The 72,089-nt window shown below is 44.4% G+C and overlaps 3 protein-coding genes across 3 annotated transcripts; 2 read left to right on the plus strand and 1 right to left on the minus strand.

Annotated features, from left to right (window-relative positions):
• Window positions 1–23,994: 23,994 nt before the first annotated feature.
• LOC311126408 (protein transport protein Sec61 subunit beta-like) lies at window positions 23,995–30,787 on the minus strand. Its single transcript, XM_084200414.1, has 4 exons — window positions 30,629–30,787; window positions 29,880–29,977; window positions 28,026–28,133; window positions 23,995–24,555 (listed from the first exon to the last, which is right to left on the minus strand). The coding sequence occupies exons 1-4, from the start codon at window positions 30,629–30,631 to the stop codon at window positions 24,468–24,470; spliced, it is 297 nt and encodes a 98-aa protein (XP_084056540.1). The 5' UTR covers window positions 30,632–30,787; the 3' UTR covers window positions 23,995–24,467.
• Window positions 30,788–31,080: 293 nt separating this feature from the next.
• On the plus strand, window positions 31,081–34,154 carry LOC311126406 (alpha-1,3/1,6-mannosyltransferase ALG2-like). The gene is made up of 5 exons (XM_084200412.1): window positions 31,081–31,212; window positions 31,608–31,779; window positions 31,864–32,001; window positions 32,167–32,334; window positions 32,501–34,154. Exons 2-5 carry the CDS (start codon window positions 31,609–31,611, stop codon window positions 33,245–33,247), a joined length of 1,224 nt encoding a protein of 407 aa, XP_084056538.1. The 5' UTR covers window positions 31,081–31,212; window position 31,608; the 3' UTR covers window positions 33,248–34,154.
• A 13,063-nt stretch (window positions 34,155–47,217) lies between these two features.
• On the plus strand, window positions 47,218–52,577 carry LOC311126407 (DOMON domain-containing protein FRRS1L-like; the record flags this gene model as incomplete). Its single annotated transcript, XM_084200413.1, has 5 exons — window positions 47,218–47,422; window positions 47,863–47,947; window positions 48,132–48,270; window positions 52,011–52,257; window positions 52,405–52,577. The coding sequence occupies 5 exons, from the start codon at window positions 47,218–47,220 to the stop codon at window positions 52,575–52,577; spliced, it is 849 nt and encodes a 282-aa protein (XP_084056539.1).
• Between the last annotated feature and the right edge of the window lie 19,512 nt (window positions 52,578–72,089).

Raw genomic sequence — 72,089 nt, forward strand, 5'->3', positions numbered from 1 at the left:
ACACACGGAGATGATGTCTCAATTGTAGTTCTCAGGGCTGAGGCATTGTGGGTAGCAATGGGAATCTCATGGAGTTTTTCCATAACAACTCGACACACACAGGCACACAGGAAGACTGGAGCTCTACTTACACACATTGAGATGGACAGACAGACAAATGGAGAGACAGACAGACAGACAGACAAACAGGGAGACAGACAGACAGACAGACAGACAGACAGACAAATGGAGAGACAGACAGACGTGGCAACAGCTATGAGTTTGAGACAGGGTGAGTCCTCTCCCTCAACTATTGTGTGTGTGTGTGTGCGGGCGTGTGTGTGGTGTGACTCTCGGGCTGTGTTCCTTACTCCAGTGTTCCAGTGCAGTGTTTATCCGTGTAGCAGATGCATATTTCATGTTCCTGGGAGAGAACAGCGCGAGGCCAGGATCCTGGTTCCGGGAGCATGCACGGATAATCCCAGCTCTGTCGCTACGATGCTCCGCACGCTGCAACGATTTTCCACAATGAGGAACACGGAGCATAGGAACACCAGGGGGGGAGGGGGTCGAGGAGGATGAGGAAGAGGTGGAAGAAGAAGACAGAGTTGTTGTTAGCTCCAGGGCTGACCTGTGTGTCTGAGAGATGAACAGGCAAGTAGAGGCTATGTCTGACAGCATGTTTCTGTCTGCCATCTGATCAGTCAAGTGTACAAGTAGTTTGCTAAAAGCTGGAGTGTGCAGATTGTTTGGCTGTGTGTGAGTGTGTGTAAAGCAGTGATCTGATAGCTGGTGTGTGTGTGTTGATGTGTAAGTGTGTGTAAAGCTGGCTGGTTTTCTCATCATGCTGAGATGGGATTCAGACAGATCTCCAGACGCAGCACCATGCCAGCTCAAACCCCCAGGAGGTCAGTACCCCTCTCCCCAAACCCCCTACCCCTTCTCCCCCTACCCCTCTCCCCGAGCACCCTACCCCCTCTCTCCCCAGCAGGGCTGCCCCGGAGAGGTGACAGAGAAACGGAATGTGTTTTCACCCGTTCCCTCCATCTCTTTCCATCTCGCTTTCTCTCCCTCTCTCCCAAGCCGTCTGCTATCCCCGGCATCCCAACGCTCCCATTTCAACATTCCCAACACAGTCGTCACCGCTCACACTACACCCCAGCTACTTGCCTCTATGAAAGTTCCCAGAACATTTTGTTAGGTCACTACAAAAGTTCTAATAACACAAAAACTGTTCAGTCATGCTATTGATTATAGAATGTTTGTATAAAACATTCACCTGATGTTACAAGAACGTTCCTAGAACACATTTGATCTGTTCTTTAAAGGTTTCCGGAATGTTTCAGGTTGTGTTTCTGGTGGGAACATTGTGGGGATATCACAAAAGACAGGTTCCCAAAACACAAAAACTGGTTCCCAGAGCAACTTACAGTATATCTGAGCCTCAATTTGACAGTTTATTTAAAATACATATGGTTAAAGAATATGTGGGATTGAACCTGAAATCTTCAGATCTGCAGCCAGATCTTGCAGGGTTTTTTCAGTCTAATATGGTCAATCAGGACACCGAACACTATTTCTGAGTTATTAAAATGTTCCAATCCTCTTCATATGCTGTGCACTTGTAACATTGTGTTTTATCATTTTCTCTTTGCCATTGCGCTTCTTTTTTGTGTGACCATTTTAACTGAAAACAAGCACAGTAAGGTACTTAATTGTTACCCAGAAATTATTTGATATTGAGCTAAAAACTGCTGATTTTGGACCTTTAAATCAATAAAAGATTATTGCATTGAACCAGAATTTGTTTTTGTATATTTATTATGTATCATAATTTTTCAGAATGGGTATTGCATGCAATTGTATGTGTTTTGATTGAAATTGAGAAAAGGTACAAATGTTTTCTTATTTAGTTTGAAGGTTCTGAGCCTGTATTTAAGAAGCATATGAATGCACAAGAATATAAGTTATTTAAAATAAGCTCTTTGAACATCATTTTACATTTACATTTTAGTCATTTAGCAGACGCTCTTATCCAGAGCGACTTACAGTTAGTGAATACATATTTTCAACATGTGATGAAGAAAGAAAATGATCAAACATAGTGTTACAAGTACACAGCATATGGAGAGGATTGACTTGTGTTCTGTGTCCTGATTGGTTATATTAGAAGAAGAAAAAACACAATACTCCAGCTGTCCCTTGGTGTCGCAGAGGGTTACTGATCTGGCTGCAGAGCTGAAAACTGCTGATTGAATCCCACATATTCTTTAACCATGTTTCTTTTGAAAAAACAGTGAAATTAGGGGACAGATATAATCTACTAAAAGAGAGGAAGTCTTTATTTCGTCCAGATTTATAAATCCAGTCAGAAATGCTTTAGACTAACTGTGAAAAATAAAAGGTGTAAAAATTGACTGTTCAACTTTAAAAAGCGCACCCGATATAATTCCTAATTTGAGTCGCTTGATATGGTCCCCCCGTGTTATATTATTTTTCATGATCTGAAAAGCAAAAGTGATCCTAGATCAGCACTCTTGGATACCTTGTAAATATGGGCCCAGAAGTACGCAGCATATAAAGAGGATGGTTGACGTCAGTGGAGGCTGGTGGGAGGAGCTATAGGAGGACGGGCTCATTGTAATGGCTGGAATGGAATTAATGGAACGGAGTCAAACATGCGGTTTCCATATCTTTGATGTGTATGATACCGTTCCATTTACTCCATTCCATCCATTACAATTAGCCTGTCCTCCTATAGCTCCTCCCACCAGCATCCACTGGTTGAGGTGATGGTGAATAACCCAGTTACCAGTATTTTTCTGGGTTACTTATGTCTCAGAAGGCTAAAAGGGAAGCATGGAATTCCTGATTGACCGTACTGCTATGGCTATATACCGAAAAAAATAAGCTGTAAGAGAGCTTCCCTGGTGACACAGAGAATAAAAGACCTTGTCTTGGGAACCAAAGATTACAGGTTCAAACCCCTCATGTGCAGACTGTGAACATATGAAGTACAAAAAAATCATGGTTGAGTTTGTATGATTAAATACTGTTCAAATATCCTATGAATGAAACAAGGTGCACATTACCAAGTGTAAAAAATATAGTTGTGTTTAACTAAAATGCCATGTGTCTCTATATCACCTGCTAATTGCCATTAAATCTGGAGAGGAACGTAATGGGGATGTACTCCAATCTGCTGTAGCCCTTTCCTGCAGTCAATGACCAAAAGGCTGGAATTTTATTAATAAAAACTATTTATGAAATCCCGACGAAAATCTGGTGTTACTATGTCAAATTTTTGTTGTTATATTTCAATCTCCTGTGATGTATATCAAGTGCAATATTGGGATGCAAACTCAATTTTTTTTGTTTCAAAGTATATTTGTTTAAGACTACCAATAATCACTCTGTGTGACCCTGATTTAGCCCACTGCAGTAATTAAGGAGCTACAAATGTTCATGCTGAGAATGTTGTGATAATATTAGGTCAAACTTAAATCTAAATGTTCTTCAAGTATTCTGAGGACTTCCAAGACAAGGTAAAATGTATATTGCATGAACATCAATGAAATATTATGTTGAACCTCCATTGTTTTTGCTATGAATGTCATAAAAACTGACTTATTTGGAAATTGTGCAACATTGTGGGAATGTTCTCTGCAACCTATGTGAAAATCATTGTTTAATCATCCGCACAACTTGACAGTTTTTTGTGTTTTGTGATGTCCCCACATTGGTCCCACCAGATTGTTCCCACAACCTAATGAAACATTCTGGGAACCTTAAAGAACAGACAAAATGTGTTCTGGGAACGTTCTTGCAACATCAGGTGAATGTTTTATACAAACCTTGTATAATCATCAGCACCACTGGACAGTTTTTGTGTTATGAGAACATTTGCTGCAACCTAACGAATGTTCTAGAAGCTTTCACAGAACCAATTTTGGTTTGCTGGGAAAACATTACTGGTACATTGTATTATTACACTACCTGGAAACCTAATGAGAACTTTTGGGGAATGTTCTGTAGTGGTTGTTACAGATGTTGAGCACCACATTCCAATGATATTTCAGTAAAAATAAAAAAATTTATGAAATTCTTTGACTGTTTTTGGAATATTATCATCCTAATGTTAGATAAAACTAAAACGTAATGGGAATCTTAGCTAATGTTCTGGGAATGTTCCCGGTTTGCTGGGTATGTTCCACACTGAATTAATGTTACTGGTACATTATAAAACAATGCCATCAATAAAACTCATGTCAGTGATGTTGAACTGCCACAAGACACAGTGGCTGTCCTCCTAACCGCGTCCCCAGGCCAACCTGATGGATCTCATCCAACTATTATCAACTACAAAGACCTTACACTGAGAAACAAAGAGTACATTCTGTGGAAAACAGATACTGAGTCCCATTAGAATTTCAAACAAAATTGAAAACAAAAGAGTGAGTTACGTGCTCTCTGTCTCAGTGTAAGGTTTTTGTAGTTGATAATAAAAATAATATCCAGCAGGTTGGTCTCATAAAATGTCAACACGTTCATCAGTCTTCCAAAAATGACAGTAATAATATGCTGTAGAACATGACAATGAACATCCAACCAGCCTGGAGCAACCCTGTCTAACCCTGTCTAACAGTAGTGGAAAAGCACTTCACTGCTAGAGATGGAGGAAAGGAAAGACAAGGGGAGAGAAAATCAAGAGAGAAAGAGGGAGAGAGGAGGAGAGGTGGATGGATGGAGGGATAGAAGGACAGTGCCAGAGGAGGACAGGTTATATCAGTGCTGGTTGAATCTCAGCATTGATCTCATGAATAATAGAGTCTCAGTCGTGTTGTGATGTTATGAGAAGTGACATCTACCCCAAACTACCAATCCCCTACACACACACACACACAAATGCATGAGTGCGTGTGTGTGTGTGTGTGTGTGTTCTTAACCACAGGCAACTTAACTCAAACCTACACACACACAAACTTCCTGGTTCATCAAAGTAAACACGCTGTTTAAAAATCAAACATTTAAAAGACGATCCTATGCTCTGTGTTCCTGTTTAGTCAAAACAAAGTTATTTCTGTTGGACAGCAAATCACAGAGAAGCACAGCAACTAACATATGAATATGCAACAGGGTCATTCATTTATAATGAGCTGCCTGCTAAACAGAAGAGTTCCTCTGTTTCCCTCTGTTTCATAGCCTCTCAATAATACATACACAGAGACAAGTGTGTGTACTGTATGTGTGTCCACTACTCACAGAATCACAGCAAACTGTTCAGTCTCTCTCTCTCTCTCTCTCTCTCTCTCTCTCTCTCTCTCTCTCTCTCTCTCTCTCTCTCCATTCATCAATCATTCACTGTGACAAATCTCAGAGAGAGAAATCTGCAAGTCAGCACTTTTCTCCCCCTGCAGTCACTCTCTCACTTGTTTGTTTTACTCCTTTATTTATTCATTCATTTATTCATGTCTGAGTTTGTAGGGAGCAGCGAGAGAAAACAGATGACGAGAAAACAGGCGAGGCTTCTCCTCCACCCTGCTCACCTTTCCTCACCCCACTTCACTCCCAAACTAATGATCAGACTTGACTGTCAGTTAGTTCCTTGTCAGTGTTGGTGTTTGGGGTACGGCAGGATGCCTTACATGGGTGAGAACGTGTATGGGTCCTAAGAGCTACAGTGAGGGAAAAAAGTATTTGATCCCCTGCTGATTTTGTACGTTTGCCCACTGACAAAGACATGATCAGTCTATAATTTTAATGGTAGGTTTATTTGAACAGTGAGAGACAGAATAACAACAACAAAATCCAGAAAAAATCATGTCAAAAATGTTATGAATTGATTTGTATTTTAATGAGGGAAATAAGTATTTGACCCCTCTGCAAAACATGACTTAGCACTTGGTGCCAAAACCCTTGTTGGCAAACACAGAGGTCAGACGTTTCTTGTAGTTGGCCACCAGGTTTGCACACATCTCAGGAGGGATTCTGTCCCATTCCTCTTTGCAGATCTTCTCCAAGTCATTAAGGTTTTCAAGGCTGACGTTTGGCAACTCGAACCTTCATCTCCCTCCACAGATTTTCTATGGGATTAAGGTCTGGAGACTGGCTAGGCCACTCCAGGACCTTAATGTGCTTCTTCTTGAGCAACTCCTTTGTGGCCTTGGCCGTGTGTTTTGGGTAATTGTCATGCTGGAATATATATATATATATTTTTTTTTTTGTCATTTAGCAGACGCTCTTATCCAGAGCAACTTACAGGAGCAATTAGGGTTAAGTGCCTTGCTCAAGGGCACATCGACAGATTTTTCACCTAGTCGGCTCGGGGATTAGAACCAGCGACCTTTTGGTTACTGGCACAACGCTCTTAACCACTAAGCTACCAAGCGAGTTGAGTTGATGCCAAAGAGCTCGATTTTGGTCTCATCTGACCACAACACTTTCACCCAGTTCTCCTCTGAATCATTCAGATGTTCATTGGCAAACTTCAGACGGGCCTGTATATGTGCTTTCTTGAGCAGGGGGACCTTGCGGGCGCTGCAGGATTTCAGTCCTTCACAGCGTAGTGTGTTACCAATTGTTTTCTTGGTGACTATGGTCCCAGCTGCCTTGAGATCATTGACAAGATCCTCCCGTGTAGTTCTGGGCTGATTCCTCACCGTTCTCATGATCATTGCAACTCCACGAGGTGAGATCTTGCATGGAGCCCCAGGCCGAGGGAGATTGACAGTTATTTTGTGTTTCTTCCATTTGCGAATAATCGCACCAACTGTTGTCACCTTCTCACCAAGCTGCTTGGCGATGTACAAGACGTACATCCCCATGTCTTGTAGCCCATTCCAGCCTTGTGTAGGTCTACAATCTTGTCCCTGACATCCTTGGAGAGCTCTTTGGTCTTGGCCATGGTGGAGAGTTTGGAATCTGATTGATTGATTGCTTCTGTGGACAGGTGTCTTTTATACAGGTAACAAACTGAGATTAGGAGCACTCCCTTTAAGAGTGTGCTCCTAATCTCAGCTCGTTACCTGTATAAAAGACACCTGGGAGCCAGAAATCTTTCTGATTGAGAGGGGGTCAAATACTTATTTCCCTCATTAAAATGCAAATCAATTTATAACATTTTTGACATGCGTTTTTCAGGATTTTTTTGTTGTTCTTCTGTCTCTCACTGTTCAAATAAACCTACCATTAAAATTATAGACTGATCATTTCTTTGTCAGTGGGAAAACATACAAAATCAGCAGGGGATCAAATACTTTTTTCCCTCACTCTATTTGAGCAGAGAGCACAAGGCTTAAGGCCATTGGACAAAGATTCTTGGAGGACCAAGATGTCATTACCAGACCACACCCACACACACGCACACACCTGCACACAGGCACGTGGGCACGTGTGCGAACCAGACCTGAGTACATGTGTATAAGTATTGGCATGTATTTGATTTGTTATTTAAATACTAATTGCTGTGTATTTTAGTATTTTCAAATAATGTGTCTCAAATCAACTACTTACAGTTGTATTTAGTATTTTCAAATAATTTCCTATAAATAGCCTACCATTTCTAATACCTATTTCGAATACTTTTTTTCAAATACCAGGGTTAAATGCATGGGATTGTATTTCAGTCAGTGTGTTTGAGTATTTTCAAATACATGCCAATACTTTCCAAGTATATTTCCAAATACATTCCAATATTCAACTGCTTGTCTTTTCAAATAAAAAATAACGGAATACTTACTTCGAAATGTACAGTTGAAGTCGGAAGTTTACATACACCTTAGCCAAATACATTTAAACTCTGTTTTTCACAATTCCTGACATTTAATCCTAGTAAAAATTCCCTGTTTTAGGTCAGTTAGGATCATCACTTTATTTTAAGAATGTGAAATGTCAGAATAATAGTAGAGAAAATGATTTATTTAAGCTTTTATTTATTTCATCACATTCCCAGTGGGTCAGAAGTTTACATACACTCAATTAGTATTTGGTAGCGTTGCCTTTAAATTGTTTAACTTGGGTCAAACGTTTCGGGTAGCCTTCCACAAGCTTCCCACAATAAGTTGGGTGAATTTTGGCCCATTCCTCCTGACAGAGCTGGTGTAACTGAGTCAGGTTTGTAGGCCTCCTTGCTCGCACACGCTTTTTCAGTTCTGCCCACACATTTTCTATAGGATTGAGGTCAGGGCTTTGTGATGGCCACTCCAATACCTTGACTTTGTTGTCCTTAAGCCATTTTGCCACAACTTTGGAAGTATGCTTGGGGTCGTTGTCCATTTGGAAGACCCATTTGCGACCAAGCTTTAACTTCCTGACTGATGTCTTGAGATGTTGCTTCAATATATCCACATAATTTTCCTTCCTCATGATGCCATCTATTTAGTGAAGTGCACCAGTCCCTCCTGCAGCAAAGCACCCCCACAGCATGATGCTGCCACCCCCGTGCTTCACGGTTGGAATGGTGTTCTTTGGCTTGCAAGCCGTCCCTTTTTCCTCCAAACATAACGATGGTCATTATGGCCAAACAGTTCTATTTTTGTTTCATCAGACCAGAGGACATTTCTTCAAAAAGTACGATCTTTGTCCCCATGTGCAGTTGCAAACCGTAGTCTGGCTTTTTTGGGCGGTTTTGGAGCAGTGGCTTATTCCTTGCTGAGCGGCCTTTCAGGTTATGTCGATATAGGACTCGTTTTACTGTGGATATAGATACTTTTGTACCGGTTTCCTCCAGCATCTTCACAAGGTCCTTTGCTGCTGTTCTGGGATTTATTTGCACTTTTCGCACCAAAGTACGTTCATCTCTAGGAGACAGAACGCGTCTCCTTCCTGAGCGGTATGACGGCTGCGTGGTCCCATGGTGTTTATACTTGAGTACTATTGTTTGTACAGATGAACGTGATACCTTCAGGCATTTGGAAATTGCTCCCAAGGATGAACCAGACTTGTGGAGGTATACAACCTTTTTTTTTGAAGTCTTGGCTGATTTCTTTTGATTTTCCCATAATGTCAAGCAAAGAGGCACTGAGTTTGAAGGTAGGCCTTGAAATACATCCACAGGTACACCTCCAATTGACTCAAATGATGTCAATTAGCCTATCAGAAGCTTCTAACACCATTACATAATTTTCTGGAATTTTCCAAGCTGTTTAAAGGCACAGTCAACTTAATGTATGTAAACTTCTGACCCATTGGAATTTTGATACAGTGAATTATAAGGGAAATAATCTGCCTGCAAACAATTGTTGGAAAAATTACTTTTGTCATGCACAAAGTAGATGTCCTAACCGACTTGCCAAAACTATAGTTTGTTAACAAGACATTTGGGGAGTGGTTGAAAAACAAGCTTTAATGACTCCAACCTAAGTGTATGTAAACTTCCGACTTCAACTGTATATCAAAGCAGACACACACACACACACACACAAATCAGCTCAATATAGGCAAATCTACTGCTAGCTATTTGTCTGGGAGAGGAGGTTGTGAAAAACCACTGGAGGATGTGTGTGGTATGGTAATGTCTGCATCACTGTTATCTGTGGGTCACACACAGCTAAACTCTGCTGCTGCAGGCTGAAACACAGGTTGGATCACTACCCTCTTAGAAAAAAGGGTTCCAAAAGGGTTCTTCGGCTGTCCCCATAGGAGAACCCTTTTTGGTTCCAGGTAGAATCCTTTTGGTTGGCTATAGAGTGCACGTCAGAAGCCATATGTATGAAACGTCTCAGAGTAGGAGTGTTGATTTAGGATCAGTTTTGCCTTTTAGATCACAATAAATAAGATATCATGGACAGGGGGGACCTGGTCCTAGATCAGCGCTCCTATTTTGAGACGCTTCATACATACGGACCCTGGTATTCAAGTGCACTGAGGAACTCAGAGAACTGCAGTGTTCAGACTAGGAGGCAGCAACAACTGACTGACTGGGGGGGGGGGGGGGGGGGAGAGAGAGAGAGAGAGAGAGAGAGAGAGAGCGAGAGAGCGAGAGAGCGAGAGAGCGAGAGAGAGAGAGAGAGAGAGAGAGAGAGAGAGAGAGAGAGAGAGAGAGAGAGAGAGAGAGAGAGAGAGAGAGAGAGAAGAAAAAAAAAACCAAACCCTGTCTAACCCTGGATAAACCCTTAGTAAACCCAGTCTAACCCTGGATAAACCCTGTCTAACCCAGTCTAACCCTGGATAATCCCTGTCTAACCCAGTCTAACCCCGGATAAACCCTGTTTAACCCAGTCTAATCCTGGATAATCCCTGTCTAACCCTGTCTAACCCAGTCTAACCTTGGATAAACCCTGTCTAACCCTGGATAAACCCTGTCTAACCCAGTCTAAACCTAGATAATCCCTGTCTAACCCAGTCTAACCCTGGATAAACCCTGTATAAACCCAGTCTAACCCTGGATAAACCCTGTCTAACCCAGTCTAACCCTTGATAAACCCTGTTTAACTCAGTCTAATCCTGGATAATCCCTGTCTAACCCTGGATAAACCCTGTCTAACCCAGTCTAAGCCTGGATAATCCCTGTCTAACTCAGTTTTACCCTGGATAAACCCTGTCTAACCCTGGATAAACCCTGTCTAACACAGTCTAACAGCAGTGGCATAGCACTGGGTGTGAGAATCACAATAACTGTAAGACACACCTGGATTTAGAACAAGTGTAGTTGTCCTTGATCTAAGGTCACATTTGCACCTCCTGTGTGTGTGTGAGTGTGTGTGTGTGTGTTTATGGACACTGAGTGTACAAAACATTAAGAACACCTTCCTATTATTGAGTTGCACCCCTTTTGCCCTCAGAACAGCCTCAATTTGTCAGGACATGGACTCTACAAGGTGTCGAAAGTGTTCCACAGTGATGCTGGCCCATGTTGACTCCAATATTTCCCACAGTTGTGTCAAGTTGGCTGGATGTCCTTTGGGTGGTGGACCCAGCAGCGTTGCAGTTTTTGACACAAACCGGTAGGCCTGGCACCTACTACCATACCCTGGTCAAAGGCAATTAATAAATAATAATAATAATTAAATTAAATATTTTGTCTTGCCCATTCACCCTCTGAATGACACATATACACAATCCATGTCTTAATTGTCTCAAGGCTTAATAATCCTTCTTTAACCTGTCTACTCCCCTTCATCTACACTGATTGAGGTGGATTTAACAAATTACATCAATAAGGGATCATAGCTTTCACCTGGATTCACCTGGTCAGTCTATGTCATGGACAGAGCAGGGGTCCTTAATGTTTTGTCCACTCAGTGTATGTGCGCTACGTGCCTGCCCACTGCCTCTGACATCATAGCAGCACGAGAGGGACCCCCTTAACCTCCCCCTCCCCCTCCTCGGTGTTCTCTGTGTAAAGCGTAACTGTTGTCTCTCACTCTGAGGGACTCCACTTGACTTCCTCTCCTTGCCTCATCATCACTCCACTCACAAGGAGTGGAAAATACAGTCCCTAAATATATCCCTCTCTCATACACACACACACACACAGGCCCGGCCAACTGCTTTAATATTAGAAAGCACAAGACTGACACCTGAGCCACTCAGCAGAGAACGATGTCACCCTCCTCCCCCTCCTCCCCCCTCCTCCCACCGCCCTGCCAGGGGGATCTAATTTGGGACCCAGGGCCGGGTGTCCCTGAGGGTACGGTCTGATCCGCCTGCCGGCTGGGAGAAGGGGGAGAGAGAGGGAGGGGGAGAGAGGGACACACGCCTGTGACATCACAGTCCAGTTGGTGTGCATGCCAGCCCCAGTCACACGGGGCATCACCGGGAGGGACATTTTACCATACTACTGCTGGGAGGGACATGTTACCATACTACTGCTGGGAGGGACATGTTACCATACTACTGCTGGGAGGGACATGTTACCATACTACTGCTGGGAGGGACATGTTACCATACTACTGCTGGGAGGGACATGTTACCATACTACTGCTGGGAGGGACATGTTACCATATTACTGCTGGGAGAGACATGTTACCATATTACTGCTGGGAGGGACATGTTACCATACTACTGCTGGGAGGGACATGTTACCATATTACTGCTGCGGGGGACATGTTACCATATTACTGCTGGGAGGGACATGTTACCATATTACTGCTGCGGGGGACATGTTACCATATTACTGCTGGGAGGGACATGTTACCATACTACTGCTGGGAGGGACATGTTACCATACTACTGCTGGGAGGGACATGTTACCATATTACTGCTGCGGGAGACATGTTACCATATTACTGCTGGGAGGGACATGTTACCATACTACTGCTGGGAGGGACATGTTACCATATTACTGCTGGGAGGGACATGTTACCATACTGCTGCTGGGAGGGACATGTTACCATATTACTGCTGGGAGGGACATGTTACCATATTACTGCTGGGAGGGACATGTTACCATACTATTGCTGGGAGGGACATGTTACCATACTATTGCTGGGAGGGACATGTTACCATACCACTGCTGGGAGGGACATGTTACCATACTACTGCTGGGAGGGACATGTTACCATATTACTGCTGGGAGGGACATGTTACCATATTACTGCTGGGAGGGACATGTTACCATACTACTGCTGGGAGGGACATGTTACCATACTACTGCTGCTGGATACATGTTACCATATTACTGCTGGGAGGGACATGTTACCATATTACTGCTGCGGGAGACATGTTACCATATTACTGCTGGGAGGGACATGTTACCATATTACTGCTGGGAGGGACATGTTACCATATTACTGCTGCTGGATACATGTTACCATATTACTGCTGGGAGGGACATGTTACCATATTACTGCTGCTGGATACATGTTACCATATTACTACTGCTGGGAGGGACATGTTACCATATTACTGCTGCGGGAGACATGTTACCATATTACTGCTGGGAGGGACATGTTACCATATTATTGCTGGGGGGGACATGTTACCATACTACTGCTGGGAGGGACATGTTACCATATTACTGCTGGGAGGGACATGTTACCATATTACTGCTGCGGGAGACATGTTACCATATTACTGCTGGGAGGGACATGTTACCATACTACTGCTGGGAGGGACATGTTACCATATTACTGCTGGGAGGGACATGTTACCATACTACTGCTGGGAGGGACATGTTACCATATTACTGCTGGGAGGGACATGTTACCATATTACTGCTGGGAGGGACATGTTACCATATTACTGCTGGGAGGGACATGTTACCATACTGCTGCTGGGAGGGACATGTTACCATATTACTGCTGGGAGGGACCTGTTACCATACTGCTGCTGGGAGGGACATGTTACCATATTACTGCTGGGAGGGACCTGTTACCATATTACTGCTGGGAGGGACATGTTACCATATTACTGCTGGGAGGGACATGTTACCATATTACTGCTGGGAGGGACATGTTACCATACTGCTGCTGGGAGGGACATGTTACCATATTACTGCTGGGAGGGACATGTTACCATATTACTGCTGGGGGGGACCTGTTACCATATTTCTGCTGGGAGGGACATGTTACCATATTACTGCTGGGGGGGACCTGTTACCATATTACTGCTGGGAGGGACATGTTACCATACTACTGCTGGGAGGGACATGTTACCATACTACTGCTGGGAGGGACATGTTACCATATTACTGCTGGGAGGGACATGTTACCATACTACTGCTGGGAGGGACATGTTACCATATTACTGCTGCGGGAGACATGCTACCATACTACTGCTGGGAGGGACATGTTACCATATTACTGCTGGGAGGGACATGTTACCATACTGCTGCTGGGAGGGACATGTTACCATATTACTGCTGGGAGGGACATGTTACCATATTACTGCTGGGGGGGACCTGTTACCATATTACTGCTAGGAGGGACATGTTACCATATTACTGCTGGGGGGGACCTGTTACCATATTACTGCTGGGAGGGACATGTTACCATACTACTGCTGGGAGGGACATGTTACCATACTACTGCTGGGAGGGACATGTTACCATATTACTGCTGGGAGGGACATGTTACCATACTACTGCTGGTAGGGACATGTTACCATACTACTGCTGGGAGGGACATGTTACCATACTACTGCTGGGAGGGACATGTTACCATACTACTGCTGGGAGGGACATGTTACCATACTACTGCTGTGAGGGACATGTTACCATATTACTGCTGCGGGAGACATGTTACCATACTACTGCTGGGAGGGACATGTTACCATACTACTGCTGGGAGGGACATGTTACCATATTACTGCTGGGAGGGACATGTTACCATATTACTGCTGGGAGGGACATGTTACCATATTACTGCTGGGAGGGACAAAACAATCACTTAGGACACAACAATAACTGACTATAAATAGATTTAAAATTAATATAGAGAATTAAATATAGAAAATCCATTGGCAATACAAAGTGTGAACTTATTGGAGGACTCTTACCAAAGTACTGACACACAGACAAATTCAAATACTGTACATGTTTAGCATGAGCAGCTAAAACCTGACTGAGGCTTGGATTCAATCTGTAGCGCCCAATGATGTAGTGGTAAAAAATAGGTGTGTAAACTCTGAACGGCAGTCGCGGTGAAAAAAGTAATGCTCCCTATACTTTCAATGCCTTTTTCTGCAAAAGGTGGGTAGACTGCCGTGCAAAAAAAAAGTAGGTAAGCTGCATTGATTTGCGTTTACCCTCCACTACACCACTGGTAGCACTGAAAATCAGCGTTGTATTTGTTGTATTGAAATTTAAAGGCAACGGCTCCGCGTTCACAGAGACTGCATTCACGGAAAAAGCTGCATATGTCGGCTCAATCAAAAATTCCCTTTAAATTAAAACCGTGCTACAACGCTGATCTTCGGCGCTACAGATTAAATCCAGCCTTGAGTCTGCCATGAGACAACAAATCAACCCATGAGAAGACAGGAAGGAATAACAAGACCAATAGTCATTGGCAATCACCGGTGTGGTTCAGGTGGCAGTCTTGTGTTGTCTAATATTAAAGCAGTTACAGTTGAAGTCGGAAGTTTACATACACTTAGGTTGTAGTCATTAAAACTCATTTTTCAACCACTCCACAAATTTCTTGTTAACAAACTATCGTTTTGGCAAGTCGGTTAGGACATGTACTTTGTGCATGACACAAGTAATTTTTCCAACTATTGTTTGCAGACAGATTATTTCACTTATAATTCAGTCAATTGGAGGTGTACCTGTGGATGTATTTCAAGGCCTACCTTCAAACTCAGTGCCTCTTTGTTTGACATCATGGGAAAATCAAAAGAAATCAGCCAAGACCTCAGAAAAAAATTGTAGACCTCCACAAGTCTGGTTCATCCTTGGGAGCAATTTCCAAACGCCTGAAGGTACCACCTTCATCTGTACAAACAATAGCATGCAAGTATAAACACCATGGGACCACGCAGCCGTCATACCGCTCAGGAAGGAGACGCGTTCTGTCTCCTAGAGATACGTACTTTGGTGCGAAAAGTGCAAATCAATACCAGAACAACAGCAAAGGACCTTGTGAAGATGCTGGAGGAAACCGGTACAAAAGTATCTATATCCACAGTAAAACGAGTCCTATATCGACATAACCTGAAAGGCCGCTCAGCAAGGAAGAAGCCACTGCTCCAAAACCGCCATAAAAAAGCCAGACTATGGTTTGCAACTACACATGGGGACAAAGATTGTACTTTGAAACAAAAATAGAACTGTTTGGCCATAATGACCATCGTTATGTTTGGAGGAAAAAGGGGGTTGCTTGCAAGCTGAAGAAAACCATACCAAACCGTGAAGCACGGGGGTGGCAGCATCATGCTGTGGGGGTGCTTTGCTGCAGGAGGGACTGGTGCACTTCACTAAATAGATGGCATCATGAGGAAGGAAAATTATGTGGATATATTGAAGCAACATCTCAAGACATCAGTCAGGAAGTTAAAGCTTGGTCGCAAATGGTCTTCCAAATGGACAATGACCCCAAGCATCCTTCCAAAGTTGTGGCAAAATGGCTTAAGGACAACAAAGTCAAGGTATTGGAGTGGCAATCACAAAGCCCTGACCTCAATCCTATAGAAAATGTGTGGGCAGGACTGAAAAAGCGTGTGTGAGCAAGGAGGCCTACAAACCTGACTCAGTTACACCAGCTCTGTCTGGAGGAATGGGCCAAAATTCACCCAACTTATTGTGGGAAACTTGTGGAAGGTTACCCGAAACGTTTGACCCAAGTTAAACAATTTAAAGGCAATGCTACCAAATACTATTTGAGTGTATGTAAACTTCTGACCCACTAGGAATGTGAGGAATGAAATAAAAGCTGAAATAAATCATTCTCTCTACTATTATTCTGACATTTCACATTCTTAAAATAAAGTGGTGATCCTAACTGACCTAAGACAGAGAATTTTTAAATGTCAGAATTGTGAAAAACCTAGTTTAAATGTATTTGGCTAAGGTGTTTGTAAACTTCTGACTTCTACTGTATATAAAGCAGAAATAAAAGCCATAAACAGTGTGCTGATCTGGTCTGGTATCATTCTCAGAAAGCTAAGTGTGTGTGCTCTCAGAAAGCTGAGTGTGTGTATGTGTGTGTTTTTTGCCAGCTGGATGCTCCTCATACTGCTGGTGTTTTCTGGACCCTCCTGCAGACAGGAATAACACAAACACACTCTGAGAGCAGAGCGGGCCAAAGCTGAGTCTGCATCTCACACTGCTCCCTGAGAACAGGAGGGGACCGGATCAGGACGTGGGGTTCTCACACACACACACACTCTGCACCCACACTGACCATATCTACATGACTGTGACCCCAGGGCCAGGGCCAGGGCCAGGGCCAGGGCCAGGGCCAGGGCCAGCCATATTATTTTACAGTAAACAACTCAAACAGGCCACATACCAGACACATATCCTCTCTGGATACAATACCTTACCTTACACTACACACACTAGGAGAGGAGACCTGACACCTGTTTGAGAGAGACTACTAAGAGACTACTGACTGACTGATTTACTGACTACAGACTGACTGATTGACTGACTACTGACTGACTGATTGACTGACTGACTGATTGACTGATTGACTGACTACAGACTGACTGACTACAGACTGACTGACTGACTACTGACTGACTGACTGACTGATTGACTGACTACTGAATGACTGACTGATTGACTAACTACTGAATGACTGACTGACTGACTGATTGACTGACTGACTGATTGACTGACTGATTGACTGACTGACTACTTACTGACTGACTGACTGACTGACTGACTGACTGACTGACTGATTGACCAACCGCCTGAATGAACAACCCACTCTTCTACAATGCTTTAACTATCTATCTGTCTCTCTATATCTCTCTCTCTCATGTCCTTGAGGAGTCTGTTGATCAGAGTGCTGAATCAATAGCAGCCAGCCAGCCGCCTCTCCATTCCACGCTTTACCAACCATATGATCCCTTAATACACGCACGCACGCACACACACACACACACTCACACACACACACACACACAGAGGGTTAGTGGCACACACAAGTGGTGAAATACTGTCTCAGGGTTTCCTGCTTCTGTCTGATGGAATGAGTGGTACAGTTCCCCCTCCACTGTGTCTGTTATTCTATTGGTGCGTTGGACAGTGACATGGAATCCCCAGGGCTGGGTCTGCTTGTATGCCCTGTGGAACAGCTCTGGGCAGGGATGCGTCTTCGACAGCATTTATTCCCCATGTGGAGACCACAGAGGGAGTGTGTGTCACACAGGATAGACAACCCATCTGACCTATTTACAACTTTCCTCCATCTTGTGTGTTGTGTGTCCCCTATCACAGACTTTGGTTTCTGCACAGGAAGATTACTAGAGAAAAAGAACAAGAGAGGAAGAGGAAACCTGCCCTCTCTCTCTCTCCTCTCTGTCTCTCTCTTTCTCTCTCTTTCCTCTCTCTCTCTCTCTCTCTCTCTCCCCTCTGTCTCTCTCTTTCCTCTCTCTCTCTCTCTCTCTCTCTCCTCTCTGTCTCTCTCTTTCCTCTCTCTCTCTTTCCTCTCTCTCTCTTTCCTCTCTCTCTCTTTCTCTCAAAATGTTTTTAACTCAATCATCTTCAGACCATTTAATAATCTAAGCTAAAGAGTAAAACAATTATACAGAAATGTACATTGGAGTCTAACTGAATGCTTGACTACAAATACCTTTAGGTATAGAGTCTTCCTGAATACTTGACTACAAATACCTTTAGGTATAGAGTCTTCCTGAATACTTGACTACAAATACATTTTGGTATAGAGTCTACCTGAATACTTGACTAAAAATACCTTTAGTTATAGTCTTCCTGAATACTTGACTAAAAATACCTTTAGTTATAGAGTCTTCCTGAATACTTGACTACAAATACCTTTAAGTATAGAGTCTTCCTGAATACTTGACTAAAAATACCTTTAGGTATAGAGTCTTCCTGAATACTTGACTACAAATACCTTTAGGTATAAAGTCTTCCTATATACTTGACTACAACTACCTTTAGGTATAGAGTTGGGTTCAACCAACCAAAAGTAAACACTGGCTCTCAGTCCTACTATGCACACAAACACGTGCACACACACACACACTTTATTTGGATACACAATGAAAGAGGTCTATACAGACACACAGAGAGTTCTGAGTTCCACATGTTGACGGTCGTGTTTGGGTGTTGTAACGCTGTGGGAGCGTCGGTGTGTGTTCCATATTTAATCGCTCTGTTGAATAGTTCTGGCATGGTGCCGTGTTGGGCCACAGTGTGTTGGGCCAGTGTGGTGTGTGTGTGTGTGTGTGTAAGGCCGGTGCCGGGATTTGCCATGAACACTGGGAGCTCATGGGAAACTGGAGTCGGTCGACAGGATTAATTAATGAACAGCATCCAAATGCTACACTAAACACAAGGAACCAGCATTCAGGCAGGCAGACACACACGCACACACATCAGTGTCATCTTCAGCTCAGAGGCAGCTACAAGAGGACCTGCAGGTTGGACAACTAGTGTGTACATGCCAACTATTTTCATATTTGGAATTATTGGCACGTGTGACAATTCTGCCCCTGACGATTGATTGATCAATTGATCGTCAAGTGCAGAATTCTCACACGTGCCAATAATTCCAAATATGAAAACACTCAAGAGAAGGAAGTGAAACATGTGCACAGTTAAACCACACTCACAACAAAAGTAATTAATGATAAACAGGTTTGTAGCACCACTCTACACTATTACAGCCATGTTTGTCCTTTCTAGCATGGCCATCTAGGGAATGCTGTCCTCAGAACTGTTACTAAACAGAGGTCAACACAGAGAAACATCCATACAGTGTAATTTCATCTAGTTTTTTATGTATCAAAAGCTCTAGTCAAATGCAGTCAGCTACTAGTGGCATTTACAGGGAGGGTGCAATGACAGACAGAATAAACTGGCAAAAGTCCTTCAGACTACTGAGAAGCTGGTTTATGAGAAGTTAATAGCAGGAATGCAATAAGGGATGATTAACTCTAAATAGACTCAATTCAACGTCTATTACATGTTGGTTCTATGTAATTTCTTTGAAATGACCCAGTGGCAAGACTTCTACAGTAGTAGAGCTCCTCGCGGAGAGACGGCTCGCTCTGTCTCCTTCCACAGTGACTGAGTGAGTGAGGTTCACACAGCAGTCTGGAGTGCCCCCTTCAGGCTGATAATGTCACTGCAGCAGGCAGAGACGGACCTAGCCTGGCTGATAATGGGAATAACTAAGGAGTTGGCTAAAGACTCAGAGACCAACTGGCCACCTGGCTATCAAGAGAAGACAAACACCAGACTCACAGGCACAGACATGACAGATATCACTCTAACTAGGTAGGACTCTGAGGATGGTGGGATGAGCTATAGGAGGATGGGCTTATTGTAATGGCTGGAATCAAACACATCAAACATCCGGAAATAATTAATTCCCATTCCAACCATTACAATGAGCCCGTCCTCCTATAGCTCTTCCCACCAGCTTCCTCTGGTAGGACTACATTCATCAATACTCACTCACACAAGTCCAATGTGCCATCTGTCTTACACACAACAAATACAGTGGAGGATGCTGAGGGGAGGACGGCTCATAATAATGTCTGGAACGGAGCAAATGGAATGGCATTAAACACCTGGAAACCATGTGTTTGATACCATTCCACATATTCCGCTCCAGCCATTACCACGAGCCCGTCCTCCCCAATTAAGGTGCCACCAACCTCCTGTGAACCAATACTATACGATCCTCTACTGGTAAGTTGTCTTTGTGTGAGTGAGTGAGCTGCCTTTTTTGTGTGGGTGCATGGTCTTGGTGCGCCTGGAGAGTTGCGTGGTCTTTGTTCTAGGAGTGAGTGGTCCTCATGGTCTTTGTGCTCAGTTAGTATTAGTGTGTCGAGTGGCAGAGCAAAGAGCAACAGATCTCACAGCTTTGAGTTGATAGACAACATCCTATTCAGTGTGAATATATACAGTGTGTATGAAGTCACCACAGGTTGTTGGTGTCACCTTAATTGGGGAGGACGGGCTCGTGGTAATGGCTGATGCAGAATAGGTGGAATGGTATCAAATACATCAAACACATGGTTTGCAGGTGTTTGATGCCATTCCATTTGATCCGTTCCAGCCATTATTATGAACCATTGTCCCCTCAGCAGCCTCCACTGGAAGCCACCATTTTCACCCTCTCTAAATGACTGTAGTGGATTTAGAGGAGAGGATGAGAAGAACCAAATATAAGAGAGAGGAGGGGAGAGGATGAGAGGAACCAAATAGAAGAGAGAGGAGGGGAGAGGATGAGAGGAACCAAAGAGAAGAGAGGGGAGAGGATGAGAGGAACCAAAGAGAAGAGAGGGGAGGGGAGAGGATGAGAGGAACCAAATAGAAGAGAGAGGAGGGGAGAGGATGAGAGGAACCAAAGAGAAGAGAGGGGAGAGGATGAGAGGAACCAAAGAGAAGAGAGGGGAGGGGAGAGGATGAGAGGAACCAAAGAGAAGAGAGAGGAGGGGAGAGGATGAGAGGAACCAAAGAGAAGAGAGGGGAGAGGATGAGAGGAACCAAATAGAAGAGAGAGGAGGGGAGAGGATGAGAGGAACCAAAGAGAAGAGAGAGGAGGGGAGAGGATGAGAGGAACCAAAGAGAAGAGAGGGGAGAGGATGAGAGGAACCAAAGAGAAGAGAGAGGAGGGGAGAGGATGAGAGGAACCAAAGAGAAGAGAGAGGAGGGGAGAGGATGAGAGGAACCAAAGAGAAGAGAGGATGAGAGGAACCAAAGAGAAGAGAGAGGAGGGGAGAGGATGAGAGGAACCAAAGAGAAGAGAGAGGAGAAGATGAGAGGAACCAAAGAGAAGAGAGGGGAGAGGATGAGAGGAACCAAAGAGAAGAGAGAGGAGGGGAGAGGATGAGAGGAACCAAAGAGAAGAGAGAGGAGAAGATGAGAGGAACCAAAGAGAAGAGAGGGGAGAGGATGAGAGGAACCAAAGAGAAGAGAGAGGAGGGGAGAAGATCACAGTCACCTTAGTTGTGGAGGACAGGCTCATAGTAATGGCTGGAATGGAATTAATGTAATGGTATTGACACGTCAAACACATTTGTATTTGATACCATTCTGTTAATTTAATTCCAGTCATTATTATGAGCCATCCTCCCCTCACCAGCCTCCTGTGGAGAGTAATCATGCTGATTGAGTTAGAATAACAGACTGCTTTAAAAGCAGGGTGGTGCTTGAAATCATTGTTCTTCCTCTGTTAACCATGGTTACCTGCAAGGAAACACGTGCCGTCATCATTGCTTTGAACAAAAAGGCCTTCACAGGCAAAGATATTGCTGCTAGTAAGATTGCACCTAAATCAACCATTTATCGGGTCATCAAGAACTTCAAGGAGAGAGGTTCAATTGTTGTGAAGAAGGCGTCAGGGCGACCAAGAAAGTCCAGCAAGTGCCAGGACCGTCTCCTAAAGTTGATTCAGCTGCGAGATCGGGGCACCACCAGTGCAGAGCTTGCTCAGGAATGGCAGCAGGCAGGTGTGAGTGCATCTGCACGCACAGTGAGGCGAATACTTTTGGAGGATGGTGTCAAGAAGGGCAGCAAAGAAGCCACTTCTCTCCAGGAAAAACATCAGGGACAGACTGATATTCTGCAAAAGGTACAGGGATTGGACTGCTGAGGACTGGGGTAAAGTCATTTTCTCTGATGAATCCCTTTGCGATTGTTTGGGGCATCCGGAAAACACAAGGTGAGCGCTACCATCAGTCCTGTGTCATGCCAACAGTAAAGCATCCTGAGACCATTCATGTGTGGGGTTGCTTCTCAGCCAAGGGAGTGGGCTCACACACAATTTTCCCTAAGAACACAGCCATGAATATAGAATGGTACCAACACATCCTCCGAGAGCAACTTCTCCCAACCATCCAAGAACAGTTTGGTGACGACCATTGCCTTTTCCAGCATGATGGAGCACCTTGCCATAAGGCAAAAGTGATAACTAAGTGGCTCGGGGAACAAAACATCGACATTTTGGGTCCATGGCCAGGAAACTCCCCAGACCTTAATCCCATTGAGATCTTGTGGTCGATCCTCAAGAGGCGGGTGGACAAACAAAAACCCACAAATTCTGACAAACTCCAAGCATTGATTATGCAAGAATGGGCTGCCATCAGTCAGGATGTGGCCCAGAAGTTAATTGACAGCATGCCAGGGCGGATTGCAGAGGTCTTGAAAAAGAAGGGTCAACACTGCAAATATTGACTCTTTGCATAAACTTAATGTAATTGTCAATAAAAGCCTTTGACACTTATGGAATGCTTGTAATTATACTTCAGTATACCATAGTAACATCTGACAAAAATATATAACACTGAAGCAGCGAACTTTGTGAAGACCAATACTTGTGTCATTCTCAAAACTTTGACCACGACTGTACACAGAACAGAGAAGAGCCAAGGTAGGGGAAGGGGAGAAAACTAGAGGTACAGAGGAGCGAAGAAGGGTTCTTCACCACTGTAATAATGTAAGTGGTAAGGGACCGTACTGTATTTATCAAATTATTTATCGTCAACAGCCATAAGAGAAGTCATAGCTTATGGCTATTATATTGTCACTATATTGTGACCTACAGTTTATCCTCTTTTCATGTGTGTGTGATTCCTTTGCTCTCTCCTTAGGTTGATGCTATTCCAATGCAGTCGTGGAAGCGTTTCCCAAACTTGGTCCTGGTGCCCCCTAGGGTGCACGTTTTGTTTTTTGCCCTAGCACTACACAGCTGATTCAAATCAAAGCTTGATGAGTTGGTCATTTGAATCAGCTGTGTAGTGCTAGGGAAGAAAAAAAAAACATGCACCCAGGGGGGACCCCAGGACCGAGTTTGGGAGACCCTGGTGTAAGGCAAGCTTTTTCAAACTTCTCCTCAGGGACCCCCAGCCCTTTCCATACCTTGATCTATTCCAGAGCTAGCACACCTGATTCAACTTGTCAACTAATCATCAAGCCCTTGACTAACTGAATGAGATGTGCTAGTTCAGGGCTACAACATAATTGTGAAATGTCTGTGGGTCCCCAAGGAGCGGTTTGAAAAAGGCTGGTGCTGCCCTGACCATACCAGATACAGCCTGTACCTGGCAGGAAACCTACACTCACACACATATTGTGCCATGGGAAATGTTTGAATTAATAGCTCATTTGAATAGAAGCCTAATACGAAAGTTGGCTATCAAACCTTTCCCTTGGTACATACAGTATCTGGACAAAAGGTATACGGTGCTCTGTAATTGTCTAGTATGGACATTTGTTGATCCACCCTAAATGAGCTATACTTTGCCAAAGGCAGTCTACATGAGCTCTGGGACATGTTCCATTATAGGGCAATGGGAAACCCACACAAACACTAAAGACCCCGATTGGCAGCAGACAGGGTATCCTGAGAGGCACTCAAGGATCATGAATTTGCATGAAGCAGTTTTACAGTGTAAATGCTCATTTGGACACCATCCAACACACACAACTAATTCTGTTTGAGTCCTTTTATTGTACAGTATCACAATACAATGTTGTACAAATGATGTTAACAAAACTAAATCTACAGGTTCTAATTCAGGCTGAAAAAAAGAGATTCTTACTGAAGTCCTGGTGAGGGGACTAGGTGCCCAATCCTAACTGGAGATAAATCACCAATTGTCATCAATAGGACCTACACCAGCCAGTTTGAGATAAGTACGAGTCTCTCATGTTAGGATTCAGCCCTAGATGATCTGTGCTCAGGGTCAACACACTGGTGGTCTGGAGTTCAGGTGGAGTTGGACACTGGACAGTTGCCCGGCTCTATGCGCACACCAGACAGATTGGGTCTCTACCGCCCGCCGGGCCAGGCGAGTAGTGTTGTTGGGGTTTCAGGTTGGTTGGTTGTTTGGTCCAGGTCCGATGTGTTAAGAAGCCTCGGCGCAGGGTCAGGGGTTGATGGTGAAGGGTCAGGGGGCGGGGTTTAGGAGCGGGTGTACTTCCCCCAGATGTGCAGCATGAAGACCGACGCGATGAACAGCAAACTCATCACCAGCACTGGTACTGGACCACTAAGGAGAGACGACACACACAGGTTACTATACACACGGAAAACAGTGGCACAATGCCAAACTGGCCAAATCCCCTACAGCAGGGGTACTCAACTCTTCCCCTATGAGGTCCGGAGCCTGCTGGTTTTCTGTTCTACCTGATAATTGCACCCACCTGGTGTCCCAGGTCTAAATCAGTCCCTGATTAGAGGGGAACAATGTAAAAATGCAGTGGAACTGGCTTCGAGGTCCATAGTTGAGTTTGAGGGCCCTACAGTATGCACTTCTGGAGCAATACACTACATGACCAAAAGCTATGTGGACACCTGTTCGTCGAACATCTCATTCCAATATCATGAAAATTAAGAGTTGGTCCCCCCTTTGCTGCTATAACAGCCTCCACTCTTCTGGGAAGGCTTTCCACTAGATGTTGGAACATTGCTGCGGGGACTTGCTTCCATTCAGCCACAAAGACATTAGGGAGGTTGGGCACTGATGTTGGGCGATTAGGACTGGCTCGCAGTTGGCGTTCCAATTCATCCCAAAGGTGTTCGATTGGGTTGAGGTCAGGGCTCTGTGCAGGCCAGTCAAGTTCTTCCACACCGATCGACAAACCAATTCTGTATGGACCTCCCTTTGTGCACGGGGGCATTGTCATGCTGAAACAGGTATAGGTGCCTTCCCCAAACTGTTGCCACAAAGTTGGAAGCACAGAATCTTCTAGAACGTCATTGTATGCTGTAGCATTAACATTTCCCTTCACTGCAACTAAGGGGCCTAGCCCGAACCATGAAGAAACAGCCCCAGACCATTATTCCACCTCATTTTGACGCGCTACGCGCTTCAGCACTCGGTGGTCCCGTTCTGTGAGCTTGTGTGGCCTCCAACTTCACGGCTGAGCCGTCGTTGCTCCTAGACATTTTCACTTCACAATAACAGCACTTACAGAAATTAGACGAACTGACTTGTTGGAAAGGTGGCATCCTATGACAGTGCTACGTTGAAAGTCACTGAGCTCTTCGGTAAGGCCATTCTACTGCCAATGTTGTCCTATGGAGATTGCATGGCTGTGTGCTCGATTTTATACACCTGTCAGCAACGGGTGTGGCTGAAATAGAAAAATTCACTAATTTGAAGGGGTGTCCACATACTTTTGTATATATAGTGAGAGCACGAGAGAGAATTAGCTTGGGGCTGATTGTTGTACAGGGTTTCCATTAGGAATATGTGGTTCCGGACATTTGACCTGAAGCATTTTAAATTTACAGGACCTATATGCATTGGGTGAGTAACCCGATTAGGGCATCCACTCACGGTGCTCAGGATGACAGAAGTCACATTTAGAATATGGTAATTCATATTAACAGAACATGCAAGTCCAGGATGCAACGATGTGCGGTCCTTCTTACCGAATTTTGATGCACACTTTGAAGATGTTAGAATAACTGTCAACATTTACTTTTCCTCAGCCAACAAGATGAGTAACGAACAGCAAAATCACCAGCCTGTGTCAATCTATTAGTTTACCCATTCTATTGGTCAGCTTGTTGAAAAAGAAATAGCCTATTCCAAACAGACTCTAGGACAGTTATGGGACGATAGATCCCAAATTCATCCAACCAGTAGGCCTAGGCTACAGCGCAGCAATGCACACAAGGCAGTAGGCTACAAGCGAATGTTCGTTCCATAATGCAATTAGCATGAAAACACTTGTCAAAAGCACACCGCACATGCGAGAGGTTTCATGTGACAGAGATTAAAATATCCGTTAGAAATGTTGAAAGAGGAGAGAGCTAAAATGCAACAACTAGCATGGGTTGCTAATATGACTAGCATTGTGCCTTTGGCTACTGGACAATGAAAGAAAGTTGATATAAAATAATTGCCTCCACGGATATGGTCTGATTTTGGCTAGGCTACTTTGAAGCAAGGTAAAACATGCCTTATAACATATTGTAAAACGTTCAGGTTTCAAACAATTAAGTACATTTTTTCAAAATGCATACTGCCTCCAGCTCATTGTAAAGCGGTGTGTGACATGCTGATGAAGCCTGTCTTCCGTTGCGGATGCATTTACTACGACAGATTTTCTGCTCAAAGGCTGTCTGTATACTGTAAGCCTATGCATGTGATAAAGATACATAATTAATATAAATGTACACACACGCCAATTTATTTCCACTAAATTATGCAAATTAACCTATAGACCGATAAGTATGACGAGTCAAATGTATTTCCATCAATTAATATGCTAAAAAGCATTATTTGCAATGGGACTTTCTCTTCTCCTGGACAATTGGCCAGTGCCAATTTTATTTATCAGCTTAACAAAAAAAAGAAGCCAAAAGTCGTCTATTACCGGCTAACAGAAACCCTGGTGTTGTAGTAGTTTGACTGTGGTCGGTCTGTCAGACAGGTGGTTTATATGGAGCTCCTTTGAGCTCTAACCAGCCTTATTACCATTGAACTGGGACCAGTGTTTCTCCTAGCATTACTGAGGTGGGGCAGGCCTCCCCTAACTGTCTAGCACTGATACCCCATGCCCTCAACGGTTGCCTTCATTGAAAATCTCCATTCTGGCAGATGTGGGTGCCTCTGCACCCCGCCTAAGATCAATTCTAGGGGAAACACTGCCTGGGAGCCAGTAGATCTGTGGTCCTATGAGTGGTGTTTCTGCATTCATTGATGAGGATTTGATGAGAAGAGAGGCTCCGTCCCTGAAGTGGAAGGGTGGGGGGGGGGGAAGAGAGCGTTACCATACCAACCCCACTCCTCCTCTCTGAAGGCTGTAATTGACTTGACCTTTCTGAGCGGATCTTAATGAAGCTCTGAGACCAGTGTTCAACACAGGAACACACATACTCGATATACACACGCTCGATACACACCACCGTACCATACAACCGTCTGTCCTTGACTACAGGAGCAACACCCTCAGTAACTACAGCTGGCCAACGAACAGTGTGGAGTAGAGAAGACCTCTAACCTTGGTCAGTAGTGGTCAGTCTATAACCGTGACCAGGAGTCATAGAACAGTGGTCAGAAAGCGGTCAGATTGTCAGAAAGCTGGAGTGTTCACCAGTGTTTAGGAACAGTATGGAGCTGAACTGACTGGGTGTCTGGTAGGAGGGGGACAGGGGGGAGTGGGCAGGTTCCAGGAACATACACACCCTGGGGTCTGATCAGCATTTAGCCTCAGTCCCCCAAGTCTCATTTACTGCCATTAAACATTCATGCTCTTCCTCATAAACATTGACAATACCTACTCTGTGTGTGTGTGTGTGTGTGTGTGTGTGTATATATATATAACGTTATATGGATGTATGTGTGTGCATTTGAAGGAATGCTAGTGAGTGGGTATGGTCGTTTGGGTATGGTCGTGTGGGTATGGTCGTGTGGGTATGGTCGTGTGGGTATGGTCGTGTGGGTATGGTCGTGTGGGTATGGTCGTGTGGGTATGGTCGTGTGGGTATGCGTGCGTATACACTCACACTTTGAGTCCTGGTGAGTCCTCAGTGTAGAAGCGCCACATGCCCCCTGTGCCGCCCGCTGACGCTGTGCTCCTGCCTGCACTGCGCGTTCCGCTGCTCGTTGCTTTCCTGTGACATCACACATACGAGACAACACGTGAGCTATAACATCATATACAAGAGACAACAAGCTAGTTACAAGATACATTAATATGACCTGTAGGCCCCCTATAGAAATTGTCACACCTTTACAGAGTTGCCTGCACACTGAAAAAATTAACCTGCTTTTACTCCTGTTTTTTGCCTGAGTCTCAGATGGTTAGATTTCATAACACTGAGGCTCTGGGAAATTCTGCCTCTGCAGTGACTGTGCGGTTCTATGCCATATCTGAACCCATAACTTCAAAGATAACGTCACTGTGTGAAATGACATAAATCACGCAGACACTGTCCAGTGTTTTTTCATGCAGAAAATAACACAGGAAAAAAAATATCTTGCTGCATTTTGTAAACGCAGATCTTAAATGCTTATTGTTAATTCTGCTACGCTTCAGTCAGGGTTCGCTCCTAATCATGAATGTAAAAAGACCAATTTCGTGCTTCAGTTGCACTTCTCCACTCTGACACAATATATTTGCTCTCGTCGTTGGATCACAAGACAGCACTCTGACTGATGTGTATGATACTTTTCTCTGTAGTTTTCCTCCAGTAGCAAGTTAAACTTCACGCAAAACATTAGGAAATGTAGCTGGCTACATTCTTTCTATGATAAACATAAAAAATATGATGGCCATGCATCGTTTTTGCAAAAAATACCTTGCTTTTTCATTGTAAGCTAATTTACTTGTGTTGCTTCCAGCCTAATAGCGTTGCACTTCTGTTGACATCTGATTAAAACAATTTTCTGCCAGATGTGTTGCACTAATGTATTTTGTGTGAAGAAAAACTATAGTTGCATGCCCCTTATCACAATATTGAAGAAAAAAGAAACTTGACTTTCAATATGAAACAGGTGAAATGGTTTAAAAATGCAGATTTTTTGATGGTCTGCATTTTGAAAAATGCAGATTTCTAAAAGCTAATAAGACCCCTGGATATACACATTTAAAAATATTACAATTTTTTTCAGCAATCGGAACAATTTAACAGCAGTGGGCCACCACTGCTAAATGAATATAGGGGAAACACTGCTGTTGGAGGTAGAACACACTACAGTACCTATCTCTCTCTACCACAGCAGTTTTCGTTCAGACTAGCTCCAGTAGTTAACGTCCTGATGTAGTGATTCATAACTGCTGTACTCATCAGCTGAGATTTAACGGGGCTAAATTAGGTAATGAGTGAATGAGGGAGAAGGTAGTAATGGGTTATGTTGATGTAATGATGTTGATGACAGCGAGGCTGATTACATACTGATTAAGCCTAAAGCGCCAACATCTATCTAGTGGTATCTACTCACAGAGTGATATCTAAACACCATTACTCTCCCTACAGTATTATGTAATCAGAGAGACAGGGAAGGGGAGGAGGGTCCCAAATCATCATTTCACATCCTCTAGTCTAGCTAATCTGTAGTTTATTTTAGTAATGCACTCATGTGTTATAGGTTGGAGCTAAGCGGTAATGTTGATGCTTGAGGGTGGTTAAGGGTACCAGTATGTAATGTCTTGAGTCTGACCGGAGTCTTATTTGTGTTTGTTTGTTGTAAATCCTGCTGTGTTGGGTGGGGTTTTGTGTGTGTCTCCCTTTGTTAGACTGTAGCTCTTGCTGCCAGGGAACAAAGTGCGTGTGTGTACCATGATGTATTGTTTGTGTGTTTTTTGCTTTTGAAGCGATTTGAGATTGTTATGAAACACTCTATTATTAAATGATTACCTCTGTCGGACTGTGGATCCTGCTGCGCGGGGGGCCACTGTCTTGCTGGGGGATCGGCTCCCTGCACCGACATTAGTTGCACTTGATGCTGGTCCAGGCTGAGTAAGAGAGGACACAGTTAAACACACACAAAATACTAAGATTACATTAGAAAACAGAAAACTAACCATTGGATCATCTGACCCACATTGGATGTGGTGTTCTCTGAAATGATAATCACTCAATCAACTAACTTCCTCAAAATATATTGGAGATCACTCTAGCTACTACTAGAGGCCCTCTTTACCAGCGATGACTGACTACCCTAAAGCGCCAGGAATAGCGAGTCAGAAATGACATTTCTAAATGATCATATCATTGCAATGACTGTTTGTCTTACACATAACAGAATAAAGATTCGCTGATTCGAAAAATAGTCAAGTCTACAAATAGATAATGGATCATCATGCTAACTAACCTGACTTTAGCTAGCTGGCTACCTTAAATGGTTTCTAAACCTGACAGTCACCTCGCCGGTAAAGAATGATTACAATATAAAATAGCAATGTAAAATAAGACTAATATAAGACTTAACTATAATATCATGCCTGCAATTGTACTAGGTTAGTTAGCTAAGAGAGGCTAATTGAATGTCTCTTATGCCTAGCTAAATTGAATGAGCGTTAGCTGCCTAGCTATCTAGTTGGCTAAAGCCAAGTTAGAGGTGTGCAACAGTATACATTATTTGACAAAAATAACAGAATTCTTACCATTTTAAGTTGTATTTGCGATTTCAGCTGGAGAAGAAAACTTAAAATCTTCTTCTAACTGAAGTCCACGTCAAATGGGCAGCAGTTCAGTACACAAATCGCCACAACTTCAGAAGGGATCACCGAAAGATGACGCTTGTCTAAAAAGGACACGACTACAGAATAAAGGACCATTTTAGGTGCCCTATGTCAAGCCTGAACCAAGATAGTTCATAATTTACATCTAACGGATTCAATTTATTACAAATTATAGATTAATATATAATATCAAGGTCAAAAGTATTTATTTAAAATAATAAACTGTAATTCATAATTTGTTTAATGTAATTTTAGAGTTTGAACGAAAGGCAAATAAAAAGTGTGTGTGCCGAGAGAGGTGACGTGTCTCACAGGAAGCGACGTGCTGCAGAGGGTGGCATCTGACGCCATTTTGGTTCAACACAAGGGGATTTGCCGTTGGAAATAAATTGAACATTTGAGCCATCATGTCGATTAACAGGCACAGTGCCATATAAGCGTTAGCAAGTTGACCACTGTTTCCTGGACACACAAGTTGGACAGACTGCATTATCAAGGAGCGAAAGGTACAGTTATGACAGACAACGTCCACACTGAATTAGTAACTAATGCATACTAGCTGGTCTCTGTGATACTAGCTACTCTCAGGTTGATATAAGCTCTATGTTCACTCTGTTTAGTATAGCTGTCGGCTAGAAATAGCTATTATCTGTGTCAACAACATGACAGTCAGCTGATGTTGGCGCTTAGCCAATTCAATGGGACAACGTTCTATGGGTTGTGGCATTGTAGACTAAACAATCCACCTCTCTGCCATGTCAATAATGTCCTCCATTCTGTAACGTTGTATTGAATGTATTAGTACTGTCTGCCCCTTCTGAAGAAGCCCCATGTTGATGACGCACCTGTCAACCTGTCAGTGTCATCAGGCTTCTTTAAGCATGTTATCTGTCTCCTCCAGGATGGTGGGGGTGGTGTTTCTCCACCCAGACCTGGGTATAGGTGGTGCAGAGAGGCTGGTGGTGGATGCAGCTGTAGCTCTACGCTCTCGCGGCTGCAGTGTTCAGATCTGGACGGCCCACCATGACCCCACACACTGCTTCTCAGAGACACTGGACCCAGACCTGAACGTGGTGGGTGTCTGTAACAGTGTAATCCAATAACAGTGTTATAACACAAACACTGCTTTCCTATCTGACCCTGTTTGTCATCTCCAGGTTTGTGTGGGTGACTGGTTGCCCACCAGTGTGTTTGGGTACCTTCATGCCCTGTGTGCCTACCTCAGGATGATCTACGTAGCTCTCTACCTGGTCTTCCTCAGTGGAGTAGAGTACGACATGGTCTTCTGTGATCAGGTTGGTGACACACCATCTATTTTGTTTCTCTATTCTTTTCACTTCAGCATAACTCAGTCCATTACCTTTTGATTTTGACTCACCTTCAGACTACTCTTTTTTGCCTTCACTTTTTCTGTAGTTGTGATTCTAGTAGATATAACTCTACTCTCTCTCCTCCTACAGGTGTCGGTGTGTATCCCAGTCCTGAGGTTGTCTCGTCAGAGGAAAAAGGTTCTGTTCTACTGTCATTTCCCAGACCAGCTCCTGACCCAGAGAGGCTCAGCTCTGAAAAAGCTCTACCGCGCCCCCATAGACAGACTGGAGGAACTCACCACTGGCATGGCTGATATGGTGAGAGGATAGAACCAGAGAAAGCAGGATTAGATCTTAAGAGTCCAAAATACCAACAGTTTCATTCATTTCATTGGGCGCTAGTTTTGATTTTCTCAATCGATCTCCCTCCTCTGCCCTTGTTGATGAGATATCACTGACTAATCCTTCTTGTTTCTTGTCCCAGGTTCTGGTGAACAGTTGTTTCACCGCAGGGGTCTTCAGGGAGACCTTCTGTACCCTGGATGGGGTCCAGACTGACGTCCTCTACCCCTCCCTCAACACACACAGCTTCGACCAGCCCCCTAAAGAGCAGCTGGAGCAGGGTCTGGGGGGCTTGGTCCCTGAGGGCGTGTCCTGCTTTTTCCTGTCCCTGAACCGCTATGAGAGGAAGAAGAGCCTGGGTCTGGCCCTGGAGGGCCTCTCTTCCCTGAGGGCCCGCCTCGCCCCGGGGGACCAGGCAAGACTCCACCTGGTGGTGGCAGGGGGGTATGACGGCCGCGTTGCTGAGAATGTCCAGCACTACGCTGAGCTGAAGGAGCTAGCGGCACGGCTGGGAGTAGAGGACTCTGTCACCTTCCTGCGCTCTCCTTCAGACAGCCAGAAGGTGGTGCTGTTGCGGGGCAGTGCAGGCGTTCTCTACACGCCCAGCAGAGAGCACTTTGGGATAGTGCCAGTGGAGGCCATGTACTGCTGCTGTCCCGTCATTGCTGTGAGGTCTGGAGGGCCTCTGGAGAGTGTAGGTGACGGGGAGACGGGCTTCCTGTGTGAGCCCACGGCCGAGGCCTTCTCCCTGGCCATGGAGAAGCTGTTCAGAGACCCCCAGCTCCGCAGAGACATGGGCCATGCTGGCAGGAGGCGGGTTCAGGAGAAGTTCTCCCTGGAGGCCTTCTCAGACCAGCTGCATGGGTACATCCTCAGGCTGACCCAGTGACACCTCTGTTGAGGCAGAGACCGAGGCTGGGCTGGGGTTGTAGCGTGTTGGGCTAGGGGTGGAGTGTGGTAGCGGAGCAGCTTTCTGTAGAAGTCGCCCTTAAACACATCTAGGATCAGTTTACCTTCTCTCAATCCTAGCCTAAATCCGAACCAAAGAATGGAAAACTGACCTGAGATCAGCATCTCATTGGTGCAACTTCATCCTACTGCAGCTCCAGCCAGGCAGAGGTGGATGGGCTAGGTATGTAGGGATAAAATAGGGTTACTGGAGGACAGAGACGGGGAGGGTGGGTAATGTAGAGGTGCGAGGACTGTAGACAATTAGTCATTGTTCCCCCAGGAGAGGTTGCTGAGGGAATGGAGGGATGGAATCTCAGCTCCAATTAACGAAAGAGTAACGAGTTTACCCATTCTGCCCCGGGGTTTGTCGGAACAATACCAGCACCGGCCCTCAGTTCCAGAAGTGTGTGTGTGTGGGGGTGACCAAGGGCTTAATGAACAAGAGCTACACAACCACTAGGATGGATCTGTAGTGTTATACTCATGCTACTGTGTGTGTTTGCGCATGCCACCGAGCGCCATTAGCCAGTTGGCAGCCACAGATCGATAAGCAGGATGTTTGCCACTTCCTCTGTCCTCTCAGACCTTAGTTACTTTTCACAATGAGGGAATGTTTGGCCTGTACATTGCTGTTGCTGTCTGTCTCTGGGTTATTAGGAGATGTTGCTGTGTGTTGGTTATTAGGAGATGTTGCTGTGTGTTGGTTATTAGGAGTGTGTGTGCTGTATAGAAGGTCATGCTGTCTGCTGGCCAGTCTGTGTTGTTACTGGCCTCTAGAAGAGCTCTTATTGACATTCCTCAAGTCTCAATAAAACAGTCAGAGGACACATAGCTAGTTTACCAACTCTTCTTGTTTTGTTGTCAAGTTCTTTCTTTTTCTCTTTTGTCCCAGACTGTTGTGTATCAGGCCAGGTATCCAACACACTCCAAATCCAACTGTCATCTACCCACTGCAAATGCAATGCCACAGAGAGGGGTGTGTTTGTGAACGCGAGTGTGTGTGTTCAGTCAATGTTTCAGTGAGCAGAGGAATTAGCAGGAGATGAGGAGGGCTGTTACCACGGTGATTTAGAGACCCTGCTAGGAGGGGAGGATAAAGAGGCCCTCTGGAACCACCAGGGAGAGAACACACACACTGGAGCCACCAGGGAGAGGAGAGGGTGGGATGAGGGGGTGGGAGACGAAGTGTGGTGAACGGATCCCCCATCCTCCACCTGGGCTATCAGCAGCTCATAAACACAGTGATTTAAAGCAGGAGACTATCGGGCTTCTGGACACACAGGAGGACTGTGTTCTTCTGTCTCCCCATCTGTCTGTCTCTCTGACTGTCTGTCTGCCCCTCAAAGCCGTCAAGTCAGTCAGTCAGTCCCCCCTCATCCCTTCCCACCTCCTTCCCTCCTCCACTGAGCCCTGTGGTGGGGTAGTGTAATTCTGTTATTGAGACACGGTGTGTCCTGAGCTCCAGTGATAACCACCGCCCAGGAGCTACCTGCACCCAGGCTTAATTAATTAATGAGACCGCAGGGTTGGTTTTAAATAGGCTCTAATTCCACACACACAGACACCAGGAGAGATCGGGGCGGAGGTTGAAAGATGTATAGGTGTCTGTGTGCGTATGTGTGCTGGGTTTTTATAGATGCATATGTGTGGCTGGGGGGAGGGGGAAGCAGAGGTGAGATGTATAGGTGTGTGTGTGTTTATTTGTGTAAATCTGTTTTGTTGGCAGTTTGAGAGCATGTACCCTCGTTATTATAACATTAAAGATGAACTCTGTATTTTTAACCCCGCTCTCTGATTGGATGTTAATCATGCGTTCTGATTGGGTGTTAATCATGTGTTCTGATTGGGTGTTAATCATGGGCTAAATGGAGATGATGAGCGAATCACAAACAAGTGAATCACTACAAGCCTTCACCTGGTCACAGACTGCTGGGCTAGAGCCCCGAGAGAACACACATACACCTATACATCTCGCCACCATCTCACCTCCAACCCAGAGTGGAGAGAAGTAACAAGGATTGCTCCAACTCAGAGAGGGAATGTGCACTTATGAAAAGTCAACTAAGTTTGTCTATTGTCTAGGACAGTGGTTCCCAACCAGGGGTACTAGGACCCCTGGGGGTATTTGGCCTATCCACAGGGGGTACTTGAGAAGACTCATGAGACCATATGCTTACTGGTAAAATGCACATTAGGGGATACTTCAGGGGTACTCCAGGCAGAGCAACATTCAGTTGGTGGTACAGTAACCTAAAGAGGTTGGGAACCACTGGTCTAGGATGTAGGTAGTTCTGGTAATTCTGTCCTCCAAATGTCCCTTGATGGGATGAGTAATGTCATCTTCAGTGTAAAGGGTTAATGCAGAGAAGAGAACACACTGTAGGCCTATAGTGTGGCAATGATAGATTGTTTAATCAAAGCAAATCTGCATTGATATTCATGGGACATCTTTTAGCACTGTTTTACATGGAACACGTTAACAAATTATGGATTTCAGATTTTACTGCTTCTATAAAGTATTGAAATATATTAGCATATACTGTACCTCGTAACTGTTAACTCTGCAGAGCCTTCGGAGTGATAGATACACGCACACACATGCATATGCACCTGCATGCACACAGACAAGCACACACACACACAAACTTTGTGTAAAAGTGATTTAGTTCAGTGACATAAAATAACCATCTCTGGGAGGTTTTAATAAAGCTATCAACAATGTCTGATAGTGGCGTGTTATAGATAGCCTCAATAAAACTCTATGTTTATGGCTCTGCAAGGAGAGACATTTATAGGACTAATTCTACCCAGTCTACAGCAGGCTACAGGGACTGCTGCTGAGCCCTCTTAGACTTCGAGAGACAGTGAGACACAGATCTAATACTGTATTGTAGAATAGGAGTTGTCATCTTTACTGTGAATAGAACTGGTCATATTTATCTAGTCTTGAATCTTGACGTGTTCTGGGTGTCATACTGGTGGTCTCCACTCACAGGCTGTCTCCCAGAGTGGGCTTGGTTTGAGGCTGATTGGGGGAGCAGTGGGCCCAGCCTGGTACAGAGGAACCATCAGCACGCCAACCGTGATGCCAGCATGCCCTCGTCTCAGCTGGAGAGAACAACCTCACCTGATTACACACACTGGGGTGAACGTCAATCACTGTGTGTGTGTGTGTGTAGCACAAAGATGCTTGTCTTCCTGTGTGTGTGTATTTGTACACATGTGTGTGTTTGCTGCAGAAAGACAATGCCCGTCTTCTAGTCTGGTTTGTCAATGTCTCTGCGTTGAGGTCTGTGTGTGCGTGTGTTTTCCAGTAGACAATGTCCCCTCCTCAACATGAGGGTGTGTGTGTGCCCGGTGATGGCCTGTTAGATTGAGCTGTCAGTCGCTAGGCATCAGATGAAGATTAATGTTCCACACAAACAATAAGAGGCTGGCAATGATCATAAATATGCTAATGGCCATTATCAATACACACACTGCCCTGACGGGAGGGGGCGGGGGAGATGAAAAGATAACAGGAGGGGGTGGGGGGGGCTGGGGGACCAGGGAGGTTACGCTTTAATTCAGGTCACTGAGATAAATAGAGAAATTAATCCCCCCCCCCAACCCCCTCCTCAACACAAACACACACTGTTGAAGCTGATTGAGTGGAGAGGAGGGTGTCGCGTGTGTTATTTTAGGGTGGGGCGCTCATTGAGATGAGGAGGAGATGATTGGTGTCACATTAAGGATGCGTGTTTGTTTAGTGTGTGCGTGTGTGTTTGCTGTGCGTGTGCATGTGCGTGTGTGAGTGTGTGTGTGTGTATGTAGGAGATGATTGGGGTGGTGTGAGGGATGTTTCTGCCAAGGCTCTGATTAAGACTACAGGTTCATTCAGCTATGATCACTGCTACATGGCAGAGAGATGCAGAGAGAGGGAAGAATGGAGGGAGGGAAAAGGACCAGGAGGGAGGACAGACGGACAGACAGACAGACTAGAAAAGAAAGAATATAGAGAGAGGGAGAGACAGAGATAATGATGTTGTGGGCCACAGGTTATTATGTCTCAGGCTGTTCTTAGTCCAGTAAGACTCACCTGACGACTTCTTACAAAGACTCTCACTGACTGGTCTGTCTCCTCTCTCTCTGGTCTCTCTTTGGTCTCTCTCTGGTCTCTCTCTGGTCTCTCTGGTCTCTCTTTGGTCTCTCTCTGGTCTCTCTCTGGGCTCTCTCTGGTCTCTCTGATCTCTCTCTGGTCTCTTTCTGGTCTCTCTTTGGTCTCTCTCTGGTCTCTGGTCTCTCTCTGGTCTCTTTCTGGTCTCTCTGGTGTCTCTCTGGTCTCTCTGATCTCTCTCTGGTCTCTTTCTGGTCTCTCTTTGGTCTCTCTCTGGTCTCTGGTCTCTCTGGTCTCTCTGTCTCTCTCTGGTCTCTCTCTGGTCTCTCTGGTGTCTCTCTGGTGTCTCTCTGGTCTCTCTCTGGACTCTCTTTGGTCTCTCTCTCTGGTGTCTCTCTGGTCTCTCTGGTCCCAAGTCACTCTTAGATACACAGAGTCATTAGGCCTATACTAATTTACACATTATTTCTCCACCCACCTTTCTCCTCCTTTTCAGCTCTTTTCCCTCCCCTCTTCTCTCTCTCTCTCTACTGTAGAGGGTTGTGGGGAGTTCCAGGGGGAGACTGGAGGTACCCATGGGTCTCTCTGACCTTCATTGTCCTCTAACACAAACACACACACGCACGCACACACATAAACTGTTGATGGAGAGTGTATTTTGTGTGTAGGGTGGGGTGGGGGGCAGGGGTTGCTGATTGGGGCTAATGAGCTCACAGGGGACTGTGAGATAGAGGAGGACCAGCCAATTGTTCACTAAGTGTGTCAGTGTTGGGGAGTAGTGAACTACATGTAATTCAACTAGTAATTTAACTACATTTTGCAGAAGCTTGGTGCTAGTTGAACTAAATTCAGTTAATTACGTTTTTGTCATGTAGCGATGTAGCTAACTACTGGAACTTTGCAAAAAGAAACAAAAATATGGGTGAAGTAGGCAATCATTTCCTTTATTTATCGGCATCAGACCTGCCTAATTCTCACTTGAAACATTGTTTTTGTGTTTAATAGGCTAAATTACACATTCTGTTAACATATGACCCCAAAGTGATCTATTCTTGCAATTTGTAGTCTATGACATTCCAGATTTACATATGATAATTTCTCACAAAGTAGTTTGGATGTAGTGAACTACTTTTTCAGAGTAACTTTAGTTCAGTAAACTTTATTTTTCTGAAGGGTACCTCTAGTGTAGCTTCACTTCTTGCAGTGTAAAGTAATTGGTATCTAGGTAAACTCTACTTTCAGAGTAGCTTCCCCAACACTGGGAGTCACACACCTCTCATTCCCGGGGGCGCCTCACGTCCCAAATGTGTCAATCACAAGAGGTTGGTGACACCTTAATTGGGAAGCATGGGCTCGTGGTAATGACTGGAGCGGAAGTAGTGGAATGGTATCAAACGTATGGTTTCTATGTGTTTGATGCCATTCCATTTGCTCCGTTCTACCCATTATTATGAGCCGTCCTCCCTTCAGCAGCCTCCACTGGTGTGAATGTGTATGAATGTGTCCCAGGCATAGGGAAAGACGGTATGGATGAGGTCTGCTCTCGGTCCAGGGGGAGGGAGGGTTGGTCACAGGTAGAGGGTTCCTCTCTCAACCCTCCATGGTCCTTCAGCTCCCCACGGTCATTAATCTCTACACTGCACTCTGGGGTTGGTCATTAAACATGGTCAGAGGTGAGGGCCTGGTCAATAAGGGTTAAGGTCAGTGGTTAACAGTTTACCCTCTCAGCCACATCCACACACAGCAACACCAATCCTAGATGGTTTACCCTCTCAGCCATATCCACACACAGCAACACCAATCCTAGATGGTTTACCCTCTCAGCCACATCCACACACAGCAACACCAATCCTAGATGGTTTACCCTCTCAGCCATATCCACACACAGCAACACCAATCCTAGATGGTTTACCCTCTCAGCCACATCCACACACAGCAACACCAATCCTAGATGGTTTACCCTTTCAGCCACATCCACACACAGCAACACCAATCCTAGATGGTTTACCCTCTCAGCCATATCCACACACAGCAACACCAATCCTAGATGGTTTACCCTCTCAGCCACATCCACACACAGCAACACCAATCCTAGATGGTTTACCCTCTCAGCCATATCCACACACAGCAACACCAATCCTAGATGGTTTACCCTCTCAGCCACATCCACACACAGCAACACCAATCCTAGATGGTTTACCCTCTCAGCCACATCCACACACAGCAACACCAATCCTAGATGGTTTACCCTCTCAGCCACATCCACACACAGCAAGACCAATCCTAGATGGTTCTTGCATGGCTCATGCTAGTAGTAACGTTGTCATAGTGAGCACATGTGCAATACAACATTCCTCTAACTCCTCCATTAATTCAATACAACAGTACCTTAACTCTTCCATTAATTCAATACAACAGAACTTTATCTCAACGATTAATTCAATACAACATTACCTTAAAGAGGCAATATGTGACTTTTTGGGTGACCCGACCAAATTCACATAGAAATGTGAGTTACAGATCTATCATTCTACTTGAAAGCAAGTTTAAGAAGCGGTAGATCTGTTCTATGTGCTGTATTTCTATGCTTCCCATTCTTAAGTTTTCTTTTAGCTTCTTTTACTTTCGTTTTTGTACACCAGCTTCAAACAGCTGAAACAACAATATTGTTGGTTATGGGAAATATATTTCACAGTGGTTTAGATGGTACAATGATTCTCTACTTGCTTATTTTTCACATAAACTGAAGTTAGGTGAACTATTAGAGTTTTAGCAACCAGGAAATGGCAGAGCGATTTCTGCATAGTGCAACTTTAATTAATTCAATACAACAGTACCTTAACTCTACCATTAATTTAATCCAACCAAATGGTGTTAGACTCTGCTCCACCTCACTCTGTGATATCAAATCTAACCGTTTGTTTTGTTGTGCATCTGGGTTCAGCCCTCTGTACTTCTGCCACTGTGTGTGTCTGGGCTCAGTCCTCTGTACTTCTGCCACTGTGTGTGTCTGGGCTCAGTCCTCTGTACTTCTGCCACTGTGTGTGTCTGGGCTCAGTCCTCTGTACTTCTGCCACTGTGTGTGTCTGGGCTCAGTCCTCTGTACTTCTGCCACTGTGTGTGTCTGGGCTCAGTCCTCTGTACTTCTGCCACTGTGTGTGTCTGGGCTCAGTCCTCTGTACTTCTGCCACTGTGTGCGTCTTGGTAATGGGTCCCCAGGGAAACACAGATCATTTGAGGTCAGGTGGATCTGGGGTGCAGAGTGACCACATTGCGGCCACATCACATCAATACTCGAGAGATAGAGACTACAGAGATACTACAGCTGCTAACAGCAACAGCCTATTGATCCCTAACTAAAGGAATGTGTGTGTGTGTAATAGCCGTGCCAGCTGTGCTTACCCTCCTCTCTGAGTGGAGTGATTCTTGACGGCTGCTAAATGACATCTCACAGGTGAAGAGCCATACAGTTAGAGCACTGACCACAGAAAATTAAATCGCTTTGTGTGTGTGTGTATGTATTTGTGTGTGTGTAGGTGTGTGTGTGTGTGTGTGCGTGGATGTGTGTGTGTGTGTGTGTGAAGCAAGAAAGACCAGACGGTAAGAGGATAGGAGAGGAGAAGAGAGAGAGAGAGAGAAAGAGAGAGAGAGAGAGAGAGAGAGAGAGAGAGAGAGAGAGATGGAGAGAGAGTAGATGTGAGTAGTCTGTCTGTGTTCAATAGGCCAGTATTCTCTGGAGACCAGTATTGATTGACAGCTCTGACTAAGCCATCCACATCACTGCTGATCCCTCTCAACATCCACATCTTACCGTGTGTGTGGGGGGGGGTAGACACAGACATACACACAGGACACACACAGATATACACACGCAGACACAGACACAGGTACACTGACACAGATGCAGACACACAGTACACACACAGACATACACTCATAGTCGCAGATACAGACACACACAGATATACACACATAGACGCAGACACACACACACACAGACACACACACACAGTGGCAGTGTTTCTGAATGGGGCCGGCGGCCGTTGTTCTCCTGTCACTCACTCGTCTCTCAGACCCAGGAGACACACCGCTGACATTTAGAAGATTCCCTCCCTCTATCCATCCTCTCTCTCTCTCCCTGTGTGTGAATGTGTGTGTGTGTGTGTGTCTAGGGTGTCTATGTGGTAATGAACGGGCCTTTAAGGTTACTAAGATAAGTCAGGAGTCCCTCATTACCCACCATGCACTGCTCCCCCACGTAGAGTGATAATTGAGAGGGAGAGAGGGAAAGCGAGAGAGAGAGAGAGAAGGAGAGAAACAGAGGGAGAGAAAGAGAGGGAAGGAAAGAGAGGGGGAAGGAGAGAGAGAGAGGGGGGAAGAAGAGAAGCAGAGAGAGAGAGAGAGAGAGAGAGAGAGAGAGAGAGAGAGAGAGAGAGAGAGAGAGAGAGAGAGAGAGAGAGAGAGAGAGAGAGAGAGAGAAGGGAATAATAGGTGGATAAACAGAAGATAATTGGGAGGATCGGGAGTGAGCGGAGCGATTGATCAGGGTCATTACAGAGCGCAGACAGAGAGAAGCGGGGTGAAAGGTCAACAGTGCAGCAAGGACACACGCACACACACGCACTCACTAACACACACTCACACACTCACACACATGGTGGGTTTAGCAGCTGCAGAGACAGACAATTTGAACCTGTTCACGTGTTACACTAGCACCACCTTCAGGTGGGTTATGATTTTCCCCAGTCTCACTCAGTGGAGTCACTCTTGGCCCAGCTAGAGATGTATGGAACGAGAAAAAGTATGTTATCATAAAGTTGATGAAAACAGGATGAGACTAAATTGTTTTCATGTCTATGTTTTCTGTTGGTTATTTCATTAACATAACAGTTTTGTACTTTAGCACACAATCATTGTGATAACTATGGCTAAACCAATTTCACGGTACTGAGACTGTATGCCAGATATTAGAATAGTGGACCTATACTGCCATCTAGAGGCAGGAATAAGTACAACCAGTGAAGAAAGTGAGTATTCTGGGTGTGTGCCACCGTGCAGACAGCTGTTGTCGCAAACTCAGGTAACACACACACACATAGCAAGACTCGTTCACACAAAGACTGGTCTTGGTAAAGGAATAATGAGAATTGAACATTTGTCTCTGACGGAAAATGTAAAAAAAAGAAAAGAACACCAAGGACTCTGATCAAGTGAAAGACTGGGTGAGCTGACATTGAAATGTCACTCTGTATGAGGCGGTGGGAGAACTGAACCTGTAATTGGGTGGAAGATCTCTCTTTATCCCTACAGTCTGTACATGTTCTGTACATGTTCTATGTTATACAGACCTCCTTCAACCTCCACGGGACTGGCTCTTAGTAGAGTTCTTGGTGTAGTTCCAGTAACATCAGTGGACATAGAAAATGTACAGACCGTAGAGATAGAGAGAGATCTTCAACCCAATTACAGGTTCAGTTCTCCAACCGCCTCATACAGAGTCACATTTCAATGAGGCCAGTTCACCATCAGAGACATATGTTCAATTCTCATTATTCCTTTACCAAGACCAGTGTATATAAAGAAGGGGACTGAGCCCAGTAGACTACATTAGTTCTGAAGAGACATTCATAATGAGGGGTGCTGTAGCTCTGCTGTTCTGTTTGTCTAGGACATGGGCTCAGGGAGAGAGTAGAGGGGTTAGGGAGAATGACATCACTCAACAGGGTCACAGCGAAGGGAGAGAGCAGGGGTCAGAGAGAATAACACTCAACAGGGTCACAGCGAAGGGAGAGAGCAGGGGTCAGAGAGAATAACACTCAACAGGGTCACAGCGAAGGGAGAGAGCAGGGGTCAGAGAGAATAACACTCAACAGGGTCACAGCGAAGGGAGAGAGCAGGGGTCAGAGAGAATAACACTCAACAGGGTCACAGCGAAGGGAGAGAGCAGGGGTCAGAGAGAATAACACTCAACAGGGTCACAGCGAAGGGAGAGAGCAGGGGTCAGAGAGAATAACACTCAACAGGGTCACAGCGAAGGGAGAGAGCAGGGGTCAGAGAGAATAACACTCAACAGGGTCACAGCGAAGGGAGAGAGCAGGGGTCAGAGAGAGGGGGGGGGGGTTGAGAATAAGAACCTCATTCTGAAGGCATATAAGCAAATAAATTAACTTAACGTGTGCTCATCTAAGGACTACTCCTCTATATGATGCATCATGGGTGAATAAAACTTTATTTAAAAACTGATTCAACACCATAGTGCCCTCAAAGCTCATCACTAAGCTAAGGACCCTGGGACTAAACACCTCCCTCTGCAACTGGATCCTGGACTTCCTGACGGGCCGCCCCCCAGGTGGTAAGGGTAGGTAACAACACATCTGCCATGCTGATCCTCAACACGGGGGCCCCTCAGGGGTGTGTGCTCAGTTCCCTCCTGTACTCCCTGTTCACCCATGACTGCATGGCCAGGCACGACTCCAACACCATCATTAAGTTTGCCGACGACACAACAGTGGTAGGCCTGATCACCGACAACGATGAGACAGCCTATAGGGAGGAGGTCAGAGACTTGGCCGTGTGGTGCCAGGATAACAACCTCTCCCTCAAGGTGATCAAGACAAAGGAGATTGTGGACTACAAGAAAAAGAAGAGGACCGAGCACGCCCCCATTCTCATCGACGGGGCTGTAGTGGAGCAGGTTGAGAGCTTCAAGTTCCTTGGTGCCCACATCACCAACAAACTATCATGGTCCAAACACACCAAGACAGTCGTGAAGAGGGCACGACAAAGCCTATTCCCCCTCAGGAGACTGAATAGATTTGGCATATGTCCTCAGATCTTCAAGAGGTTCTACAGCTGCACCATCGAGAGCATCCTGACTGGTTGCATCACTGCCTGGTATGGCAATTGCTCGGCCTCCAACCGCAAGGCACTACAGAGTGTAGTGCGTACGGCCCAGTACATCACTGAGGCCAAGCTTCCTGCCATCCAGGACCTCTATACCAGGCAGAGGAAGGCCCTAAAAATTGTCAAAGACTCCAGACACCCTAGTCATAGACTGTTCTCTCTGCTACCGCACGGCAAGCGATACCGGAGCACCAAGTCTAGATCCAAAAGGCTTCTTAACAGCTTCTACCCCCAAGCCATAAGACTCCTGAACAGCTAATCAAATGGCTACCCGGACTATTTGCATTGTCCCCCCCAACCCCCTCTTTTATGCTGCTGCTACTCTCTGTTTATTATCTATGCATAGTCACTTTAACTCTACCTACATGTACAAATTACCTCAATTACCTCGACTAACCTGTGCCCCCGTACATTGACTCTGTACCGGTACCCCCTGTATATAGCCTCCCTACTGTTATTTTATTTTACTGCTGCCCTTTAATTATTTTTAATTTTTAATTTTTTACTTATCCATTTTTTACTTAACACTTATTTTTCTCAAAACTGCATTGTTGGTTAAGGGCTTGTAAGCATTTCACTGTAAGGTCTACACCTGTTGTATTCGGCACGTGACAAATAACATTTGATTTGATTTGATTTTTTACAGGAACTTGAAAAAGTGTTAGGTAATGAGACACATGTCCACAGACACTGTGCTTGTACGTAATAAATATTATAGTTTAACATAAACTTCAACTAATATACTATTTTTATGATTTATGGACAAACTACAGAAACATATTCTGTATTTTATTCAAATAATTAAGGTTTTCTAAAGATTTTTTTATAAAATGACCCGAGAATTTAATCCGGACGCATTTCCGTAATGACAATTTGGGGTGAAAACGTAAAATATTCAGGCGAAAATGAACAATTTATTTAAAATAAGACACCTTCCCAAAAACTAGACATCTTAGTCCTCAGAATGATAGTTGATTTTTGGACATGAATCATGGTTTTGTAACTCAATCTACTACAGACATTTTAAAACTGGTTTCTTGAGAATCACCATGGTAGATGAGTACATATGAATACGTAAGTTAATTTGGATAAGGTCTGTAAAGTGGAGAATCAATGGCTTTTGAGGTTTGATTTGCTATCTGAATTCCAGCTCAAACCACTGACCTGTCAGTGATGGGGGCCAGAGTGACAGACAGGTGGAGGAACTGAAAAGAGAGAATGCAGGTAATTTATCACAAGAATACATAAAAAATATGATTTTGTTAATTTGGTTCATATCAATGCAGGTAATGTCATTTGGATTTGGTCAACAATTTCAGTATATGAATATGTAAGTTGTTGACCAAGTCCAGAGGAAGAAATATGCTGAATTAAGTTGCTTTTAAAATTATTTGGCTATAGATAGTTTATTTAAGTTAATGTTATATTAACATGATCATGATTATTTGATCTGATGTTCATTTTGTGTTATTTTTCCTTCGACCTCATGGCTTGGTTTTTGCTCTGACATGCACAGTCAACTGTGGGACCTTATATAAACAGGTGTGTGCCTTTCCAAATCATGTCCAATCAATTCAATTTACCACAGGTGGACTCCAATTAAGTTGTAGAAACATCTCAAGGATGATCGATGGAAACAAGATGCACCTGAGCCCAATTTCAAGTCTCATAGCAAAGGGTCTGAATACTTATGTAAATACGTTTTTTTTTTTTTTTTCACATTTGCATAGAAATCAAAAATTTTGTTTTCGCTTTGTCATTATGGGGTATTGTGTGTAGATTGATGCGAATTGTAACATAACAAAATGTGGAAAAAGGGAAGGGGTCTGAATTCTTTCCGAATGCACTGTACATATCTAATGCATTGTCTCTAGAGCTGGAGGAGGGAGGTGTGGTCTACATGAGTCTCCCCTCAGGCAGTGGGCTCTTCGATGATACTGATAACCCTAACACTTTCCAGGGCTTCTTGCTCTTCCCTTTGTGAGGAGAGCACCATGCATTCTGTAATTAATTCAGATGTCTGATGTGAGCTGCTCTGGGTTCCAATGTTCCTCTCTAACCAATAAATAAACAAGCATTATAGACAAACAATTAAAATGTTAATCTTTGTATTATTGACAATTAATTGAGAATCATAATCCTTGTAAAGCCAGTTGTAACCACTGGTAAATTGTGTGTCATGCTTTTTTCAGCAGTTAGGCCTTAGGTCTTGGGAGTTATCAATGCTCTCAACAATAAAATGCAATGTAGATTCTATAATATTTTCACATCACAGAAAGGAATAAGAATCCAACCTTCCATAGCAGAAAATTCAGCATAATAAATGTATAAATCCCATACATTACCCCATATTGTTATTCAATTGTCATCTGTATTTGCATAAACAGTGCTGAATGGAATTTTAAACTGTAGATTGATAATGCTGAGTGTACGTCGCGGTTTCCTATTGGACGCTGCAGTGATTGGCTCTATCGATGGATGTGATGGACCATTAGGAGAGAGGAGAGGAGACGGGCGAAACTAACAACAGACACATTCATTCTTAAACTGGGATATCATTACATTATTTCAAGATTAAATCCGATCACTTGGATTATTATGGATGTCTCCGTTTCCCACAAGGCTTAAGCGCATTGGCAAAACAGATCGGTTCAGTTACAAATCCCGCTAATTCCAGATTGGTTTAACCGAGACTCATTCGTTGACAGCCCTGGATCGCTCCTCGCGCCCATTCACAATACGAGAAATAGCCTACGACACATCAAACAACCGCGTTGAAAATATTCTGTAGTGATGCGATTGAGATCCAGTGAATAGGCTCCGTAATGAAATGCTCAAATACAATCAACAATGAGGATTCCGTCTCAGTTCTGTCTCGTTTAAAACGTTTTTATACTCCCTTTTTGGCCATGATTTTCCTGCCCAGCCTGCTGCAGCTGACAGTGCTCCTGGTCCAGGGCAGTTGGCGGGGGGTCGCGCCGAGCCCCACTGATGAAGGCGCACTGCGGGCCAGCCACGGAGACCATGGAGAGCCGGGCCACAAGGAGCCCCATAAGGACTCATACAGCACCTTCGCCTCGGAGTTCCTGGAGTCTAGACATCTATCGGATGATGGTGAGAAAGAGATACAGGATAGGCCAATTCTGAACGAGGCATTTTGCTTACTGTGGCCTTCATGGTAATCAAGGGTGTGTTTATGTTTATGTGTAGGCCTTCTCTTGATGGAAATCAGAGGGAGCATCTACATATCTGTGGTTGATAAGTCATTCGTGGTTGATTGGCTATTTATGTGATGATGCGCGGGATGATAGACCGACCATACAGTGTCTTACTTCCACCCGAGTCCACTCATGCATGGATCAGGACCCTGGCCAGCTCCCCACTATCTCAATTTTGTTATGAAACGTGAAGGAGCAGTTGTGCTTCTCTGAATGCACATTAGGCTGAACCCCACCAAGTGATGCATATAGTAGAACTTATAGAATATGATTGTTGGGGAGGCAGCTCAGTAGCCTAATCATTTCTCATGTGGTGTGTGTGTGTGTGTTATCCAGGCTACCCCTTCCCCACCGCCCCTCCTGTGGATCCTTTTGCCAGGATCAAAGTCGTAGACTGTGGAGTCACCAAGGGCTGCATAAGGTCAGTGTGTGTTTGTGTGTGTGTGTGTGTGTGTTTTGCATGCTTGCAAGCATGTGTGTGTCCATGGCTCTCTCTGTGTACTGTGGTCCCACTCTGGCAGATGTGGGAGTACATCACTCTGAAGAGGTTACATTTCTTAATTGTGTGTGTGTGTGTGTGTGTGTGTGTGTTTGTGTGTGTGTAGGTATGGGAAGCCGGGGTGTGATGCAGAGACGTGTGACTATTTCATGAGTTACCGGCGGATCGGGACAGACGTGGAGTATGAGATGAGTGCTGACACTGACGGCTGGGTGGCTGTAGGCTTCTCCTCTGACAAGAAGATGGTGAGTGACCGTATCTGTGTATGTGCGGGCATTGATGTGTGTGTGTGTGTGAGCATGCGTGAGATCTGTTCTTACACTCTACATACAGTGCATTCGGAAAGTATTCTGACCCCTTGACTTTTTCCACATTTTGTTAAGTTACAGATTTATTCTAAAATTGATTAAATTGTTTTTTCCCCCCCTCATCAATCTACACACAATACCCCATAATGACAAAGCAAAAACAGGTTTTTATATATTTTAGCAAATGCATAAGAAATACAAAACTGAAATATCACATTTACATACAGTACCAATCAAAAGTTTGGACACGCCTACTCATTCAAGGGTTTTTCTTAATTTTTACTATTTTTTACATTGTAGAATAATAGTGATGACATCAAAACTATGAAAGAACACATTTGGAATCATGTAGTAACCAAAAAAGTGTTAAACAAATCAAAATATATTTTATATTTGAGATTCTTCAAATAGCGACCCTTTGCCTTGATGACAGCTTTGTACGCTCTTAGCATTCTCTCAACCAGCTTCACCTGGAATGCTTTTCCAACAGTCTTGAAGGAGTTCCCACATATACTGAGCACTTGTTGGCTGCTTTTCCTTCACTCTGCCGTCCGACTCATCCCAAAACATCTCAATTGGGTTGAGGTCGGGGGATTGTGGAGGCCAGATCATATGATGCAGCACTCCATCACTCTCCTTCTTGGTAAAATAGCCCTTACACAGCCTGGAGGTGTGTTGGGTCATTGTTCGGTTGAAAAACATATGATTGTCCCACTAAGCCCAAACCAGATGGGATGGCGTATCGCTGCAGAATGCTGTGGTAGCCATGCTGGTTAAGTGTGCCTTGAATTCTAAATAAATCACAGACAGTGTCACCAGCAAAGCACCCCCAAACCATAACACCTCCTCCTCCATGCTTTACGGTGGGAACTACACATGCAGAGATCATCCGTTCACCCACACCGCGTCTCACAAAGACACGGCGGTTTGAAACAAAAATCTCAAATTTGGACCAAACGACAAATGTCCACCGGTCTGATGTCCATTGCTCGTGTTTCTTAGCCCAAGCAGGTCTCTTCTTCTTATTGGTGTCCTTTAGTAGTGGTTTCTTTGCAGCAATTCGACCATGAAGGCCTGATTCACACAGTCTCCTCTGAACAGTTGATGTTGAGCTTTGTCTGTTACTTTAACTTATTTGGGCTGCAATTTCTGAGGCTGGTAACTCCAATGAACTTATCCTCTGCAGCAGAGGTAACTCTGGGTCTTCCTTTCCTGTGGCGGTCCTCATGAGAGCCAGTTTCATCATAGCGCTTGATGGTTTTTGCGACAGCGCTTGAAGAAATGTTCAAAGTTCTTGAAATGTTCAGTATTGACTGGCCTTCATGTTTTAAAGTTATGATGGACTGCCGTTTCGCTTTGCTTATTTGAGCTGTTCTTGCCATAATATGGACTTCGTATTTTACCAAATAGGGCTATCTTCTGTATACCCCCCTACCTTGTCACAACACAACTGATTGGCTCAAACACATTAAGAAGGAAAGAAATTCCACAAATTAACTTTTAAGAAGGCACACCTGTTAATTGAAATGCATTCCAATGACTACCTCATGAAGCTGGTTGAGATAATGCCAAGAGTGTGCAAAGCTGTCATCAAGGCAAAGGGTGGCTATTTGAAGAATCTCAACTATAAAATATATTTTGATTTGTTTAACACTTTTTTGGTCACTACATGATTCCATATGTGTTATTTCATAGTTTTGATGTCTTCACTATTATTCTACAATGTAAAACATTGTAAAAATAAAGAAGAACCCTTGAATGAGTAGGTGTGTCCAAACTTTTGACTGGTAGTGTAAGTATTCAGACCCTTTACTCAGTACTTTGTTGAAGCACCTTTGGCAGTGATTACAGCCTTGAGTCTTCTTGGGTATGACGCTACAAGCTTGGCACACCTGCATTTGGGGAGTTTCTCCCATTCTTCTCTGCAGAGCCTCTCAAGCTCTGTCAGGTTGGATGGGGAGCGTCGCTGCACAGCTATTTTCAGGTCTCTCCAGAGATGTTTGATTGGGTTCAAGTCCGGGCTCTGGCTGGGCCACTCAAGGACATTCAGAGACTTGTCCCAAAGCCACTCCTGTGAGGGATGTAGCTCAGTTGATAGAGCATGGCATTTGCAACGCCAGGGTTGTGGGTTCGATTCCCACAGGGGGTATGATTTTTTTTAAATGTATGCACTAACTGTAAGTCGCTCTGGATAAGAGCGTCTGCTAAATGACTAAAATGTTAAATGTAAATGTAAATGGTCTTGGCTGTGTGCTTAGGGTCATTGTCCTGTTGGAAGGTGAACCTTCTCCCCAGTCTGAGTTCCTGAGGACTCTGGAGCAGGTTTACATCAAGGATCTCTCTGTACTTTGCTCCTTTCATCTTTCCTTCGATCCTGACTAGTCACCCAGTCCCTGCCGCTGAAAAACATCCCCACAGCATGGTGCTGCCATCACCATGCTTCACCTTAGGGATGGTGCCAGGTTTCCTCCAGACGTGACGCTTGGCATTCAGGCCAAAGAGTTCATTCTCGGTTTCATCAGACCAGAGAATCTTGTTTCTCATGGTCTGAGAGACATTAGGTGCCTTTTGGCAAACTCCAAGCGGGCTGTCATGTGCCTTTTATTGAGGAGTGGCTTCCGTCTGGCCACTCTACCATAAAGGCCTGATTAGTGGAGTGCTGTAGAGATGGTTGTCCTTCTGGAAGGTTCTCCCATCTCCACAGAGGAACTCTGGAGCTCTGCCAGAGTGACCATTGGATTCTTGGTCACCTCGCTGACCAAGGCCCTTCTCCTCCGATTGCTCAGTTTGGCCGGGCGGCCAGCTCTGGGAAGAGTCTTGGTGGTTCTAAACTTCGTCCATTTAAGAATAATGGAGGCCACTGTGTTCTTGGGGACCGTCAATGCTGCAGAAATGTGTTGGTACCTTTCCCCAGATCTTTGCCTCAACACAATCCTGTCTCGGAGCTCTACGGACAATTCCTTCGACCTCATGGCTTGGTTTTTGCTCTGACATGCACTGTCAAATGTGGGACCTTATATAGACAGGTGTGTGCCTTTCCAAATCATGTCCAATCAACTGAATTTACCACAGGTGGACTCCAGTCAAGTTGTAGAAACATCTCAAGGATGATCAATGAAAACAGGATGCACCTGAGCTCAATTTTGAGTCTCATAGCAAAGGGTCTGAATACTTATGTAAATAAGGTATTTCAGTTTTTTATTTTTAATACATTTGCAAAAATGTATAAAAACCTGTTTTCGCTTTGTCATTATGGGGTATTGTGTGTAGATTGATGAGGGAAAACATTGATTTAATCAATTTTAGAATAAAGCTGTAACATAACAAAATATGGAAAAAGTCAAGGGGTCTGAATACTTTCCGAATGCACTGTATGCTTCCAACAATTGAGTGGGTAAACCTAATAACCAACGTTTCAGCAATTAGGTTATAACATTTACCCATTAAATAGTTGGGAGCCTATATAGAGTGTGGGACTTTCTTTCTTTTGATACAGTTTACTCTTGGTTAGTCAATAGCACCTCTACAAACATTTTTGGGTCAGAGTCAGCTAATGCTTTTACTACATCTGGTACACATGAAGTCTATCATGACAGACACATTAAAAAGTAAGACAATGCTGATTGGTCAACCTATCCTTCATGCTGATTGGTTCTCCTCACCCCCACCCCTCTCAGGGAGGAGATGACGTGATGGGCTGTGTCCATGATGATAATGGGCGTGTTCGTATCCATCACTTTTACAACGTGGGCCAGTGGGCCAAGGAGATCAAGAGGAATCCTGCCAGAGATGAAGAGGGCGTGTTTGACAACAACCGTGTGACCTGCCGCTTCAAACGGCCGCTCTACGTCCCCAGAGAGGAGACACTGGTGGACCTGCATCTCTCTTGGTACTACCTGTTGGCCTGGGGACCTGCTATACAAGGTCAGTCAATGAGTGTGTATGTGGTTGTGTGTGTGCAGAAAGTTGATGTGTGTTTATTAGCATGTACATGTAAATTATTTCCCTTTTTCTCTTACTCTCCTCCCCCACTCTTCTCCTTTCCTTCTCTCCTTTCCTCCTCTCCTCCAGGTTCCATCACACGTCATGACAACGATGCTCCACCAGTCTCCGATCACATGATCAGCATCTATAAGTATGAGGACATCTTCATGCCGTCTACAGCCTACCAGACGTTCTCCTCTCCCTTCTGTCTGCTGCTCATAGTAGCCCTCACCTTCTATCTGCTGATGGGCACGCCCTGAGAGAGAGGAGGAGAGAAGAGAGGAGACGAGACGAGATGAGAGAAGAGGAGAGAAGAGGAGAGAAAATTACATTTTACATTTTTAGTCATTTAGCAGACGCTCTTATCCAGAGCGACTTACAGTTAGTGAGTGCATACATTTTTCATACTGGCCCCCCATGGGAAACGAACCCACAACCCTGGCGTTGCAAGTGCCATGCTCTACCAACTGAGCTACAGGAGGGCAAAATGAGAGATGAGAGGAGAGGAGAGGAGAGGAGAGGAGAGAAGAGAGGAGAAGAGAGGAGAGGATAAGAGAGGGGACGAGAGGAGACGAGAAGAGACGAGAAGAGAGAAGGAGAGAGGAGAAGAGAGGAGACGAGAGGAGACGAGAAGAGAGAAGGAGAGAGGAGAAGAGAGGAGACGAGAGGAGACGAGAAGAGAGAAGGAGAGAGGAGAAGAGAGGAGACGAGAGGAGAGGGGACGAGAGGAGACGAGAGGAGAGGAGAGAGGAGAAGAGAGGAGACGAGAGAAGAGGAGAGGAGAAGAGACGAGACGAGAGGAGAGAGGAGAGGACAGAAGAGGAGAGGACAGAAGAGGAGGGGAGAGGACAGAAGAGAAGAGGAGAGGACAGAAGAGGAGAGGACAGAAGAGGAGAGGAGAGGACAGAAGAGGAGAGGAGAGGACAGAAGAGGAGAGGAGAGAAGAAAGGAGACGAGAGGAGAGAAGAGAGGAGAGAAGAGAAGAGGAGAGGACAGAAGAGGAGAGATGAAAGGAGATGAGGAGAGAAGACAGGAGAAGAGAAAAGAGCCAGCAATAAGACTGAGATTTTACATTGTATTTCTGTCTGCCACATCCTCAATGCAGGGTGCTCTTTACACAGAATTTCACTATAAATATATATGAATAAATATATACAGTAGGCTACTATATATACTTTACATTGAGGACTCATCAGGAAGCTTGCAAGTCATTCAGAAAATGGTATTGTGTTACCATAACAACATACACTAACCCATTAGTCAGAAAATCTGAAATATTGTAGGTGTTTCTAGAGAACAGTAGCATAACCTTTAGTTTTAGCGAGGTATTTAATTGAGTGCATTTATGTTTATGACAGTAAGGTATTGCACACCTGACAACAAGTATTACTAATATGTGAAGAACCTACGGACACGATACCAGGAGACGTTACACACTGGGACAGACTACTGAGACTGGAGAGAGACTTCACTTAGAGAGAACCATCCAGATTGACTTGAGCCAAATAAAAGCAGACAGCTCATAGTTTATTATCCTGCTGAAACATACTGCTTCTGTATGCAGCCATGCTTTACACAACACTCATTCTCCACAGGGAAATACAGTATTATTAGTATTAGTATTATAGTATTTGTATACAGAAACTAAGACTAGGTGGTAGAACAGATTTTTATTTTTAAGCTCTGAGACCTATCAACAATGGCCTATTCAGCCCCAGGGGATAAGTCTTTACTATGTAACACTGAACTCTATACTGTATTCCACAATGTGTGAGAGGGTCCATTTTTTTAGGATTGCTTTATTTCACCACATGCTAGTTCATATGTTTCATTTGCTTGTGGCGAAGTGCGTGTGTGTGATCACTGTTTGCTGATGATAGGGCAGCTGGCTGTATGATTGATGGTGCATGATTCCTTTGTAGATATGCAATAACACACCCATCAGCACTGAGCCTATAGTGGACATTATGACAGCCAGGGACAGAGGCTCTGTCTGACAGCTTTCATTGGCCCTGCAGCATATGGCCTAGAGCTGAAGGAATCTATGGCACAGAGTCCAGTTGTATTTGTACTGTTCACTGAACCGTTGTTTTACATGGAAATGCTTCCCCACTGAAACAGTGTCTAGTGTCTAACATGCAAGTGTTTTTGTTATCAATAAAGCTGTGTTCAGTAAAAAATACCCAACAACATCTTGTTTTCATCTCTGTTGGTAATGTGATGGATCTGTCATCTGCATCATGTGCCCTTCAGGCAACATACATTTAATCTGCAATGTAATGAATTTACAATGAATTACACACAACAATACAACATCTGTGTGGGTCGCCCTGGGCTGGGAACAAATAATGGGCATTGACATATTTTTGGACAAGCAGCACATTCTAAATAATTCAAGATAATAGAGGATAGGGATTGTCTACAGATAACTGGGTAACACTTCATTTTAAAGGGTCCTTATTACAGTGTAATTACACTGTAACAAGTATTGTAGTGTAGTGTCGAGATAACGATGCTAATTATGCTGTGATTACAAGAAATCCGCTGACACTGTCCTTGATTATAATAGTTTATTACACCAAAGATTTCAGCGTCAATTTACAGACTCCTGCAGACATCTGGAGAACAACTGACCCAATCTCTAATATGTTGTTCTTTCCCGTCCTTTGTTCCAACCATGGTATTTATAATCTGTAACATGATATGGGTGGTTTTCCCATCCACCAATCCCTGGCCTCCACATAACAGACTCCCTCTGTTTTAGGGGGCCCCTATAGTAATGCTTTCCATATGCTTCCGCAAGCTGAGTCAACTTCCTCTAACACACCATTTGCAAACGTCAGCAAAGTCATAAACTGTTTAGACACTACATATTTCCCCCCTTCGAGACTAATTAAGTCTCGAAAACAAAAAGAATAGGATTATGACAAATAACAATTTATCTTATTGAGTAACTTTAGCAATAAACCAAAATGTATGGAGAGTAAACACATTTTTCTATGTAGTGTAAATACATTTCTATGAAATATGAACAAATCTTTATGGAGTGTGAGAGCGAAAAACCTGTCTGGCAGCTTTCTTTCTAAATATCCATCAATCAATCAAGACAGTAAAATTCTCTCACGGCCCCTCTGCCCCAGGCAACCACCTAAGTACTCCAGATCAATTCATAAATCTTTATTAATGCATTTTAAACTATGATGCAATTGAATACACATGAAAGCCTCAGAAAACAAAATACAATCAAAAATGTCCACATTCAGGCTGGTCGACCCATCGGACCCTCCTGTGGATTCTCTCTGTCCCTGCCTAGACCCAATATCTCTAAGCATCCACGAAATAAACAAAAACATCTGAGATCCCCACATGTACCCAACAACAGAAAATATCATTCTTCAAAAATTAATACAGAAAGAATATGACACAAATTATGTATTACACATGCAAATATGTCTATATATCATTGCAGACACTGGAATGTAGTCCACTACACTGCATCTCCTCAGCAGTGTCGACTTTCAATGCAACGTCGATGACGGAATCTGAACATTTCCACACCTTCCTTGTTCCACTTCCTCCAGTCCATTCATATTGTCCATGTTTGAGTATTTGAATCACCTCTACACATTACATTTTACATTTACATTTTAGTCATTTAGCAGACGCTCTTATCCAGAGCGACTTACAGTTAGTGAGTGCATACATTTTCATACTGGTCCCCCGTGGGAATCGAACCCACAACCCTGGCGTTGCAAGCGCCATGCTCTACCAACTGAGCTACACGGGACATTCCCCCATATGCTTCTGGAAGAAAAGAAAACACCAACCAGTATCTTTTGCAAAACAACACATGCAAATTAAAACATCAATATCAACAATAATATAAAAATGATATATAAAATGAATCACATTCCATTTCCCCCCTTTGATTCATAAGAAAATACTAAATATCACAATAATATGTAAAGACGTGAAAAATGATCGGATATTCAAAATGGATATCTATCCATCAATACTCCTTTGAGTATTTGACAGAAGGTTAAACCCTCTTGTCGTTTCATTTGCAAAACCCTGCAAAGTATAGGTAATATTATCAATGTGATCTGCCAAAAATGTTACACCACACCATGGAAAAAGTCCAAGTCCCCACTTCTCTCCTAGACTTATCCTCCAATGGTAGGCTTCCAGACTATGACATTGCTTCATTTCCCTTTTCACCCTATTTCCAGACCTAGAATCAGATTTAACTGTGTCCGGTGCTTCCCCTCTTTTAATGGTAAAAACCTCATATGGAAGCTTCAACGTCGACATGTAACAACATCCTTTCCATCCATAGGGTAAGAATATATATGCTCTATCACCACAAACCCACCAAATATCTCTAAAATTCCCAATAGTCACATTGCCATGCAAAGGCTGATCTTTCACCATCAAAGTCCTGCTCTTCTCACTAAATGGAACATAAAAAGTTACATTATTGTCAGGTTTTGGCCATGACTGTTCGGGTTTTGGTCACTAGATGTCCCCATTGCACCTTTTTTGTACCTTTTTGTTTTTTCTTGATCTAATTATTGTTTGCACCTGTAGGTCATTCCCTTGTTAGTATTTAAACCCTGTGTGTTCCTCAGTTCCTTGCTCAGTGTTTGTAAGTTAGCACCCAGCCCCAGCCCCAGCCCCAGCCCCAGCCCCAGCCCCAGCCCCAGCCCCAGCCCCAGCCCCAGCCCCAGCCCCAGCCCCAGCCCCAGCCCCAGCCCAAGCCCAAGCCCAAGCCCAAGCCCAAGCCCAAGCCCAAGCCCAAGCCCAAGCCCAAGCCCAAGCCCAAGCCCAAGCCCAAGCCCAAGCCCAAGCCCAAGCCCAAGCCCAAGCCCAAGCCCAAGCCTTGTGTTATATGGATATTTCTCTGGTGGGATTTTTACCACTTTGTGGAGTTTCTTTGTTTTTTGGAGGTTTTCCTCTTTGTGCCTCTTGGCTTTATTTTTGGACATTGTGGATTTAGTTTCTTTGCCTGAGGATTTTGTTCTTTATTAAACCACCATCTCTAGTACTGCTGTGTCTGCCTCATCTTCTGGGTTCTGACAATTATTAGTGACTGTTTCTCGCACCGGGTCGTGACAGAAACACTGAGCCATTATTATGAACCCAGAGGCAGCCAGTACCCAGGATTTTTTTTCCATGCTGTCCCACCATGAGGGGACTGTCCAACGCCACGAAGCTGCTCTGGTTCAGCAAGAGGCCTTAATGGCTAGACATTCTCAACTTCTGTCAGAGATGCTGACTTCCATAAAGCAGATTTCGGATCGACTTTCCCCGGCAACCGCTTCTGCTCCAGTTCATCCGATTCAAGGGCTCCTGGCAGTTAATCCCCTGGCGGAACCTCGTCTGCCGCCTCCTCAACGGTTCTCAGGGGACCCAAGTGTTTGTAAGGGGTTTTTCACCCAATGTTCTCTCTCCTTTGAGCTGCAACCATCGTCGTTTCCCACCGACCGGTCCAAGATAGCATATATCATCACCCTGCTGTCGGAAAAGGCTCTAGCCTGGGCTACTGCTGTGTGGGATGCCCAAAGTCCCTGCTGTGCCAGCTACTCTACCTTTGCTGAAGAATTCAAGCGAGTGTTTCAAGGTCCTACCAACGGCCCTGACTCAGCCAAACAGCTCCTGACTCTCCGCCAAGGTCGGCGCAGCGTGACGGACTATGCCATCCAGTTCCGCACTGTGGCAGCAGCAAGTGGCTGGAACGACGAGGCGCTCACAGTGTGTTTTTTGAAGGGTCTTTCTGACACCATCCAAGATGAACTGGCCACTCGGGAACCACCGGACAACCTCGAGTCCCTTATCAAGTTGGCTTCACGCATAGACCAGCGTCTGAGAGAGAGAGAACAAAACCATAGACCGCTCACCCTAGTTCCTATCGGTTCCAACTCCGAGTCTCCACCTTTATCCTCGCTGGCTCCACCAGAACCCATGCAGGTTGGACACATCTCCCAGGCTGAGAGAGACCGCCGAATGAGGGAGCGATGCTGTCTATATTGCGGCAAACCGGGCCATTTCCGCTCCACGTGTCCCGGGCTCCAGGGAAACGCACTCTCCCGTGCAGGCCTGGGAGGACTGTAACGGGAAACATAACCTCCTCCCATCTATCCAACTCCCGCCTGCTCATTCCTGTTACCCTTTCCTGGGACGACCACGAGGTTTCTCTTCAAGCCTTGGTAGACTCTGGAGCCGCAGGTAACTTCATGGATGGGATCTGGGCGAAGGAGAATGGCGTTCCTTCTGAACCTCTAAGTGACCCCATAAGGGTTACTACGTTGGATAGAAGTCCTTTGGGATCTGGACTTGTCACTCGTGCCACTACCCCCTTACGACTTTCAGTTTCCCAACACAAGGAAGTGATGAACTTTCATCTGATCGCCTGTTCCGAGTTTCCTCTCGTCCTTGGCTATCCCTGGCTTCACAGCCATAACCCTCACATCGACTGGTCTGTGGGCACTATCAAGCAGTGGGGTCCCACGTGCCAAGCCACTTGTATCTTCCCGAGTTCCCAGAGTTCTCCTTCCGAGTCTCTAGAATCCATCGACTTGTCCCGAGTTCCCGAGTGTTACCATGACCTCAAACTGGTATTTAGCAAACAGAGGGCCACCAAACTACCACCCCATAGACCTTACGATTGCACCATCGACCTGTTGCCGGGGACCTGCCCTCCCAGGGGTCGGATCTTTTCCCTTTCTCCTCCCGAACGAGCTGCTATGGATACCTACATCAAGGACGCTCTGACAGCAGGCCTCATGCGTCCATCTACCTCGCCGGCGGGAGCAGGGTTTTTCTTTGTGGCCAAGAAAGACGGCGGATTACGACCTTGCATCGACTACCGGGGACTCAATGCCATAACCGTCCGTAACCGCTACCCGCTACCTCTTATGGCCACAGCCTTTGAGCTGCTCCAGGAAGCAGTTGTCTTCACTAAGCTTGACCTGCGGAACGCATACCATCTTGTGCGGATCAAACCCGGGGACGAGTGGAAGACCGCTTTCAACACGCCTACTGGTCACTACGAATACTCGGTGATGCCCTTCGGCCTGACCAACGCTCCGGCTGTGTTCCAAGCGCTCATAAACGATGTGCTTAGGGATATGCTTAACATCTTCGTGTTTGTGTACTTGGATGACATCCTCATCTTTTCGAGCTCCCTTCAAGAACACACTAAGCATGTCAGACAAGTGCTCAAACGCCTCCTAGACAGCCATTTGTACGTTAAGCCGGAGAAGTGTGAATTCCATTCCTCTCGAGTACAATTCCTGGGATTTATAGTGGAACCCGGACGAGTCCAGATGGACCCCAAGAAGGTAGAGGCGGTAGCGGATTGGCCCACCCCCAAGTCCGTTAAGGAAGTTCAACGTTTCCTGGGCTTCACCAACTTTTACCGCAAGTTCATCAAGAACTTCAGCTCGGTGGCAGCCCCTCTCTCGGCGGTAACCAAGGGTGGCAACACAAGGTTTCTGTGGGGAAGAGAAGCTGAGACGGCCTTCCAAGGACTCAAGCAGCGCATCCTCTCTGCTCCCATCCTGACACTACCAACGGCGGAGGAACCTTTTGTGGTGGAGGTAGACGCATCAGAGGTTGGGGTTGGAGCTGTCCTGTCTCAGAGGGGTGAAGACAAGAAGCTTCATCCTTGCGCCTTCTTCTCTCACCGGCTTACCCCGGCCGAGAGGAATTACGATGTGGGGGACCGTGAACTCCTAGCGGTTAAGATGGCATTGAAGGAATGGAGACACTGGCTCGAGGGGGCTTCTCAACCGTTTCAAGTGCTTACGGACCACAAGAATCTGGAGTATATCCAGCAGGCGAAGCGGTTGAACGCCAGACAAGCTCGATGGTCTCTTTTCTTCAGCCGATTTCAGTTTATCCTCACCTATAGACCCGGGTCGAAGAATCTCAAACCGGACGCCTTGTCACGAATCTACTCTCCTGCCATTCGAGAAGATACTGACATGACTGTCCTTCCGGCCGCTAAGATCGTGGCTCCGATCTCGTGGCAAGTGGAGGATACCGTGAAACAAGCTCAAGCCATCGAACCGGGCCCTGGTGGAGGTCCTGCTAATCGGTTGTTTGTTCCCAAGGCAGCAAGGTCCCAAGTCCTTCGGTGGGGGCACTCCTCTCGCCTCACCTGTCACCCGGGCATAGGCCGCACCTTGGAGTTCATCCAGCGTAAGTTCTGGTGGCCCACCATGAAGGAAGACGTTGCCACTTTCATCAAGGCCTGTTCCGTGTGCTGCCAGGGCAAATCTTCTCACCTTCGCCCTCAAGGACTCCTTCACCCTCTATCTATTCCCCACCGACCCTGGTCCCATATCTCATTGGACTTTATTACTGGCCTTCCTCCGTCCCATGGTAATACTACGATCCTAGTCATCATCGACAGGTTTTCTAAGGCGGCCAGGTTTGTTCCTTTGACCAAATTACCTTCTGCCAAGGAAACAGCTGAGTTGGTGATTAACCATGTGTTCCGAGTCTTTGGGATCCCGCAAGATATGGTTTCCGACAGAGGTCCCCAGTTCGCCTCAAGGTTTTGGAAGGCCTTCTGCCAACTCATAGGGGCCACGGCCAGTTTATCTTCCGGGTACCATCCGGAGTCCAATGGCCAAACTGAGAGGATGAATCAGGAGCTGGAAACCACCCTCAGATGCATGGTTTCCAACAACCCGTCCACTTGGTCATCCTTCATTGTTTGGGCCGAGTACGCGCACAACACCTTGTGCTCCTCCTCCACTGGTATGTCCCCGCATGAGTGTCAGTTTGGCTATGCACCTCTATTGTTCCCGGACCAGGAGGCAGAAGTCAGAGTGCCTTCAGCCTCGAGGTTCATCAGACGCTGTCGGCTTACGTGGAAGAAGGCACGTCTTAATCTTCTGCGTTCCTCTCAGCAGTACCAACGACAAGCCAACAGAGGTCGCCGTCCCGGTCCTACCCTGTACCCCGGCCAGAGAGTATGGCTCTCAACTAAGAACCTACCGCTACGGGTGGAGTCTCGCAAGCTGTCCCAGAGGTTCATCGGTCCCTTTAAGATTGCCAGGAGAGTCAATCCCGTTACTTTTCGCCTGCACTTACCCAGATCCCTTAAGATCAATCCAACATTTCACATTTCTTTATTAAAACCTGTTGTTTTTTCTCCCCTTATTCCGGCAGGCAGACCTCCCCCTCCGCCCCGTGTCATCGGTGGCCAGTCGGCTTATACCGTCCACCGGATACTGGATTCCCGCCGGGTGCAGCGGTCCTGGCAGTATCTGGTGGACTGGGAAGGCTACGGTCCCGAGGAGCGCTCCTGGGTTCCTGCCAAGGACATACTGGACCCTGACCTCATTCGTCAGTTCAGGGCCCTCCACCCTGAGAAGGCTGGTAGGAACGTCAGGAGCCGTTCCTAGGAGGGGGATTCTGTCAGGTTTTGGCCATGACTGTTCGGGTTTTGGTCACTAGATGTCCCCATTGCACCTTTTTTGTACCTTTTTGTTTTTTCTTGATCTAATTATTGTTTGCACCTGTAGGTCATTCCCTTGTTAGTATTTAAACCCTGTGTGTTCCTCAGTTCCTTGCTCAGTGTTTGTAAGTTAGCACCCAGCCCCAGCCCAAGCCTTGTGTTATATGGATATTTCTCTGGTGGGATTTTTACCACTTTGTGGAGTTTCTTTGTTTTTTGGAGGTTTTCCTCTTTGTGCCTCTTGGCTTTATTTTTGGACATTGTGGATTTAGTTTCTTTGCCTGAGGATTTTGTTCTTTATTAAACCACCATCTCTAGTACTGCTGTGTCTGCCTCATCTTCTGGGTTCTGACAATTATTAGTGACTGTTTCTCGCACCGGGTCGTGACAATTATATTTCTCATTACTAACCTTACGTTCATGCTTACCCAAAGTCATCATATAATCATCACAATCTGATATTCCCATAAACATACCCTGTCCATCATATGTTTTATTTTAACAAAAACAGCTTTTAGCCCTCACGGGTTTCACCTCCAATGCTTCAGGAATCGCTGTTAACTGATTTTCCTTCCGATCTAACAAATTCACATAGGGTAATTCATTTAACCAAGAACACTTAAACCTAGGCCTAAACAAATGCTTCGACAACGACATTATTATATCTGTTAATGATTGTTGCTGATACAACAGCCATGATAAAGCATAAGATTGACACGTACTTGATAGAGGTTGAGCCACCGTCTCTAAGATTGAACCCCATGTGCCTGGTGCTGGAATTCTCAACAGACATGGACCCTCAAGATTCCTCACTGATCTTACAGAATTAGTTAACTGCTGGAACCATAGATTCCTACCTGCCCATCCATCTTTAATTTGCAAAACAGAATAATCAAATCCATATGCCTTCCATTTAATTTCTCTCTTCCCTAACGATCGGTATTGATCAGATATATCTTCTTGTCTTCCATCAAAATTAAAGAACTCATCCTTTACCTCCAGGATAGTATTCTGCACTATTTCAGATGAATCTACATCATTCTCTACTACCATCTGCTCTCCTATTTCAACACTATCCTTACTACCATTCACAGCACTCTCCATCCGTATCATAAACTTCTGAGTCACTCTTACTACATCCTTTAGTTTCAGAAAGGTTGTTGTTGGTGTCTGTGTCACATTTCCTAAATTTATTATTGCCGTCGTAACATGAATCTCTTTCAAAGTTACTGTTAAAATAGTTGCTTTAGTTGATGTATTAACACTCTTAATTATTTCCAGTGGGAAAGTGACAGATGTCCTCTGTGTATTATTTACTGTTGGAGTGGCTGCTGTAATATACTGCTCCTGAACTTCTTTGGTGACTGTGGAAACTTCAACAGACTTTAAATCTTCCATCATAAGCGTCACCTTAAGAGTTACATAGCCTTTTAACCAATAATTCTTAACCAGAACAAATTTTAACGCTGTCTCTAAATAAGTACACATATATTCTCCCTGATCTTCCCATGTAACATTATGCAAAATAAGTGAGCAATCACTCATAACCCTCTTCCACTTCATATCGTTGTACAAAATATACTTCCTTTGACTAGATGAAACAGCTTCTACTTCTGGTCCTGATAACAACACTTCTTCTCCATAATTATCTCTCCACGTGGGAGGAATGTCACCACCCCCACTCCTTCTCTCACATCTACAAGGAAGATGAGCTGTACCACCCATCCTAACCCTAATGACAGTCTTTTCCTCTAAAATTGGTGTTGGAGCGATTTTCTGATGCGCCATTGTAATCAAATGTGATACATTTATAGCTTTAATAACTGTCAATGTTGAAAGAGTTGAATTGCTTCTCACTGTTGTTGTATTAGGCTGAAGTGTTGATGTCATTCTTGTTGATTCATCTATTTTCCCTACAGCTTTGAGCTCTTTACTTGTATTTCCATCTATCACCACTAGTGTCACTACATTAACTCTCAGTCCCAACTCTAATCCCTCACTTTCAAACTGTGGATTATAAAAAATACATTTATAATCACCTTGATCCTCCTGCTGGGAATTATACACATAGAGACTGCAATCACCCTCAATCTTCAGTCTTCTCTTATCATTCAGCAACGCATACTTTCTCAATGCAACTGCTCCTAACAGATCTAAACTCCTGCCATATCTATCTTCCCACTGAACTCTAAATTTCCCTTCACCACTGTTCTCCCTCGTGCACTGACATGGAAGCTGAGCTGACTTTCCTAGAGTTACTTCAACTCTAGTTTTCGTAACGTTTTGGTCTGACATTTCTCCCCAATTTTTTCAAAAACCATTTCACTAATTTATCCACAAATTCCTTCCCACTATCTGAGGATATTCGATCGGGTAGTCCCCACCTGCTTATGACTTCTTTACACAAGAACTTGGCAAACGATTGAGCATGTTTTAGCTTAGTTGGACATCCTATGCACCTCTTGGTGTAGGAATGTAACCAAGAATAACAGTCTCACCCCTGCGAACATTATTTTTCAGACAGATTGTGCACCTGCCTATGACATAGTCAACCTGTTCAAGCAAATATGGTGCCCTGTCAGGATTAATGTGTATGCGGTGAACGAAGTCAAGCGCAGGACACCGAGAGACTGGCAGATGTACTTTACTAATAAACGTAATGAAAAGTACAAAACAACAAAACCTCCAAAACAGGGAGGACCAATAATCGCAATACACAGTCCTGCTGAAAACAAACGGAGAACAATCACACACAACAAACGAATGACAGACAGGGGTTATAAAGGGAAACCATCAACACTAATGGGAAACAGGAGTACACAAAGCAGACCAATCTAGATGATTGCTGAAACCTAGATCGGTGGCAGCTAGTACTCCGGGGACGACGAACGCCGAAGCCTGCCCGAGCAAGGAGGAGGAGCAGCCTCGGCTAAATCCGTGACATGCCCAAAAACCATACTCCTTTGTGATCTTTCTCCTAACCTCCCCCCTTGCAACATTAGCTAACCCATGTGCTTCCTAAATCATCAGACCTAATAGGTCTAGAGGCGCTACTATCAACCCCTCATGGTTTCTCCAAAGACAACAAAGGATTGTTACTCTGAGGATTTTTTATTGTCTTCAAAACACCTACTTTCGAAAGTCCTTCAATTTATGGTTCAATCCCTTGGATTGCTTCATCTTTCACTGGATACTGATTCTTCCAAGGAGGTCTGGCTCCTGGTCAAAGTTCAACTTTCACCTTAATTGGGCTGATTTCACAAGTCCAATATCGGTACTGTGTTGAGACCTCAAACATTCTTGAACTTGTTGCAACATCTCCTCTTTCATAGGGTCTTAATCCATCTTCACACTGCAAATAGATTCATGTGTCATCCGTACAGCTTATGGCTCTCCTTGTCCTTGAGCCAAAATCATTATTTTGAGAAATCGCTGATCTTCACTCCTCCAAATCCCCAAATTCTCTTTCATCAGTACGAAAACAGCTTTCTCTGCTTCTGTCATCATTTCTCCTATTTGCTTCTGCTCATAGCCTTCAGAAACCAACAAGGTCACATGTCTCTCTTCTCAATCTCAAATTCTTTATCCAGATAATCGTCTGTGTTTATCTTCATAGCTGCTCCTTGTGGTCCTAAAATTATTCAACATGAGCTGAGTTGAACTTTCTTTGGTTGATTACTCAACCATTCCTCTGAGTTCGATTGGGCAGCATTCTTAAAATACTTGAGCGTACAATGAAATGGATATTCCGGAAGCCTCGCATCTGGCATATTTGCCACAATAAATTTCTCCCATATCTTAGCCTGCTTCAAAAAATCTTCACTGAGATTTCCAATCCAGAATACTGAAGAAGAATCCATCTCTGTCATCATCAACAATTGGTAAACCTTTTCCTTTGGCACTTCTACCAGACAGCCGTCTGGTGTACATTTTATTGTACAGTTCAATTTACACAATGCATCTCTTCCCAACAATGCAATAGGTGTATGTTCTGATACCAGTATGGGTATTGTAATTTTCAGATTTTCATAGCAGAGCTCAATTGGTTCCGTAAGAGGAATCAGCTGTTTCACTCCCTCAAATCCAATTGTCCTAATTAGTTGATTTGACATAGTGAGATGTGTAACATCTTCAGGCCGAACACAGGTAAAAGCAGCTCCGCTATCCAACATCACTTCCAATGGTCGGTTGTTTACTTTCACCTCAATTGTTGGTTTCCGGTCCTGATACTACCAGCTGACACCCCCCTTTCAGATCTTCTCGGCACCCCTAGAATCCTTGCTCCGGGCCCCTATAAGGGTTCACCTGTCCTCCAGATTATCTTGACTGGCCCCTGTATCTTCCTCTGAAATTCCCTCTGGTGTTTCCTCCTGGCCCATTACACTCACAGCAAAGTCACCAACCTGTCCACAATTATAACACACTTCTGAAGATTGCTGGAAGTATGGCTTAAATCTTCCTCCTCTTCCTCTTCCTAAGCCTTCTCGTCCTCTTCCTCTCCAATTCTGTGTCTGTCCAGAAACTGGCTATGGATATGAAACAACTGGTACCGCTATTGGTGGCTGGTACAATTGCGGTTGGAACTGGTCCAGTTGAAGCTGTGGCAGTGATTGTTGATTTGGTGCACACTGATTCTGCATAACCAAAGCTTGTTTCTTCTCCTTCTTATTCTCCACCAGTTGTATTTGATTGAGTTTTCTGAGAGTTTCTTGGTCCTGTTCTTTCTGGTTCTGTTCCTTTTTCCTGTAAAATTTTCTTCCATACCTGGAATCCCAAGGAGATTAGCCAAAAGTCTCTTAATGTCTCCTATGGCAGACTGTGTACCCACCGTAATTTCTTCCAATTTTGAAATCCAAGGATATGCTCCATCTTGAAGAGTAGGCAGCTTCTCAAGTATATCTGACATATCGGTATTCTACAAAGGCTTATACTCCAGGTTCTGTCCTCGAATTATCACTGGCATCATCTTCTTACTTGTGCTCTCTTTTCTTGTAGGATAAAATCCTCTTGAACATGAAGCACCTTTAATCTCCAAATCTTCATTGCTTTCTCCATCTTCACTTTCATCAGAGATCGAATCTCTTGTATCCTTCTTCCAACTTCCATCACCCCTTGTTTCCTCTCTTGCCAACCTCCATCTGATCACAGTGTCATATCCACCCATGATCTCTTCTGAATCACTCTGATCATCATCATCATCATCATCTTCAAGTTCCATCCTCCTGAACCTCACTCCACCCTTAGTTTCCAGACATCTCGTTTTCTTCTTACTTTTGGAGTTTTGGATTCATCTTTATGGTCGTTTCTGCTTGTCCTCTCTCTATTATACAAACACTTTCATTATGTTGATGACGTCTGGGTTAAGAGTCCCTTCCACTGGCCATGGTTGTTCAATGTCAGGCCAACGTTTATTCCATTTTCCAGATAACCTTGCAATACCATTAACTAGAGGATTACTATTTTCTACTACATCAACAGGAGTAATTACTTTCATAGTTTTGATGTCCTTTTTCCCCATTGTAACAACTCTTCTATATTCCTTTATTATGAATTATTGTATTATTATTATTATTATTATTATTATTATTATTATTTTAAACCAATTAATTTGTAAACCAAAAAATACTTTAGACTATGTAGCTTATGTTTCCCTTCTTTATTTTTCTTTCCCCAAATTAATTAATTAATTGATGCTTAAAGTTAGTGAGGGAGATAAAGAGTCTCCAGCTTCAGAGATTTTTGCAATTCGTTCCAGTCATTGGCAGCAGAGAACTGGAAGGAATGGCGGCCAAAGGAGGTGTTGTACAAGGAGGTCAGTGTACATTCTCCATTCCCCATTGCTGGCTTTGACTCCACCTACAGTAGTAGGCTACTTGCCACAGATCACAAAGTCCCCACACACACTGTCAGGAAAAGTGTAGTTAATTTTTTACTAATAATATGATCACAAGTATCATTTCACAAAATATTTGCATATGTTGTTTTTCTTTTGTTGTTCAATCCCTTTATTTGATTGATCAAACTGTCACTGTAGCCACCAATACATTCTAGAACAATCTAGATGTACACCTCCTGTCCTTGTAAACATGATACCTGACTACAATCCAATCACGACGCCACCCCTCACGACGCCAGGACAGCGGAGTCACTCACCACCTTCCGGAGACATTTGAAACCCCACCTCTTTAAGGAATACCTGGGATAGGATAAAGTAATCCTTCTACCCCCCCCCCAAAAAAAAAATTGTAAAGTGATTATCCCACTGGCTATAGGGTGAACGCACCAATTGGTGAGTCGCTCTGGATAAGAGCGTCTGCTAAATGACGTAAATGTGCCCTTGAGCAAGGCACTTAACCCTAATTGCTCCTGTAAGTCGCTCTGGATAAGAGCGTCTGCTAAATGACTAAAATGTAAATGTAAAATGTAATTAATCAATTAATCAATATATCTATTGATTTTTATTAATTTATTAATTTATTTTATTTTATTTTACAAAATTATTGATTAGTGGCAATCTTACCACATCCGATCAGGAAAAGAAAAATGAAAGTAGTCAACTTCAGAGCAATCCAAAAAAGAAAGACCTGTAATCCAGCAACACTACAGCACTCACAAACCAATTGCTTAATAAGCACCCAATTACCTTCATTTTACAGAATAATGTCAGTGCTGGATTTCCAACACAACTCTAATCAAACCAACTCATGCACAAAAAGCTCCAATGTGCAATTCTTAATTACATCAATTGATCAGTCTGTTGCCAAGTCCCTGTCAAATTGTCACAACATGAAATATGCTAGGCACACACAATATCCTCTATGGGAAGGTAAGTTTTGTGAACAGAACAGTACTAGCCTTGATTGGACTGGATCCGTGGCAGCACACACTGTCGCGTGACGCACTGGTTAGCACCTTCTCTCTCTCTCTGTCTCCTCCTTCTCGTCTCTCATATCACAGGAGAACAAAGGAACAGACAAGAATTTAGTATTTTATGCACTCACTGGGTTATTTCAACCATACAATACCCTTTTAGACATACCTATGTTCACACTCGCGCTAAGAAATAAGCAAACAGCTTAACTCAGGAATATTATAAATAGCTCATTAACATTTTATTTTATTTATTTTTAATCCGTCAACATATCTCTCATTTATAAATTCAATAGATCTCAATCAAATAGTTTCATCGTTAAGCAACAGCCGATTTAACAAACAGAATACTTTATTCGTGTGTAAGTCTCTCCTCCTTCTCTTTCAGCTCTGAGTCTGCGTCTCCCAGCAGCTCAGTGCAGGCAGAGGAGTGGCATATTTGCTCTACGTAACTCTAAACTCATAAAATCCCACACATGCGCAGTTCATTCACCAATGCGATTTCAGAGTGAGAAGAGCTCCCAAGCAGCTCTCTCCAAGCTAAACAACAGAAAGTAGACAGACCAGCTGTCCCTCCGTTATTTCCCCAACACAGACAAACAGTAACACTTAACAGAACTCCCAAACCAACACATAACATAGAACACAAATCATACTTCGAAGTTTCTTAAGTTTACCACAATCTATTTTCTTATCCATTACCCATAATCGTCCTCCCTGGAGCTCATAGTTTTTTAACAGTTATTAAACGTTCTCTTTTTATAGAGACTCATAAGATTTTAACCTTAACTAACATATTTCCTTACAAAAAACTAAAATCCCTGTTGTCATAGCCTTAGTCGACACACAGCAGAGACCTCCCCTTTTTTTCCCACACACGCACAGGCTCTCTTTCACACACACACACAATTCAAGAGGAATATATCCGTTCCTACGGTCCTCTAAAGCATGCTACCGTCGTTCCTTATTTCTCATAGTTCCTTCCTAAATTTCTGCTACCTTGAGTTTGCAGATATCCAATGAGAGGTTACAACGAACATACAGTGGGGAGAACAAGTATTTGATACACTGCCGATTTTGCAGGTTTTCCTACTTACAAAGCATGTAGAGGTCTGTAATTTTTATCATAGGTACACTTAAACTGTGAGAGACGGAATCTAAAACAAAAATCCAGAAATTCACATTGTATGATTTTTAAGTAATTAATTTGCATTTTATTGCGTGACATAAGTATTTGATCACCTACCAACCAGTAAGAATTCCGGCTCTCACAGACCTGTTCGTTTTTCTTTAAGAAGCCCTCCTGTTCTCCACTCATTACCTGTATTAACTGCACCTATTTGAACTCATTACCTGTATAAAAGACACCTGTCCACACACTCAATCAAACAGACTCCAACCTCTCCACAATGGCCAAGACCAGAGAGCTGTGTAAGGACATCAGGGATAAAATTGTAGACCTGCACAAGGCTGGGATGGGTTACAGGACAATAGGCAAGCAGCTTGGTGAGAAGGCAACAACTGTTGGCACAATTATTAGAAAATGGAAGAAGTTCAAGATGACGGTCAATCACCCTCGGTCTGGGGCTCCATGCAAGATCTCACCTTGTGGGGCATCAATGATCATGAGGAAGGTGAGGGATCAGCCCAGAACTACACGGCAGGACCTGGTCAATGACCTGAAGAGAGCTGGGACCACAGTCTCAAAGAAAACCATTAGTAACACACTACGCCGTCATGGATTAAAATCCTGCAGCGCACGCAAGGTCCCCCTGCTCAAGCCAGCGCATGTCCAGGCCCGTCTGAAGTTTGCCAATGACCATCTGGATGATCCAGAGGAGGAATGGGAGAAGGTCATGTGGTCTGATGAGACAAAAATAGAGCTTTATGGTCTAAACTCCACTCGCCGTGTTTGGAGGAAGAAGAAGGATGAGTACAACCCCAAGAACACCATCCCAACCGTGAAGCATGGAGGTGGAAACATCATTCTTTGGGGATGCTTTTCTGCAAAGGGGACAGGACGACTGCACCGTATTGAGGGGAGGATGGATGGGGCCATGTATTGCGAGCTCTTGGCCAACAACCTCCTTCCCTCAGTAAGAGCATTGAAGATGGGTCGTGGCTGGGTCTTCCAGCATGACAACGACCCGGAACACACAGCCAGGGCAACTAAGGAGTGGCTCCGTAAGAAGCATCTCAAGGTCCTGGAGTGGCCTAGCCAGTCTCCAGACCTGAACCCAATAGAAAATCTTTGGAGGGAGCTGAAAGTCCGTATTGCCCAGCGACAGCCCCGAAACCTGAAGGATCTGGAGAAGGTCTGTATGGAGGAGTGGGCCAAAATCCCTGCTGCAGTGTGTGCAAACCTGGTCAAGACCTACAGGAAACATATGATCTCTGTAATTGCAAACATAGGTTTCTGTACCAAATATTAAGTTCTGCTTTTCTGATGTATGAAATACTTATGTCATGCAATAAAATGCAAATTAATTACTTAAAAATCATACAATGTGATTTTCTGGATTTTTGTTTTAGATTCCGTCTCTCACAGTTGAAGTGTACCTATGATCAAAATTACAGACCTCTACATGCTTTGTAAGTAGGAAAACCTGCAAAATCAGCAGTGTATCAAATACTTGTTCTCCCCACTGTATACCTCGTCAACTATATATCGAGGGGTAACTTGCAACAGAATATATCTACCACAAATTCCAGTCCCCAGAACTGACCTTAAAAATCAACCTAGTGAGTTTTCAGGATTTTCGGCCCATCCTAATGATCGCCTCATTTGAGGGCTTCCATAGATCAACGACGTCCTAATTAGTATACATTTTTCCTTAGTTCCTGGCCTTATTCCTTCATTCTATTATATTTCAATTTTATTCAAGCCAAATATCCCTGTGCCCAGTGTTATCAATTCCTATAGACACTCCCCCCTGTTTGCGTTGTTTTCAACGCAAACACATTTAGAAATTTAGAACGGATTCTCATCACAGAGCAAATAACAGCAAAGCGCACACATAAGTCCTTTGACGGTGCAGTCTTTCAACGCACACACACACACAAGCACACGAACTGACCAGCGCCCAAAGTTTGTGAGAAAGCTCACCGGATCTGCATGCCTCTTGAGCGGGAGACAGCTCGGCGCCCATGATGCAACGCTGAGAAAAGACGCAACACGGCCCAAATTCCTCGTCGCCGTTAATGTAGTGTCGAGATAACGATGCTAATTATGCTGTGATGACAAGAAATCCGCTGACACTGTCCTTGATTATAATAGTTTATTACACCAAAGATTTCAGCGTCAATTTACAGACTCCTGTAGACATCTGGAGAACAACTGACCCAATCTCTAATATGTTGTTCCTTCCCGTCCTTTGTTCCAACCATGGTATTTATAATCTGTAACATGATATGGGTGGTTTTCCCATCCACC

Source organism: Coregonus lavaretus (genome assembly GCF_964263955.1).
Source record: "Coregonus lavaretus genome assembly, contig: HAP1_SCAFFOLD_2064, whole genome shotgun sequence".
NCBI lineage: Eukaryota > Metazoa > Chordata > Actinopteri > Salmoniformes > Salmonidae > Coregonus > Coregonus lavaretus.

Excerpts from the sequence above, each read along its gene's own strand:
- LOC311126408 (XM_084200414.1), bottom strand. Across the intron at positions 28,134-29,879 it reads GGATCCACAGTCCGACAGAG|GAAAGCAACGAGCAGCGGAA; the intron begins GTAATCATTTAA and ends GTGATGTCACAG. Across the intron at positions 24,556-28,025 it reads GACTCACCAGGACTCAAAGT|TGGTCCAGTACCAGTGCTGG; the intron begins GTGAGTGTATAC and ends GTCTCTCCTTAG.
- LOC311126406 (XM_084200412.1), top strand. The coding sequence starts at position 31,609 with ATGGTGGGGGTGGTGTTTCTCCACCCAGACCTGGGTATAGGTGGTGCA. Across the intron at positions 32,002-32,166 it reads ACATGGTCTTCTGTGATCAG|GTGTCGGTGTGTATCCCAGT; the intron begins GTTGGTGACACA and ends CTCCTCCTACAG. Across the intron at positions 32,335-32,500 it reads CCACTGGCATGGCTGATATG|GTTCTGGTGAACAGTTGTTT; the intron begins GTGAGAGGATAG and ends TTCTTGTCCCAG.